The sequence below is a fragment of the Varroa destructor genome, unplaced genomic scaffold (genome assembly GCF_002443255.2).
Source record: "Varroa destructor unplaced genomic scaffold, Vdes_3.0 BEIS01000003.1, whole genome shotgun sequence".
NCBI lineage: Eukaryota > Metazoa > Arthropoda > Arachnida > Mesostigmata > Varroidae > Varroa > Varroa destructor.
The window spans coordinates 11281734-11353822 of NW_019211456.1; the positions used below are offsets into that span (position 1 = coordinate 11281734).

The 72089-nt window shown below is 40.7% G+C and overlaps 2 long non-coding RNA genes across 3 annotated transcripts; one reads left to right on the forward strand and one right to left on the reverse strand.

Moving 5' to 3' along the window:
* Positions 1-27206: 27206 nt before the first annotated feature.
* LOC147756518 (uncharacterized) lies at positions 27207-30131 on the reverse strand. Of its 2 annotated transcripts, none has more exons than XR_015324376.1 (3): positions 29236-29456; positions 28311-28847; positions 27207-27992 (listed from the first exon to the last, which is right to left on the reverse strand). It is a non-coding gene; the product is annotated as an uncharacterized LOC147756518 (long non-coding RNA). The 2 variants fall into 2 exon arrangements; XR_015324375.1 differs by lacking the exon at positions 29236-29456 and adding an exon at positions 29999-30131 and having other exon boundaries at positions 27208-27992.
* Positions 30132-30158: 27 nt separating this feature from the next.
* LOC147756519 (uncharacterized) lies at positions 30159-53700 on the forward strand. Its single transcript, XR_015324377.1, has 3 exons — positions 30159-30273; positions 53128-53213; positions 53463-53700. It is a non-coding gene; the product is annotated as an uncharacterized LOC147756519 (long non-coding RNA).
* The last annotated feature ends 18389 nt before the right edge of the window (positions 53701-72089 follow it).

The window sequence follows — 72089 nt, forward strand, 5'->3', positions numbered from 1 at the left end:
GTTGTTTTCCTAGATAACTTGTGCGTATGCGTACGCAGAGTCACCTTGGATTCGTTCTCCTCGACACCGACGCGTCTTTCGTCACGCAGTGGGTGGATTTATTTGACATTGGTTTCCGATGACCGCGCCACATTTCCTGCTTACCCCTTACCTTGTTGCGGTCTTACCTCATATGCTGTACCGATGCTATAGCCGCCGTCGCCATGCCTGTCTCTGCAACTCCCCTGGTTTGCTGGACCTGAGCAGACTCGAGCTTATCTGAGATGCTTTTTCAACACTACTCCTATCTTAAGAGCTGAAGAGGACGTGATCGGGGAGACCTAGCCGTCGTTGAGCTATATCTACTAAATTCATTCCTGCTTGCCTATTCATGCGGGGCTTCTGCATGTGTATGAGTAGGACAACCAGACTGAAGTCATCATGAGACCTCCATTTCACGACAACAGTGGCCATCAAGTGGGGCCACGTCCAGTGGTCAAAGGCAGTCTGTCGATGCGAATGGCTTATCGTAGCCAAATGTAGGGCGCTATAAATAGCAAGAAAAATGCAGTCTGCCACTCTGTTGGCACTTTCAACCTGAATCGTCAAAATACAGATAAACAAACAGACATACAAATGTACACAAAAATCACCTAGTAGTCCATCCTACCGGCCTGGTGATAGAGGGATGTACGTCTTGGAGGCAGGAAGAATGGTATTACTAGGTGCACCCCTATCGGGTCACTACTTCGTACTACCTGTCTATATCTCTGTACGTAGCATATAGTAAGCTGTTTTCCGATGTTCCTCACGTTCATCGTACGGGTTTCATTCGCGATTCAGATAGATGACAAAATCAAATTTATCCGCCCTTCCTAACCGAACCCCATCATGAATTAGAACATGGTCTCTAAGTAAAGTTATCCAAGAGGCCAACAACAGCTGACGGTTGGTGTTCATTTGTTTACATGATAATACCTTTCCGTAATACAAGTGCTTTATTTTGAGCAATTTATCTATATACACAGTCAAAAAAAGTCAGAATGTTTCAAGCGTTTAATTACTTAGATAGTAGAGGTTCTAACTGGGATCGGGCCTGTAGGATAGCATTGTGCTTTATCTAAATGTCGCGAAGTACATCAAAACAGTTCGAATGTAAACCAAATCAAGGAAAAAAATTGCCTTACTGTATCTCTATTCATAACAGTACATGCAGAAGTAATAAATAGGTTTACCAAGATAGATGAATGGATTTAATAGATAGTTCTATCTCAGGTACCCGTTCCTACTTGTGCGTCAAATGGACAAGTTTGGAATTCTTTCATCCATATTATAACAGAAAAAAATCTCCAATGTGGGTTAATACCAGTTGATGTTAGATTTCTGACAATTCGTGCTTCCCTCGCCAAACGAGTGATGAGCGTGAAAATTAATTATTAATTACATATAAGGCCTTATCCCTTACATATAAGACAAGCTGTGGCTAGGAAATCAGTTCCGTGCCCCCTTAACTTAATGTAAGTTAAAAGGTATCCGTCGTGAGGATCTCGTGTTCTCAGGTACGGTACGATTCTTAGTATATGCGTGTCACTTAGTATAATTATTGATTGTATGAGTCAAACCGATGCCCATGTTACACAAAACAATGTTATGGAACAACAGGGTTTCCAGCTTTGTCTGAGGATCGCCAAATTGAACAATTCATTTGAATCGTCGGTATTTATAATCGATCGCTAGTAGCTTCTCTAGAGCTACCTGCCCTATAATTACACCTGTTCGAAGATACAAGACCTTGTTTTTATAGTAGAAAAAACCTTAGGGGTCATAGAAGGTGCGACCAACTAAGTAAACAGCCCAAAAAATCTTAGAACATGAATAAAAAAAAAACTCCACTGAAAGATATATTGAAGGCGTTCAAGTATATTAATTACATCTATATAATTATGACAAAGTTAGTCTTGGTTACATCCGAACAATAAGAAGTGTTTTTAGAACAAAGATATGTTTTTACGGCAATTGGGGGCTAACACATTACGCAGAGACCTAGGTGGTTGCGTGCTACTGTGGGAATTATTAAACTCTGAAGCCCTTATGCTTAAAGCTTGGTTCTAAACCTATCCAAGTATTTCTTTTATTCAGAGCTTGCTGAGAAGGCTGATAGATTTGTGAATCGAGTCCAGTGATCCTTGTGCAGGATTCTCAGTACTGCCGATGGCGGTAACCTGGCGCGAAACCTTACACTGCTTTCCTCTGACGTAGTCAACCGCACAGCAATGTTTCATATACTCTCGCTTCGTTGTGCCTCGAGCACTCTGAATCTACCGTTGTCTATCTCATCTGGCTGATAAGTTGTTCCATCCTTTTTCTCTCTAGTGCCTTCTTTTCAACTAGTATATTTTTGGCCAGCTGCTCTCCTTTATACCATTGTTTAGTCGTCTCGCAAACGTACTAAGCAAACCCGCAGAAACCGCCGCTCATTTCCAACTTGCATTTACTTATCCGGTTTCACACCAGTTCCAGTGCAAGGCAATCCACTAAAATGTGTCTGGCATCATCGTCGGCATCGTTGGTACAGTGCACCGATATCGGCGAAGGTGCCTGGCCTATTTTACGCTGAAACTATTGAAGCTCTCGCGCCCCATTAGGGGCTAACTGATGTGGAATATCCGTTCCTGTTCGGCCGTGTCGATTTAGTCAGTAATTATCGGAATTATGCCTTTGACTGTGGCTTCTGAATTTAAATGGGGTATCATCTCCTTCTATTTCGCTTTTCTTGCCAGGCAGTCATGCTCACATCCCTCGGCTCGTTTAGAATGCGAGAGGAATCTTTATATAGCTCTCGCCGTTTGTGAACTTTGAAGTCCAAAGGTATCATACCTGTTAGGATCACGAGGATAGTTACTTAGTTACAGTCCTGTACGCCTGCGGGATACAAAGTGCCAAAAATACGCCGGGCCTTTCGAGCAACTTCATGTTCCTTGTGGCCGTCGACGCTAATACGAACTAAACTGAAACTCTACAACGATGGCATGTAAAGCCTGCAAAGCAGACAATAAATTTCACTTCGTCGTTTTCGATTTTCTGCTGCGTGCTGTAGACAGCTTATAATCTAATAACAAGGTCTAAATGCAGAAGTTTTCAACTCGTTGTAGCACACTGCAATGCCTGCTAATATATTGTGAAAAAAGAACGATAGCTGAACCCAAATTAATATATTTGAAATAAAATTTATAGGGTCGAGATCTATCGTCCAAGCTAATTACCACTTATTATTTAAGATCTGAAGAACTATTGCATTAGTCTAGATATCGTTATCAAAATGCATCCCACGATAACCAAAAACAAAGTGGCCATGTTTTGCGGGCCTTTTCCATCGCGCGTGGCTGCCGAAAATCATAACAGAGAAATATAAACGTTCCGGTTAGTACCAAGATTCGATGTGTATCAATTTATTTGCGGTCAGAGAAGTTTATCTATCTAAGGTGACTTTCCCCGTTGGACCTACAGCAGAAAGTTATAATGGCTGAGTGTTTATCAAGTCCTAGACCTGATTTGACATAGGCATGACATGCTCGTTCCATGAGAAGGAAGGGAGGCTGCAAAGTCTTGTTCCAGTCGTTTTTCGGCGGCATCCTTTGCGAAACTTCAAACGGACAATTTCGCCCTGTATACTACGAGTATAGCTGGGAAGGATCATGACGTAATGACTAGACAACGGCGCTAAGAAGAGCGGGACGTACATAGCTAAAGGTGAAACAAGATGCTAACACGTGCTAGTCGTGATAATCCCTGCTGCTTTTGCGGTGCAGACTGTTGTGTTGCAGAGATTTTTTCACTACAGCAACGAAACTGAGTCCATCTTAAAGCTCCACATTGAAGCCTGGTATATGAAGGTGGATGCCGCAGGACGAGACCACTTCGTGGCACTAACGTGGCGTATGTGCCTACTATAGGGGCACATTACAATTAACAATGTTAAGTCGGCAAACGAATGTGGCTATTAATTTGTAATTTAAAGTAAAACCGCGCCTATTGTCTAAACTTTAATATGAATGGAAGTGATTATGATCTGCTGCTACCATCAAGAGGATGCATTTATCTCGGCATCTCTGCCGAGATCGTAGCGCCCCTTTAGAAACGGCGTTACGTAGGCTGTAAACACCGCCATCTTGACCAATATACGGCTTCAGTCGAACCATGATCTATTTAGGGAAAGCGGAAAAAATCAGCATTTCTTGTTATTTATGACAGTTGCATTATAAATGAGGATTTTTATTGCATTTTAGTGAATTACTAGTTGTTTTCCGATTCTGAAACACATGCATCTTCGTAGCGAATCGCTATGAACATGTAAATAGATCAAAATTTATTAATTCTAATTAGCTATTAGACGTAATGTGTGTGAATGTATATTGTTCTATTTATGGAGACAAAAGGTGCTCGTCTAAACATCAAAAAAAGGCATATTGAATTTTAATAATGTTACCAGCTTATCTAAAAATCTGATATCTCAAGCGCTACGCTTAAAAATGCACTGCTAGGAGTGTTTTTCGGCCGTTTAGGGAAACATATTTTGTTACCGAACAGTCGTTATTCTGTCAAGTCATGGTACGTTCTATTATATAATGGCAAACGGCCAATCAGCGAACTCTCGAACACGTAAATAGGGACAGATGACAACGACTAGAAGCCAACAAACGCTCGCCCGAGTAGACGCGGTTTTAGTCACTGTTGTCCTCTTACGTTTCCGCTTCGTTTGATATTCGTACAAACATTTACGGAACGTTAAGACACAACGTCGATCCGCTGTTGTGTCTTTTGGTGAGTTCCGTAAAACTCTCAAGACGATACGATGCTATTTCGTGTTTCTAAATATGTTCTTATTGATGCTATCGCTACGGTCACAATCATTAAATCTTCAAGTACGATGCTACGCAGTAAAAAAAAACAAGCATCAATTGGCAAAGCTCATTGAATTGCACATTAATCGATTAAAAAAGGATCTAATTTTTACATCGATTGTTTTTTATCAAAGAGAGAGAGAGAGTGCATAGTTTTCCAACAATGCTTGATTTGAAATTAAATATACAAAGCCACTCTGGGTCTTAACGTATGTAGAACAGATGATTTCGATTTGCCTGCAATACTTTCTTGCTGAACTGTGCCCCGGTATGCGTCACTACATGGAAGTTTGCGAAGCAGAACCACGAATCATCGAACATGTACCATTGCCATTTATATAAGATACGCAGATGGGGTCATAATTTACCGAATGATTCCTTTCTGGCCTTCAAAACGGTGTTCGATTTTTATTAAGCTGTAGTATTATTACATTTATGTGTAGGTAACGGTCATGTCGAAACCAATCGCTAGCGTTCTGTATCCGCTTATTCTTTATTATTACTGCCAATTCCTTTACTGCTGTTGTATCTGTTGTAGACTCGGTTGGAAGGGCTGGAGTCCTTATTCGCCTTTCAATAGAATTGTGATAAGAAAAGCCTAGCAACGCGCAAATCTATGTCTGTTGCATCTTTCTCTCCGCAGGTGCGTATTCGAAAAGCGACATAAACGGTATCAGCTATAGGCTCATTGTGAACTGTATTATTTGGCTGACGCGCAGAGTGCGCATAGACGAACCCCACTTGGGCAGATAGGTCATAACGATCAAAACCTTTATCGGTTGTTGTTTGTTCAAGAATATTCCGTGAACAAGCAGTAGCTCGCTCTGTGCAGACGCACGAGGCGTTTCAGTTGGTCAGTCGATATCAGCAACGACATATGCGATTAGAGTTTGGCGTTTGAGCGTCCTCAGCCGTCAGTCAGAGGTAGTGTGTCGGGTCTATCGATTTAGGCAATATACAATTTTCAGGTTAGATAAGTGTTCAAACAATAGGTACTAAAGTCGTGACATTTTAGGAGTTACAAAGCGTTGTAATGGCCAGACGTACGGCATTCCTAGAAAGTCCTTAAGAGGTTTCTCTCGATTTAGTTCGGTGATGTTTGTTTGTTTGTTCTTATACAACTGCTTAAAAGATAGCACTCAATTAAGAATTGTTGCAAAAAATTCATTTATTTATGTAAAATATCTTGAAAATGTATTTTAATTGCATCACGACAAAAATCGTTGGCCTCCAATAAGGCTTCATTCATCTACTTTTCATCCATAAGATGTGCAGTTAATCAGTTGCTTCAGACTAAATTACCATATAATTAATAATGTCTTTAAAGTAGCCCTTAAGTCCGTTTGCACGATCCTCGTTTTAATCAACCTGTTAATTACAACCATCAGCATCATTGCCCCAACATGTCAGGAAACTCCATATATATATATATATATATATATATAATGCAGCAGTATACATACATATGTCAAGCTTATGTTGACATACGATTTATACAAAATCGCTGGATTCCTTCTCTTGCCTCATTCCGTGGAACTTTTTTACAATTACTTTAATTTAGTAAAAGTTTAATTTTCGTGACTGTTCAGACTCATTGAGATATGAACAGTGAGCACCTGTGTTCTCAGGAGTCGCGTGCATTACGCCCAGTACCCACTTCCTTTATTAGCTCACCGTTTGGTTTGAACGCTCAAAGCAGCTCAAGTTCCCGGCTTGCGGCCTCCGACCCTTCTCAGAGCTCGTTAAGATGTGACAAACGACACCAAAAAACGAACGCTATCGCCGTTACCGCTATTGTCGCTACTGGAAACGGTACTCAGAGTTAGCAAACGGCAGGCCCGCGATTTTCTCCTTGACACTTTGTCCTTCAAGCAGAAAGCAATGTCTGCCGTAATCCGTTCTGTTGATGCCTGGCAAACTGTGTAACAGCTTACTTTACAGAGCAAAGTGCGCTTTTTCTCTGAAGTTAATTACGTTTATAGTGTATCGTATATTGAATGTGACAATTCGACTTGGAAGGCCAAAAAGGACAAACGTACATGGAAGAATTATGAGCGATCCGGATCTAGAAGAGCAGCAGGCTGAAGCGCATATAACTAAATCTCGGAGGCTGCAAAAAAATGCTATCAAAAAAAAAACAAATGTATTCTACACAACCATCGTTTTTGTCTATCTTGTTTGTGTATGGATGTTAGTGAAGGGGTAATAATGATGACTGTTTCGACAACAGCATAATAATAAGTCACAGCCTCGGTGTGTGTGTGTGTGTGTATGTGACTAATGTGTCCTATATCTTGGTCCTTATTAACAAAGAAAATAAACAGACAGGAAAATGAAGAAGAATAGTAAGATCCTTAACATCTCACTTGAGTTATACATAGTGTCGCTTGGGTCTGCTGCTGGTCGAGTCCACACGTTTACTCGTTGCCTACGGCGAGTTAAGCAACACTGTCAGTACGAGTACTTCTCTAGCTTCTCTGCGCCACGAGGCTGCATTTGGCTGTCGCAAGTGCGTATCATTAAACAAGACCGAAGAGGTAAATAGAAAGCAAACGGAAACTTTCGGTAGCGTAACCGGAACGTGGCGTTCCTAACCTGCGATGGCCTAACCATGGACAAAGTGTCGTCTCCGGTACGAGAATTCTCGGCACGTTCTGTGTAGAAAGAATAAAAAGGGATAGCAATCGCACGAGATGAACGTTCCAGGCCTGCGAGGCTGATGCTAGTGGTAGAATAAAACATATAGAATGAAGGATCGTCTTCTCGCTCCCCCCTTTTCCGGAAATGAGAAAATGGCGATAGACACACTTTTTGCGTCTGCGAAAATGCCATCTAAAAAGGCAGAGGAAGGTGGGAAACACAATCGTGGAAACATAGTAAGCCTGCAAGTAAGGGTATTATGGAAACGCGGATCCGATGGTCAAGGACACCTAATAATTCGGTTGAAAGGTAGGGGTAACATCGAAATGAGAAAAAAACATCCTCTGTCTATTATTATACTATTATAGACGGGCTCAAACTCACTGGAAGGACCAAACACCTAAGTTGCGAATCGTTTGTACTGTGGTGAAAGGCTCAATAGGTATTTTTAATCGTAACAAATATCGTAATAACTGCTTTCGTGAAACAGGGTCTAATTTAACCCTTACTACAACTATATACATAGAATCCCTACATATCGCTCTATGCGGGATGTGACAGGACCGATGTTCGTCTGCGTCACAGGAAGCTCCTGATTTTCTATCAGAGTAGCTTAACCTTTGACGTTAATTCAGAACGATGGCAGACTTAACCATATAGCGATTGACAATGCTCGTTATGGTACCATATCAGAGTCGAAGGTAACAGGCTTACTTTCCAAACGGAATTTAATAGATACAATTTACATTGTGTAGCCGTTCCTGTAGTAAGCTTAGTGGAACGTCAGACGTAGGACGCAACCTAAATTTTCTTTCCATTTAAGCTAGGTAACTACATCAGCGTTATTTGTCGCTACGGGATATTTTAAATGCTTTGTACTTAAAACTACCGAATTTTACATTTATTTATTAAAGAGTATGGTGGCCCTAGTCACCAAGTCAATTTGTGGTTAGAGCTTTTTAGAAGGGACTGACGTCACTCGCTAAACTTACTGTCAACAGATATTTAGTACCATAGATATCCCTCTAACTTCAAGACATATATATGAAAAATACATGTTATTCTATCACGACGCCAAAAGCCATATCAGCGTTGGTTGACATATAAGTATAATAAATATATTTGAAAATACGTTTGGTAAGTTATTTATTTAATATATGACTAACCTTGGAAGAAACACATAGTGGAAAATATAATATATACACAAATAATATTTTTTCAGCAAATCATTTTTAAAGTAATAAACAATTGATCGGACTATCAGGAGCAATTTTTATAAAATTGCTCCTCAAAGGTGCGGCTCAAGGATGAGTCTCTTTGCTGCTTGAAGGTTATCTATATATACATACATATATAAACCCTATAATAATAACCTAATATATAAAGTACTAGATTTCGATTGATAACTAGTCTAGTGTGGCTTTTTTTATTAGTGACCTTCGGTCGTATTCAGGCGAGCGTTATATATGTTTGTCGAACTTTCGCTAATTTTTAAATTGTATTTGTTTGCACAAATAACCGGTCCATACGTATGAAGACTATAGAGTTTTTATACTGCCAGATTGTATCACTGCTTTGTTTGCACTGAAGACATTTTTAGAATACATGTCTTTTTCTTTGGGATTATGGGTGTGTTTTACAATCGATTCTAAATAAAAGTATGCCATATGGAGATGTACAATGTATCAAGGAAAAGATGTCCTAGAAACAGCTGACGATGTGTTCCTTAGCTCGTGTTATAAGATACAACCGGCAGTTCATTTTCTTTGTGTGTGTGTGTTTCATTTAAGATTAACTTGATATGTAACTTCCAAGTACTTATAAGTAATAGCCTGTTCCACATACAGACGGTTTGTAAATGGTTATTCCTATTATCATCGTACGGGATCCCAAAATGGCCTCAAATAAATCCTTGTCCCAAGCTTGAGAGATGTGCTCATTTATCATGGCGTTTGACATCTAAATCAATCAGTATATAGTCTTGCCTATTTTGAAGCAAAGATCATTTACATTGAGCTAAGAGGTGATTTTTATTAGTAACAAATTCCATCATAACCTTTTTACCGATAGATTTTTGGGCTCGTGCGTAAACATCATTGTTAGGGGGCGAGCTAAATTTTAAGGCGTTATTTGCTATAAAGCTATACTCTGCATCCACGCCTCTACATTAATAAAATGTATATTAATTAGGCCCAGTCTATACACTATTGATAACTGAGCACATCCAATTTGGTTATTACGTATTATAATTAGAGAAATTATTCTGCTTCTTGGCTCATCATGTAATACCCTAAATTGCTTTTCTGAATCTGTTCCCCTTGTCGTACAAAGCTCCTGTCATATTTTTCAAATATAACGTATATCATAATCTATATACACTATATCTATCTTACAGCTATATATAGCTAGCTAAATTGCACTCGATGGCAAACCATAGGCCATGTTAGGCTATATCGATCTGATAGTATAACGTTCAGGAAAAAGCAGTCTCTAACGATAGCCCGTATCGAGAGATTAAAAATCCGATCTTTTTAGAGCGTTACCTATGAGTTTCATCATGTATACGTTCAAATGGTGTGATTCGCGTAAAAATTGACATAGAACAGTAATTAGCACGGCCATCATATGGATTGTTCGACCATTGTCAATTTGTTAAAAACCCTTTTCAAGCAAATGCGACTTTTAACTCAATTGAATCATTTAGTGGTCATCTTGTTACTGAAAGATTTCTACCTTTTTAATCTGAAGATCAAAGACCTTTCCTATATCCTACTTTTTTACAAATACGGATGTTCTTCCTAGAAAAGGAGTCCAGTACTAAAAAACGTTACAACGCAGAATCTGCTATAGCAGATGATGCAGTGGCCACTGAATCAATTATCTGGTAAAAAAATATACATTTTGAAGCTTATCAGATTTTCATACGTTCGTTAGCAATATTTTGTTCAACTCAGATAAATCAGCTTAGTTCTCAGATAAATGTACATCAAAGATGAGTACATAATGTCTTTTTGTTGTCCATAATTCTATTTGGACTCTAGATAAGCGCCTAAATGATGCAATGGATCTATAAATATGTACAACTTATACTCTGTCATCCACATTATACTACGAAGGATCAGACCTATTAGAAGCTCGCTTTTGTTTTTCTGATACTGCAGCAAATGCTGTACGGGTCGGCCTGAAACACACAAGTTAGGTAATCGCACGGCATAAGAAGCCTGTTGTTGTTTACCGGCCATTAGTTACACACACACACCCTTATTTCTAAGACAGCGGCCCGTTTTTCGACGACCGTTTTTACGTCTTTGCTTTCCAATGGAGCAACAATCGCCGGCAGTAGATGTGGTGGCAAGGAAGTGTTGTTCGTGCAGGTGGGAAAATATCCCACTTACGGCAAATCTTTGCTAGTCGATGCTTTTTGAGCAACATTATATGCAGACGGACATACTGCGATAAAAATACTCGCCGATGTTCTGCCAAACGTTGCCAGGGCTTAAGCTTGTTTCTTGCATGCTCAGCCCACAAATAGATACAATAGATGGCACTGCCAACTAGCGAGCAATACAGAATCGATACAAACTACTGAGAGACCATTGGGTTTTTCGTTATCTAAATATTACGGGATACTCTACACCAAATACTGTGATTCGGTATCTGGTTAAAATTGGTGCAGTCATACGAAACACCATAATGTCATGGGGTGTGAAGTTCTTTTGATTGTTCACAAACTGCGCAACGCTTGCCTGACTCTGCTTTTCTTCTCAAGCTGTCATAGAGAATAATTAGCTGATCTATACCGGTTTATATAGATATATCTAGCCTTTGAACTTGTTTACTATGGTTATGCGGAAATTAGCTAGAAATAGAAACGTGTCAAAGGGAACTTCAAGTATAAAGAACGCGACGGTAGGAAAAAATATTCTCTTGAGGAAAGTCCTATCAAAATATAGCGCACAGACAAAAACAAGGGCTTTTAAGAAAGGCTTTTCTAATGCCATCGACACCCTAAGGTACCAATCAACTATTAACTCTGTCAGTAGAGCAAATGCAATAAGTATCAAGCAAGCTATGACGGTTCATACGTTTCTCTCTTTTTTCCTCGGAAACAGAGCTAAGAAATACTATAGTACGAAGTTCCTATTTATTTCCATTGAATCATTCAGCTGAGGAAACTAGTAAAATCATATTGTTTGATATCGTGGTAAGGAAAGCAATGGTTACAGGATGTTGTTTTTTATTGTATTAGATAGGACAGCTGCGTTTCTAGCACAAATGCGCAAACTTATTAGTGGTAAAAGTTTTCAACTAACTTCACGCAGCGTTAACGAGCTCAATAACGTTAGGCATTATCCATATAGACACAATGCACAACATTGAAAAAGGTAGCGTAAACTATTTACTGTCGTTCAAAATATAGCAGCAGGACTTATATTTATTTATAAAGTATTATGGTTGTGTTTTTTTGTTTGTGCTTTACAGCTGCTTTCTCTAAAAGTTGTGCAATTCTTGAATCCCTTTGCGTATACACTGTCGTTGAAGAAGCGTGCCTATAGCGCCCGACTGCAGCCATGAGGTCCTGAAATAAAATGAGGAATTCCAACTGAAGTAAAACTTAACACTCGTATGACTTCAATAATGAATATATGCACAGTTACGTTTGTTTCGAATGAAATCAATGTTCATACAGCTCTTGAAGTATGCGTAATTGCTTTCTACGAAGCCACGAAAGAACAGTGGTGCCAAGAAATTTCAGCCGTTGAAAAAACAAAAATGTATGGATGCATAAATATGATCATTATTCTATTGTCGACAAAACCCGAATATCCCTAGCACAAGCTGGAAAAATATCACTATATGGCTCGGATGAAAAAAAAAACGAGTGTTTTTGCTTATATATTCTCCTATCGGTCTCCGAAACGGAATGATCAACCTGCGAACTCTCATTCTATACGCAAGGCGAAATTCTGAAGATATAAGACTGACTGTACCCTGCGCCCCCACGTGTGCCTATATCAACTGCGTATGTGGATACGAAAAAATCAAAAGACAATCTGGATGGGCACTCATGTTTCTCTTGTTCAGTGAACCCCTTTGACGCTTCATCATGTTTGACTTTGTTGTTTCGAGCATGCAATCCTCTCTTTAATTTGCATTTTTCTTCGACGGCAGCTTGTCAAGCGAGCTAGTGATCAAAAAATAGCTACAAAGTTAAGCATACGGTTGACAAGTTACAGAAGCCCACGTCCGGTTTTATAGAGCGTGATGATCCAATGGCGGTCCTAGGTCGCTTCCGAGGCGAACTATGTATCTTTTCGGTATGTGTATGCGTGTGCATCTGCTCGTTTTAAGGGCAACGCTCCTACTCCATTTTGCGAACCCGAATTATATTACAACTTGTATTTGGGAGATTTGTTTGTTCCCTCTCGTTCACAGACACTCAATGCTTCATCTTACACTGTGTTACCTTCCCGCTACGTTTTAGTCTCACGTGCCTCATATATGTTAGTGTGTGTCTATACAATATACGTTCATATACACACTGAATATATATCAGGTAGTGCATGAATAAGCTTCTGCTTGTACGATGGTAGGAAGCAGCTAGATTTATCAATAACAGTAACCTGTTTATGGCTAAGCAAGTGGGCACTGGAAGACGCGTCGGATGAGCTGGTCTTTCGCTTGCGGGCCGCTCGCTGGGGTGAATACTTACGCTTATTAAGGTACAAAATAAACTAGCTCTCATGAAGCTTAGTGCCTGTGTAGTAGCAAGCCGACTCGTGTCGGGTCGGCTCTTTTAGCCCATCTTGGCTTCGTTGCTCGATACGTCGTGTCCCGCTTGATGTCATACTGATGTCCTGCTTTTGGAAAGCAGCGGGAGATGGTAGCCGACGGGGATGAAGCCCGAATAAAACCGGCCGGCCGGTTCGCCGTATTGTTAGTGAGCTATGTTTCCTTCTGCTGCTGCGATGGGTGGTGTACAGACGCTTGTCCCTCCGCCATTCTCTTCTTTAGGCACTTTGCTTTTACCGATTTTTGTCCCAGCAACAGAACGCACAAAATAGAGGAAATCGACTGCAGTTTGGAAAAACAACCCGGAATAGATTTGGAGAACGAAGCTTAAGAGAAGGCCTCGTACATCAGACATGCAAAAAAAAGTAACAAAATGTTTAAGTATTGCATGCTTTCATGGGATGTGAACTGACAGAACCCTGGAATGACTCGAGCAGAATTCATTCAGTTAAGGGGTAAGGTCGGTCAATAGCTGGGGCTGAGCTGGACCGAAAATACGCAATACGCGGGACGCGATAGAGCAGGAACAGCGGCAGTAACAATTTGGAATTGCTGTCCAGGAAATGCAGACGAAGCGCAGCGAAACTAATCAAAGTAAAACATTTTCAGAGCATCTCTTGTACCGATCCGTCCAATCTGAGATTGCCGATGTAGCAGCTACTATTACAGCTGCGGCCGCTGGAGGTGCAGTGAAGCCCCCTCCCCTCCCCAAGTAAGAAAAGCGGCAGGCACTAAATAAAGTGTCAAATGAACGTAATTCTCTTTCATTCGCTTTTAGTGCTTCGGTTTCTGTTTTTCCCTGTTTGGGTGCATTCGTTAGACAGTTTTCGTTCCTATGCAATATTCAAGAGAGCTACTTGCTATAACTGTGTCAGGATCAATGTATTTTACTTTTTTTTTTTTAATAGATCACAGACGAATTATTTTTTCTAAATAAAGTATAAAAAAATAAAGTATAAGAAAAAGCCGATAATATTGCGATAGGCGATGGAGAGGCTAACGTAGGTACAAATGGAAGCAAGAAAAGATTATTACTATGCAGTAATGTGCTGCAATTAATTTTTTCAAAAAAAAAAAATATTCAATTTCTTAATACTGATAAACAGGTGATAGTCCAGGAAATGAATTAAAGCACATCGAGTTCGAGATTTTGCCAGGTATTAAGTTCATAATTAACAGTAGGCTTTTCTACTTTTGATGATTTTGAACGAAGTTATAGATCTATAATTATGTACATGCGCCTTTAACACATCGAATAAAGACCGTTTACTGCTGTGCTACGAACTCTCTTCTGCTTTCGGTATAATGTAGCTTTCTGTTCGTCGCTTTCAAAAGCTTGGGATCCAAAAAGAAGTTGGTCGCTTACTTAAGTGACACATTCGTTGGGTACTTTAACCTACTGGCGAGACTAGTAAAACCGCGGTATTATGGCTCATCCATCTTGTAACTAGCTGAGCCACCGTTAAATATATTAACAATTGCTCTAGAGTAATTCTAGTCTCCATTTACGGCAGCTTTATAAACCCTAAAGGTGGCTCTTGGGGGTTGTCAATGGCTATAACTTGGTACCGTCTGTGTGCCGTGAACAAACAATTGTATCCCTTAAGGAAACGCCACTGTTTTTATTGTTAGGTACTTTTCTTAATCTCTTAATGTACTCGAGATAAGATATGAAATCCCGGGTAAGATTCTTCATTCCGTAGTTATTCGACAATTAGTTACATGCAAGGTAAGAACAGCCATGATGCGCTCTTCTACGGATCCATAGCATGGTTTCCCGTATGTGTTAGGCAGCGCCTTCGCATCACTGAAGACACATATCAAGTAACGGAGAAATAACTTTCATCTATTTTTTTGGTACACTGTCGTTTGTCCACACCTTCAGCTTAATAAAATCTCAGCAGCTGAGTGGATAGAGCAACTGTCGCCTTTACTGTATAATATGCACACAAACTGCATGTGGTTTTCTTTCATTAGCAGCTGCTGGAGAGACCATCTCCAACCGTAGCCCCGCTTTTAACGCTACACCCTCTCTCTGTCTTTTCTCAAGTAGTGGCTAAATGAGAGGGCCCATAGCCAGCATTTGATAGGCTATGGGCATAGAGAGGTACGTGAGCGGCGTTTGCTTGGTTTGTCGACAACTCTGAACATCTACCTCCCTGTTGTCTCGTTTGGCCACGACGAGTTCTGCTCTGCCGTGCCTTGCCTAGTCCGTCTGTCTGTATGCCTGGCTGCAAGTAGCAGCGACAACAGCAGTAACAAGTGCAAGAGAAACTCGTAAGGGTCGGAAATGGACCGACCTCAACCCCCGTCATGCTGCTTGCCGCCAGCCTCTCCTGGTGGTGTTCGGGCAGCTGCCAACCAGTTGGCCCAACCAACTACTAATGGAAAGGAATGAGCGAGCGAGCGAATGATGCCAGTGGAGACATTGTGCTGCTAGGCCATGCTAGACAGGCCGGAGCGGCGGAGCATAGAGAAAGCAGCGTTAGTCTGCGCAGGGCACGGAGTCATAAGTAGTAATAGATTGAGCCCTTTCGTCTTTCGCTTTTCCCGATCCCCACAAATCTGCCCGCCAGTTCTTGGCTCGTGGTCTCTTCAGCCTTACAGTGAGTTCTCTTTTCTGACCGAGCCGTTGCAAAAAGAACAGTGACTACTGACCAAGAGCAGCAAATGAACTAACGGGGTCTATCTCACTGTGGCCTGCAGCAGTGACTGAACGAATGCCTCACGCATCAGATGGTGAGTAATCCTCTCTGCAATCACCTGCAAGTTCCTGTGGCTTTCTGACCCTATTTCCAGAGGTACAAGTGGGGAAAGGAGCTGGAAATGGGCAGCTCTGAAGACAGAAGGAGGGAACAAATTTCCCAGCAACGTCTTGCTATCCACCGAAGAAATGTGATTTGATCTGTGGTACACTGTCCTAGTTTAGTCAACACCAATAACGTCTGCATGGCCTGAACAAGTGACAGCTGATTAGTTTAAATCTGGATTTGGTTAGAGGAGTGACAGAAAGGACTAGGTGTTTGTGGTACCCGTTTGTCAACCAACAAGTGTAGCTGACGAAGAGTAGTTACATTGGTAGCCCTGTATCTGCGACTCCTATCTTTACCAGTCGATTTACAGTACAGTGAACCACTGCTAACGACAACTACGAAGTCCACATTGGGAAAATTCGTTATTTTTCTAATCTCGTTTACTTCATTATAGAGCGATGCAATGAGCACTCTCTCGATTTCGTTAATCGACTAAAACGAGTTTTCAAGATGGCCGAGCAGTAACACTGTTGCCTGTCGCTCAGACAGATATAATCTGAATTCGCGGGTAGCAAAAGTTTTATTTGAAGGTGTTCTTCTTATAGTCCAAAATAATTGGGTTTTTTAAGTTGAAAGCAAATATCAAGATGATGCCCTATACAGGCATAGTAAAAAGAAGCAGATGGTTCAACAACTTGTGGATGTTTTCTTCATTTTTCGTGATTATTAAAAAACATCTGCATATGATACCTGCCCTCCTTTTAACTAAAACTCCGCTCACTCAAAGGCTATCGAAAAGTTTCGTAAATCGCATGGGCGAGTCTGACTGATGAAACCGCCAAATTCAAACTTGGTTCAAGAAGCTATCGCTTCAAAAGGTATGACCTCGCATCTATTAATCTCCTAGGGCCTCAATGCAGTTCAACTGTACCCCCTAAAATACAGCGCCTTCTCACCTCCTAAATAGACTTTCTACCTTCAACCCATATGACAAATGCTGCTTACGATCAACAATAAGATTATCTAGCGATTTATAGATAACGCTCGTTGTCAATTGGTCTGCTGAATTTGCCCCTCCACAATTCGTCAGCCAGGTTTACTATTTCATATTGCAATTATATCATCTGGACGGGTAAAGGCTTCGACAATATCGAGACGAACATTGAGGCCTGCTCTCCTTCAGTGCCTGCTGAAGTGCAATCTCATTAGTTGACTCTGTTCGGGGCAGTTCCTTCACATTCAATTTGATTTTAATTACATTGGCGAATTCTTGTCAGGCCAAGATTGCCCTCATAGTGCTTGATACCCTTCACTGATAGTGATCATGCCACCTTGCTAGCAAAGGCACCATTGCGCTTGATCAGCTCAGCAATATTCGCTACGTGTGCAAATGAAACATTTTTTTTTGTTTCCAGACACGCAAACTCAAATTATGTCTCTCTGCGTAATCGGCCACTTGCAAAATCGGAACTAGAAGCGAGTCACAGCGAGAGGAAGAACGAGATCAGGCGGCAGGATCTCAAAGTGAGTAGATAGAAGATCAAAGTTAATCAAGCACTCGGATACAAATACCACCGACAACGCCCACTATGACCAGACTATGGGGTTTTGCTAGATGATATTATTTTAACGAGTTGGTGCACAATCTGGCTTCTACCATAGAAACAATTCTTTTAGCAAGAATTTAGCTGCTGTCTTTCCTTCAAGTAGGAAAAATCATGTTTCATAAGGTGAGCCTCGATGTGATCGACTGCGATAATTTCTCTGGACTAGCAAGAGCTTCCTGAATTGTAATGCAACATAGTTTTTGAATACGTGCAACAGGCTGCTACGTATCTATGTGTACTATAACAGGATACCGCGGTTTTGTGTGGACAAAAAGAAAGTAATCTAACGTAGTTTTAAACGTTTTTCTCTATATAGCTTATTAAGTTTGTGGCAGACATTTTACCGGATACGTCGAACACTTTTCTAAGTGATGGCGTTTAACTGCGGAGAGGACATCTTTCGTTTCCCTCAAAATGAATTAGAGACTCCTTCGGCTCTTCTGGGGATGGGGCTGTGATTAATTGGCCCGTCTTCACTTGGCTACGATGTTGGTCAGAGCCAAAGTTGGGCAAACCATACGAGATGATGTTGGTATTGCTAGTCTCACAAACACCCATCCATTAATATGTCCATTATATGGGAGAGATTTTTTTAATCGTTATTTAATTTTGAACAAACGAGTCAGTGCACATAAAAATCGACATCGAAACGATACGCTGTGTTCGATTGTATCCGTCTATATTCCTGGTTCAATACGTCCATCACGAATACATCAATAAGTAGCATAGAAGAAATGCTGCCGACTGTCAAAGATTTTTATGATTATTAGTCAATTAGGAAAAAAACTTCGGCGATTTTTAGCTTTTGCTACAACTTGCCCGTTGGGCTATATTTGCTACACTTTGTATTTTGCCTAAATTCGTTTTTAGCAGTTGTTTATTTGATGAAATTGCGTAAGTGACAAGCAGCATGTTCGACCCAGCCCTGTCCATCATTATTCCCATCAACTATAGCTGATGAAAAAAAAATGCATAAGGAACAGCATTTAACGGCATTTGGCAAAATCGACTATGGTCTCTATCTTAATTTTAAACTAGGTTACGAATGGCCGCAAAAAGCGACTGGCGATGAAGCGCAGGCTTCCTTGCGTAGAACTTCGGTCGGTCCAGTCATCTGAAGAGCTCTATGCACAGATGTAAGTTGGTCGCACTCGGTCATCGTTTGCGATGAAGGTAGTGAAGTGTATTATGCTTCAGTTTAGTGAATATGTCGTAATTAACTACTTTACCATATACATATCGGTACATAAAAGAGTCATTTCTACATGAGAGCTGTATAAAAAGGGGATCTTGCACAATAATTTTCTGGGCAAGGAAAGGATAATAAATCTCAGGGGATTTCAACTTGAATAGACCACTTCTTAGATTTGATAGGATATAAAGGGGGTGCTATACAATAATTTTCGGAAACACAGTGCATCTATGAATTCCGATTGAAATTCATAAATGCACTGTGTTTATAAATGCAGAAATTGAACGAAATAAGGCTTTGGAGAAGCAAAGGCTTGAACTTTTAAAATGTATCCAGGTAGAATTGGTTTACTTAAACGATAAATATTAGCGCATTGCACCTTCATGTCACCCGGGTGTGTAGAGTACGTCTCTCTGCTGAGACATCTGCCAGGCTTACGGGATTGATTTACATGTCCCTATTCCACTTATTTGTTGTATGAAACCTAACTAAAAGAAAGTAACATATACAATTAAATGTATTGTGGTAAATTAACTTCAATCGAAAGGCTAAAAAAAAATTAATCAAAAGGTGATCAAGTAATTTATTTCGAGGTGATGCGCACGTCTGTTCGCTGTTACATAGCTAGCACGACGCGAAAGTGCGCACAGACGGACAAGAGAACGAGACATTATAAACAGGCGACGTAACCGATCCTGACCAATTGAACCGGCATAATTTAGAATGTGACGTTTCATCACGTCTAGAGAAACGCTTACGTATTACTGCTACGGTTACTTACCAGCCAAAAATAGTAGCGCAATATCCGCCATTATCTTTTCCGTCTGTATTACTAAATGACGAATGGAATATATAGGAATGATCCACGTGCCCATTTCGTCTGCCTGTGTAACTGTATAACCAACAATCTAACTAGACGACCCTTCTGTCACTTCTTCAGCCGTTATAAAACTGCTATTTTTGACCGTATGGCCAATAAGAAAGAAAAGGCACTACATCGGGGCCGGCGACAAAGGATTTGGCTGAGTGATGGGGTGAAAAGGGAGGGGGGTGAACACTTTCTAACCATACAGGGACAGTGGTGTAGCGATACCAAGAAGCGGAAGCCGAAAACTCCGGATACGTACGAACAGGTACTGGGAGCAGGCCCAATGGGTGGCAAAAGATAACTCCGGATGGGCAACATTAGAATAAAAGCAATGAAACAAGATTCAGAACACGTCTCGGCGACACTGGAACGAATGCTATATGTCGTCCGCGTGTCACAGAGTAGGCATTGGTAGGATTGCGTAAGGCTTAATGCATGCGTACGTACCGGCGCTTGCCTCAGTGACTAACCATATCCGTCTTGTTTCACCCCAGCGGGCAACACGAAGCGCGGACGATTGCAAGTATAACGCTACTGGAAAGTCGTGACGACGAGAAAAATCGGAAGCTAAAAAGCGACATTTGATGGCTTCTTTGCTGTGATACACGCGCATTGGGAGTTACTTACAATGAATGCTACTGTTATAACTCTCCGTATCCACTTCGTCGACGCGAACCCATATAGTTTGCACACGATGAATTTTTCGCAGAACCCAAGCGGCACACTGATACTCAATGATACACACAGAGGTGACTTTCCTGGGTGTCATGTCAACGGGAAGGTAGTATTTACAGTCTAGTAGTAAGATTTTTATATAATCCTTCAATGACGGTTCTCCGGAACGATCAACGCAAAAACTGTTTTAAGTAGCTTTTATGAAGAATACATTAGGTTTACTCTTAAATTAGTCGTTTGAATACAGAGTAAGCCAGACTTTGCGATCCAACAGAAACGGTCAATAAAATCAAACCTACTTTTCTAGTTTCCAGAGTTGGAAACTAGCAGACATGACGTCCTCGTATATGCAGAAAACTGATTATAAGTTAACAGATCTGTCGTCTGCAATTCGTAGTTATCGACCGGCCAACACTTAAGATGAACTCGTTGCAATATAGCTGCAATCGTACACACTGGAGTATTTTCACCGTACGTTTCCACCATTTTACATTTAAACAACGTTCCTATTAGTCACCTAGACAAGGCTCACTCTGTTCTATAACGTTGAATGAGCATCGTTTTGGGGGGGGCGGGGGGGTGCTCCTACAAAGCATTGAAGTATGTTCGCAAGTTAGTTTTCCTCGTTTTATAACGAACCAGCGACGGTGTCGTTATATTCGTTATAAAAAGGTATCATGTGTAACTATCAAGATGTTTTACGACTTGGTGGCTGAAAAAGTGCTATTCTCCTCTAAACCTTACCTTCCTTCTGTAGCCTAATTTAACCGATTGGTTCGATGATGGTGGCCTTTTTTTAGAAGGACATTACCGTGAAATTTGTTCTATACGTGAAGCAAGAATCAGCTTTCCAATTTACTAACAAAGATCAACGACAAATGATTTGAATTTAAATACAAGAGATCGTTTTTTTTTCAACTCCTCTCCGAGTGGCTTAGAACAGATTCCCAGAAAACTGACTAAATTTTACAATTGATTTCAAGTCAATTGCTATTGGCTTTAATTTATCCTTCTTGACCTTCACTTGACTTCACCATAAACCGATACTCGTTATGACACAGCTTTGCTAACAAATGATGTGAATATTGATTTTCTCAACCATTGTTACATCAGTACGACATGAAGAAACAAGCATCGTGGCGAACAAATCCAATTTTAAAATTGAATCCTATATTTCATGGCGCTAGCGTTTGATGGCGTGTTTTGATGGTAGTGATTTGGCAATAAACATCTTCAATGTGTATTCGTTCTATTGCAAATCGTTGCTTGACTATTCTTACCAGGCACATCATGATCTCTTTACTGTTATCCGTATGCAATATTTTTATTGTTGAACTAAGCCACGGAACGGCTTGGTAAGATATTTACTCGGCCTAATGCCAGAATGAAGCATCACTGGGCAACGCGTGAATATTTACTCATTGGAACAATTCGACCAGGGGGCGAATACACAAGACCATCATCATCATTCAACGCGGGTGGTGTTTGATAATTTTACCGACCACCAGCGGATGATTTCAAATTGCCACCACCTAAAACGTCCATGTAACAAATTGGGGATTGGCAATTTTAATTTACTCGTACCTGAAAAGGGACAAGTTTACCTGATCATGAATCGCCTATCTTGATTTCCACTGAATTTATTTTTGTGATAATGCTTTCCTCCTCGGTCTCCTTTTACACGACAGTTTTTCTTAACAAGCCCAGATGAATCGCATTCCTTCCAAATATCTCCTGTTACCTCCACTGCCTCCCTTACCTCATATCGGTTGGGCGGCATCTGCAGATAATTATCTTGGTTTATAAATCCCTGCTTATTTCTGTTATTGCCTGCGACCGTGCGCTCATGTGGGCGCTGGCCATAGTTGCACAATAATACAAGTTCACGCACTACAAAACGATGTCTTACATGACTAAATCCCCATGTTTCCTCTCATTTCCTCCATTATCCATTTCATACTACCCACGATATCTCTCAACTCCATGAACTACTCTTTCCCTTCTTGACTACCCACCTAGGGCCTTTACTTCATAAATCTTCACGGTTTGGTCAGTTGGTTCACGTTCCCGTACATCACTCAAGGCCACCAAAACCAGCTACCGAATTTCCCATAATCTGGAGGTTTCTTCCAGGTAATGAAGCTTATTCAAGATCTCTACTATTACCTATTCCCGTTTCTCCTTTGCCCCTTTATTACAGTTGCCTTCACTTTAAACAGTGAAGCCAATTTTAATTTGCCCGTCATACACTGCCTTAATAATGTTATTGCTACTATTATCATTACTTTTGTTACCATCAGTTTTTCATTCTATTTCTCTCGTTAAGCCCCGGCAACAACTTTCTACTACTTTTAAAGCCAGTTTGTATCAAATATTTTAGGTAAGAATACAATAGGTTAACCTACTTGTTATACCAACGCCGCGCACTGAATATTTTTTTCATTGACTTTTTAGTTAGTTCTTGACACGAATGCTTTGTAGATTCATGGCTGGGATTAACCAGACCCTTGTCCAGTAGCCAAAATCGTCCTTCGTGCATCTTCTATGGGCTGACACAGCATCTTGATACGACGCTCAAGCATCATATAAAGCTTCAGCAAGTTTACTATTCGTCAGACTATATAATGAAAAAGAAAAAAAAAACGAAGTAGCTCCCCATACGTCATATCCGCTACACTTCGCGAAGTTCTCAATTAATTTCTCCTCGATTTGAACAAATTTAGCCCCCCGAATCTAGCTATCTAGCTATCCGCTACTAACAGCCAACTTACCGTAAGGATGTTGGTGCGAAAGATAGCAAAAGATAGCATATTTTTCCTTTCATTCGCTCGGTTTTTCACTCATGAAGAAGAAACCAGTGAAATCCCCCCGCCCTACGCTTCTACCGTATGAACAGAGTATGGCTTGGCTAATAGCTGTCATTTTTCAAAAAGTGTACCATCCGCAGATGAGTATGGGATACAGCAATGAAAGCTAAATGACGAAAATTTTTTTTCGTTGGTACCCTTCTTCCCAAGCGTTTTCGTTTAGCTGCTAGGAATGGCTGCCTAACTTGCCCTTCTGTGTGTTGGGTCGTTTTACTGTTACCACCCGTTTATAGGCAGGCGCCTGCCGTTCTACCAAATGAAAGATTTCGAAAAGACATTTTTGTACGCAGCCTCACCCCCGTACCACGGCGATGCAGCGCCTATATAACCGACGAATTCTCGGCCACGCTTGACGGGACGTGAGCACTGAAAGGAACTTCTCCGAACTTACAATTGTTTGACGCTAACGGGGTAGTAGCAGCGACGACGGCAGAGCTAGCACAAGGAAAAAATGATAAAAATAGACCCGGTGCGAAACGATTATCTGTTCAATTGTAGCGATTCTCATTGTCAGAAATCCGGGGGCGGAAGTTCTGTGGGCGGCCACACGCAAAATTGAGTTCTTGTAAATCTAACATCATGTAGAATTTCGCAAAATGAGCTTGAAATTGTGTCAAATTTGCGTAGTCAGATACATATTCCTAAGATGGCCTAACAGAACTTGAATAGCGATCAAACCTCGCCCTTAGAAGCTATGTCCCGGTCTTGATCGGTACGGGTAGGCCATAATAAATGCTAAATCTTTGTTTGGCGAACAGTACGTTGCCATAACGGTCGAGATAATAAGAACACAGCCAGAGGCAGCGATAGCAGTTGTCTCTTATAGAACAACGTCACAAGCGATTAGAAGGGCTGTTAGAGAACTACTAGTTAACTAACAAAGCAATATTTCATATAGATAACATTCGAAGCAATTGACACTCAACATTTATTAATGCATCTGTATATATCATTGATCAATGGTTCAAAATAGAAGAAAACGCATGAATCCATGGTACTCTGCTTTACTCGTGACTGTCCGACATACGCGCCATAGCCGCCTCTCAGGCAAAAAGGGACTAAAACCTTATTCCTGACACAAGTTGTTGAAGAATTGCTTACTGGACATGATGGATACAGTGCAGAGTCAGCGAAAGCTAAGTCTATTAAGAGAGGACAATGTGCAGGCTTCTGGAAAATCTACTGTTATACATAAAAAGCAACCAAAGCCAGCAACTAAAGGTAACACGACATTGCTATAAGGCATAAACGTGAGTAATTATACCTGGAGTGTGAGGCTAACATGTCAGGTCCCCTCGTCGATCCTGCTAGATAAGAAATCAGACCTAAATGCAGAGGAAGAGGAACACTATAGCAATGTAGACTGTAGCTGTTGAAGGTATTGCAGCAGCCCTTACCAACACGCACTATCATTGTGTATCTGGTCGACACAGGTCCGAGAAGACTGTGCTGCGATTCATAATCGTCAGCTGATCCATTTAACTTACTCATCGTTACTCAATCATTGCTGATTGTACATATCTATTTTATGTTTTATACTCATTACATACCGAACAATCTTTGTGTTTCTTTATAAATATTTCCATCGCGTATTTGGAAAGCGGGAAAGCCTTGCTTTACTGCGGGATTCAGCCTTTCGAATGCAGCTGACGATTTCTTATGGCATTACTAATAGTCAACTTAGCAAAGAAAGTTATTGCATGCCAGTTCCGGGCGAGTCTATTTAACAGCTTTTCAAAGAGCTTTAATCATTTTTGTCTTCAATAAGTTTCACATAACACCCAATTAAATTACGGACGTCCCATATTAGTGTGTCACAAGTTATACGTTTACGCCCCCTGTCAATACTTTGTGTGCAATGCGACAGCCACCATAATTCAAAGTATCGAAATCGAGCGCCACTCACTCGTTTTACGCATTGAGACTGTGAATCGATCGAGCAGTCGAACATGGGCATAGAACTAGAGATACTTTAGCTAGCTGTTGGCCTGCAGCTGCAATAATATTCTAGCGACTCCGAACGTTTTTCCTACAAGGAACAAACTGCGGCGAAAAGAAGGATAAGAAGAAAGCGATGGGGAGTTTCGGTGGCGCTTTATAACGTAGGCCCGTACATGAGTTTCTATATATAGGAGGGAAGCCTAAGAAATCGAAGTTCTATGAAGCGGAGATTTTTTTCAAAGCTAGGCTTTAAAGCAGCCAAAAGAGAACAGTCCGACCTAATGGCTGTTGTCTAGAGGAGAATGTCATTCTATTTCTGTGGGACCTAGTTTTTCTTACTTCTGTTTAGATACGACTTGTTTCCACGACAGGACCTGAGCAATCTTCGTTGCTCCGATAGTCCAAAGCCGGATCAACAGCTTTTTGCCATGAAGCAGATTTGATTAACGACACTGATCCACGGCACCAGATATCGGACAGATGCAGCTTTGAAAACTCAGCGGCATAGGTCAACTGGTCTAATATTCATACAAGGTATGGTACATATTATAGAGAAGTCGGGGAAAGAATATATTGGGTCGAGGAAAATAATAGCGAGTACAATGTAGACACACAGTATCATGCTTGAATAAAGCTGACAACGTCTTGTCTATAAAACTATATCAATTCAATTTCGACAGGTCTTAAAGCCGTTCCGTTATTATGTATGTTGCATCGTATCAAGGCAAACCAACGGAATTTTACTTTCAAGAGCCATGGGAAAAGCGGCTATTCAACTGCAGTTGTGAAGCAGGTTTAAAATAGGACGAAGTCAGTCGCTAAGCCTGAGCCCACGTTGAAGTCGAATCAATCAACCTTAATAGCGCGATTGGTGTACCCGATCTCAGCACACAGTTATACGTAAGTAAGCAAATAAATTATGACTTTGATAGTTAGAGGTACCTGGAATCAAAACTTAAAGGAAATCTTTAACCAGACTATAGAGCTTATAAAATAAAGCATTTTTTTTGCATTTGATATTTAAACGTTGAGATTTATGACAAAGCTACTTAGCAGATATCGCTATGGGGAAACGTACTTAATGAAATTTCTAAAACTTTTTTTTATGTCCAAAGACCTACGATCAAGATTCGCATGAAAGCAAGACCTTTTTTCATATTTGGTTTTTGTTCAAGGCGTCGATGGGGGTGACGAGATGCTAAAACAAGTTTTTAGTTATGGACGGTAATAACCAAACGTATACTTGACCAAATCAAGCGCCTTAGCAGAATTCAAAAAACATTTTTATGTATATTTGTTTATTATAATCCAAGGTACCTGCTAACCGTCGCACATCCCTGCTATACGTGATTGTCGCGATTGTCCGAACGTACTCGTTTCCTCCGTAAGGATAAAAACATCTCATACACAAAATCGTTTCGCTTTTTAACATTTTTATTAGTGATAATTATGATACTTTCTGCTTTATTGACTGGAAATACAAGTCATACTCGAGATCTGCTGTTCTGAATAACGGCAGTAATTTCGAGCAATTGGCATAACATTAATTGATGATCTAACAAAAAAGTTGGTTGCTTCTCAAATTCAGTCAAGCTACTAGATTACGTTGATTATTATATATTAATTATATATTATATTTTGTTATATATGCCCAAATAAAATTTAAGCTTGTTTTAGAATATCGCTGGTTTGAATAATACCAGACAGAGTCCTATTTTCACGTTCAGGCCTTCGATCATACTCCTAGGTCTTCAGTCGTAAATGGTTAGGTTAGGTAAGTCAACTCTGAACCCAACCAACGATGAACCAAAAATGCATCTAGGTTTGACATACTATTGTTGCTAATTATGCTGAATGAACAAATCTGGAATAGATATTAACGAGGGCATATACCTCTTGGCTTTTTCAAGTGAGGCAGTATTCCTTACACACGATACCTGCCAAGTAGCTTTCATATGAAATTCAATTTTAAGCGGAAAGTTCTTTCGTTTTAAGTTTTATTACACCTTTAAGGATTGATCTCAAGTTTTGAAACGTTCTGTATATTTCTAACTTTGATACTCATACATAATAAGTTTCCTTGGCATCTGGCCCTATACATATTTGTTTGATGACGCTGCAATGGGCATCACATATAAAACACCAAAAATAGAGAAACTCTGCTTAATGTTCAAATGCTTTTAGGGTTTTAGGCCTCAGAGCTCAATGATGCGTTTGCAAAGCATATTTTGTAGATATTGAAATGCTTCGTATACCGCTGTTTTTTTTTTTATATATATTCATAGATACGTATAGTATAGTTTAGCACTGTACATTTTGAACGTCGCGGTAGAAAGGCGACAAAGGAAGATAACATGACCATAAACACATCCAAAATGGAGGCACGTCCAAGATTCAGATAACGCGGCCAGACACGCAAGATCAGGACACATCTTAGCATCATGCGCAAGTGGTCCTCTTGTTAATAGTGACGTTATTATATTTACTATAACAGAAAAGTGTGTTTGTTCAATATCTGAATTACTACCGAATCGCCTTAAAGTTCTGTTTGAGACTTATAGCAAATAGACCGAGAAGTGTATTCAATTTCCCATATATAACATATAATTATTATTGGTATTTTTATTATTACTAATTTTAGGTTAACATGTTATAGAACGATTCCTTAATGGCTGCTTTAGGTAACATGTCTCACGACTATTTATCCCTCAGCTTTCCAGAAGTGTTGATTTCGCCTAATCTTGCCCAAAAAGGGTCGTTGGAAAAATTCTCAGGGCTGAAAATTCGAAATGGCACAGTCAAGAATAACGTTGAATAGGCTTTTTCCAAACGTACACTATTCGTAATACATTCTTGATGGAAACCGAGTTAAAAAATAAAAAGTAAAAAAATAATAATAACAAAAAAAAATCAATTTTTGCCAAAAAAAATAAAGTAAAAAAAAGTTAAAGTTTTTCGTAAAAGTCCAGATACTATTTTCGGCGTGCACTTCGATTGATAACTGTTTAAGATTTGCTAACGGGTAAATGAGAAATACTATTTAATCTATTTTATGAATCGTACGTATGAACAGTTCATAACTTTGATGACTTACCTACAGCGTTATGCCTGCGCGCACTCGTAGCTATACGGCAAAGTTCGTAAGAATTAGGTTTACAATGACATAGATCGTCGTTATATAGCGACCCGCCGCATCCAGAAGGCACGATTTCTGGCTCTCGTTTTGAGGAGTCTGCTTAATAACAAGAAAAGACTATCGGGTCTGATGCGTTTATCTCCGAGCTAGGTACGCCAGGTGTCTGGCTGCGTATCAATTTATCTGCTTATTCAACTGGTAAGCGGCTGGTCTAATCGGGGGCATCGAGTGCGGAGTAACTGGCAGTATCGTTTGCTCGCCAACGTGCATCTTCGTATATATCGGTGAGTTCGCTAGCTTTGCTTAGAAACTGGACGCGAGTATGGCTGGGCTGGGTGGCCTTGTCGACTTTCAAGCCCAACTGTGAAAACTAGATTTGCCCGTTGGCCGCAGCAAACAGCAGAGAACTGTGAAGTCTGAGACTGGCGGCTGCGAAAACTATCTTAATGAAGACTTCAATGAATCGAAACAAACTTACAGCAGCGCAACGTAAATCTAGGTCAACAAAAATGACAACAAGCATAACAACTTGTGTAATTGATCAAAGGCAGGAAAGAACATAAAGAAAAGAGAACTAACATAAATGACGGATTTACAAATGTTATGATACATGTGTTATTAAGCCGATGCAAAACTAAACCAGGCAGTTTGTTTACCGAGCAGTATATAAATTAAGTGTGGGATGAGATTGAGGAAGTAGCGTAGCCCTTAAAACCGAACATATATATCTATAGTAGACCCAGTTATTTCGACTCCACAAGAGTTTCAATGCCAGACACAAATGTGTATTATTTTTATGTAGACTGCATGTGCTAGTGCAGACACTACCCTCTCAGTCAGTTATTGAATCTTGTCATCTTTTAAAAACAAATAAAGTGATAACCATTGAGCGAAACGACCGTAGAGCGAAGATCGAGGATGCGCACACTGTCTTCTCAAGTGCGCCTTTCGATTGGTAAATTGTTAGCATACGATAACGAAAGATCACCGAACAAAAAAGGTATATAAGGTTGCCCTCCGTACAGACCGTCAAAGTAGCCTTTCTCGCAATACAAACTAGCAGGGAGCTACTTAAACAGCTTCAGAACCAAAAGGCTTACGATACGTGTTATGGTTAAGCTACGGCTAGCTATAGACACGCACAATCAAGATAGGTGCGTTGTGGGATTTGTTTTGCAAGCCGGTGTTGATTTCGAAGTTATTCGCAGACCTCATTACATTTGTAATACACTGTCGTTTTATGTCAATAGCAATGTTACTCATCTGACAGATATCGAGTACTCGTGCATTTATATGGTAGCATAAAAATTCACAAAACTCGTATCTCTCTCTCTCTGTTCAGACAACGATCAGGCCTTAGAACGACTTTCGGTTACAGTCATCCGTTTTCAATTTAACAACCCAGGAATTTAACTAGAATATGGTTATAGAATAGGTTAACTTTACGACAATTTCCTGCATCTCAACACACAAGTGCATTGACGTGTACAGGTTCAGCAGTGATGGCGTTGAGTCGTAAAGCGTTGTGTTGTATTATCTGCAACAATGTCTTCTTAAAAGTCTGAGTTCACGGGTTTGTTTGGCCCGAAACTACTTCCCGGAGCGAACGGATTGAGCTATTTTCTTTGAAAATCGCTCGAAAATACCTTTTTGGGAAAAGCTGTGCGGAAGAAGACGAACTATTTTTTCTTTCTATAGAACAAACTTAGTTTCTGCTTTATAAAGCGTGTCGAATTGATTTCTCATAAAGCGACCGTTTGCACATTTTGACGTCTGAAAGTAATGCCCCATCACTGTTTACAAATACGGCACTGGCTATGGGTGTTGTCCGCGGTGACCTATCATCAAATGTGTGCAAGTACGTGTAACAGTTGTGTTGCATCGGCAAACGTGCTCAGCGTGCGTTACACGATAACAATATGTATGTATGGCATTGAGGAAGGAACTATTAGGGAATAGCTGGCTGTTATTAGACGTTATAAGCTGAGTAGCCTTTTGCCTCTGTACGGGTAATCGAGTGTGTGATTAATGCTAAAACAATTACGAAACTAAGCCCCGGATAGCGCTCTAGTTGCGCTTAAATGCGAAAATACGATCATGTTGCAATTTCACATAGAAACGTAAGAATTGCAATTATTCAGATATATAATACATTAATTCTCACTTACATTATTGTCTAGCGAAGCGGCATAAACGTGTTTCACTCCAAACGACTTTTACCACGAGACTGATTGAAGTAGTTTGCAGCTGACCTTACCGTGCCGTTATATATTTACATACATATGTACGAGGATGGCTCGCAATCAAATTACTCAATGAGGTATTTCTGAGGTTGAAGAGGTGGTTGGATTGAAAAACGCAAAGGGAAGCGTTGATAAAGAATGTCGATAAAGAGCGAACAGTCAATATCGTCTGGAGGCGATCCGGATGGCTCTATGGCTATCCTCGTATGATAATAGACGACAGTGGACAGTGGGATAATTCAATTAAAACTTGAGGACAGATTAATTTTTATAGATATGTTTTTCCAACGAAATTGTCTGCGTTAATATATTTCTTACGTACAATGGTCCTCTTCCGGCACAAAACCAATATAAACACAATTTGTCGCCGAATGATCAACGAGTTTACATGAGAGACCCTAAACGGTGTTAGCTGTCTATCAATTCACATTGTACATACACGTATGTGGATCCGCTCAACTTTAGAGCTCTTCAGAGGCGCCCGGTGATGGCACTTTATCGAGCATCCGAGGGTTTGATGAAGCTGCTTTTGCAATCGCTCAAGCAGAAACTCTGCGTTAGGACACGGCAGTAATTAGCAGCTGCTGGTGCTGGATTTGCTGATTCTGTTGATCTTATTATTCATTCAAGAAATGTATCATACCATCCTTCATTAACTTAACACCGATTACTCCATAGAGATCGATTGGTATTAGATATCTCGATCGGTTTGCGATCATTTATATACAATCGGTCCTACTCCTTTTTGTGAGGTGTCATAATATCGATAAGCTGCTTGAAAAACTACCGCTGTTATATAAGGAGTGAATCTCTCTAGTACGATTACACTGACGACTGGACCTTGACAATTCATGGAATATTGACGCACAATATGACGTTTTAGCAGAAAGTCGTTGAGCGGACATTGTCATCCGTCGATAATTAAGACTTGGAGCAACAAAATGACCCAAGTCATATCTTATGCAATGCAAACATTCTGCTGGGACGGGAGTTCGCTATACATCTGCTATATTTTCCCAGACTTCGGCTAATAATCCCATTTGAAATACGTAATGTGGCCATTTGACATCCGATGGGTGTTTGTGAACTGCAGGGCATGCCATTAGGCCATTCGGCCGGAAATATTTGCGCATGAGCCTTGAGTCCTATGAGTCATTATAGTTTATATCGTACACTGCTGTCTTCGATATTCAGACCTCTAATATCCACTGAAAACTCAGTTTTGTCGAAAGGCATTGTATCAAATATGTCCAATAAATATCTGTCTAGTAAAATATTCTCTTTACTACACACGGGTTGCTACGGCGTTTAGCTTTCCCAGCCAAGGATTATTTGGTCTTAGCAGTTATCTATGTTTGAGAGGGCGATTAGTTTTGCCCCGTGTGCGAAAGCAAGTCTGTGGTCATACCGGAGTAGACTTAGTCAGTCTTCGGTGATGGTTTTTTCTACGGTAGCATTCTTTCAGCAAGTACTTGACAGTCGTAAAAAGTAGGTAGACGAGTAACTTATTTATCAAAACTTAATCGGTAGACAGAATGGCAAGACTGTCTGGGCAATATTGATTGGAAATATTTTTGAAATGTTTACTACTCCTTATCGGTAACACGCTCACAATCAGATGTACCTAAAATGAGATTGACCTCACGCAGCCATTTTTGCTTTTGCGTCGAAGAAGCACTAGACTTCTACCTATACTTTAAACAAAAAAGAATCAACCTTACAGGTTGATCCGATTCAGAGAGGCATATGATGACGAACCTATTTAGCTGCAGGAGGTATAGGCAGGCACGGACAAGGTTCGCGCTATGCTTGTCACGTACCTACTCGAAGACGAATCAATAAATTTGCCGGGTGCATACATTTTTCGGTTTGCAATCAGCCTCAACACCACTGTTGTATCGAGGGGTGATCGTTTCGCTAATTTACGGCACCCCCTAACAGCTAAACGATACGTTCGCATTGCTGTAGAAGTCTGTCCTGGACAATGAACATCTTATTATCTGTGTGCGTACAATAAAAATAAACGAGAATGTTGTGTGACATGTTGAACAGGCTGAGAGCTCTTAGACTTGATTGAATGATATTATTTTAGATGATCTGATTGTCTTCTTTTTCTCTGAACAAGACGATAGTGAGGAAGCTGCCATCACTGCAAAGATGTCAGTGGGGGGCGTGAGGGCGGATGCACTGGCTGAGAACACTGTATTCAGCAATCAGAACAGCTCAAATAAGATGCACTATATATGGCACCACGGGCTGCGAGCTTGAACGAAAAAGCTTTTTGGTAATCGAAGGTTGTCTTTGAAGCCGCATACGCGTGGATACTAGTGTTTGAAGTGAGCACGTCGGCCAGCCGAACGAGATATTGATAATGGAGTATTAGAACGGTCATATGAAGATATTATTATATAAATATACCTACTATAGTATTGTTTGATGTAGCTGGATAACCAGCCTATCCGACTGACTGGTTCATTGTAAAAGCTAACAAGAACTGCTAGTGATAAGGATAACAGGACAAATAATTTTCGTCCGTTCAGATTCAAGGCTAACTGAAGTTAACTAGATACTATGCAGGACAACGGTAGCATTCAGAGTCCGCTTAAGATAGGGTGATCAGGACTAGAGTAATCCGTACTTTAGCTTTGGTTGTGTTCAAGTTCGCATCCTTTTTATCGTATAAGGCCGCAGGAAGCGCAATTATTTCCTGTATTCTTGCCACGCCGTTCTGAGTTGAAGAGCATTTGATTAGATATTTACATGTATAAGACGTATGTATATTCATTGGAGTAACCGATAAACTCTGATTTTTGTTAAATATTTAGTAAATAATCCGTCGGGAATATACGTATATTCAAACGAATATTTCCACGGAGCAACGGTTCACAATGCCAGCACATCTTTGCTAAACTTCAAAAAAAAAATCCATCGACATTTATTTAGACTAATTACATCAACGAACTTCAACAGGCACACAATTTTCATGGTTTTAACACGTATTAGATACGATTAAACGGAAAATCGAGCATGGTAGCATTTTTCTTCGCTACGATAGTTGTAAATTCGCTTTTGTTGGGCTGAGCTGCAGTACAAATTTTTCAGAATGACTTGTCTTCGAAATACCCTGCAGCGTTTATTTTTTAGCTCCTCGTGTTCATTTCGATCTGCACTCTAATAGGTGTCAACGTAATGACCCCCTTTCGTCGCAGTCATCGTGGATCCCTTTTCAACGTCTGCATATGACTCGAGCTGAACAAGACATTGTAGGTTACAACATATCTTCTTCTTCGTTCGGCCCCACCTGTGCTCTGCTTGTTTGGCCTTTTACAACATTTAATTTACATGTCGCCTCGAGAAAAATTTCCTCTACGATCGTTCCTTTCGTTAGTCGTACTACCTCCTACATGCCCTCGTAACGTAGCTGACGCTGTTGTTCTAAAGGGTGCATTTTGTAGCAGCCGTTACAGAGACGAGAATCGAGCATCTCTCTAACGTCAGCCTGCCCTATTTTCCGCTCGCAACTCATTGCAGTGGCTGGTAGTTGTCGTGGGGAACACCTTGATCACCAGGCCCCTTTAAACACAGCCTGCTCTGTTAACAGATTTCTATTGCCTTTGGCTTCATCCCATACCTAATACAGCATACTTAAGTACTAGGATCGAGGTGTTGACAATGCCTGTCGTGAAGGGTTCCTGCACAGGCGAGTATTTGCTATCAGCGTCCCATGTCGTTGTTGTAAGTAGATGCCGCTTTCGTCGTAGAGCTTATCTTATTGCTTGTTTACTTCCTTAGATTGTCCTGTCAACAATCCCTAGCCACTTTCGATACTTGCCTTTCGACAGTAATGCTGTAGTGGTTCAGATGTGACTCTTCGCTCACTAAAAACTGAGCCGGTATTCATTCACATCTATATAGTGTCTCTAGTTCTCTGGTTATTTTTCGGTAGGTCAATCTATCCACTGCTATGGTAATCAGTTCTGCCCTGGGGGCCATTATTAGCCCGATCTGTGTTCATTCTGTCAAAGAATCTAATATAGCTCGGGCTTTTTTTTATTTTCAACAAAGTTTTCATTTAATTGTCAGAAAATTCGAAAGCGATAAGACATCTTGATACTTTCATGGTCCACCTCGCCATGTATCTTTGGTGTCTCCCGCACATTTTTTTTGGTAGATTTTGACATGGTTGTCAGTGCGTTTCCATATGTTGGGTTGAGCACGAAACGGCCTTCTTCTAGCCGTCTAGATGTTTCAAACCAGTTACACACCGACAAAAACTAAACATCTAGTTGCCTGAATCATGCAGCCGACTTTCCGGCCCATATTCTTCTCTCTTTTGCATATTTTCTCGTTTGCTTGAATCTTCCTGCAGAAATATGAGGCCCTTTCCGGATTTGACCTCATTGTGAGAATATCTACTTTCAGAACTGTTAGTAGTACTTCGTATGTTATGGATACGGCAACCTTAAATAAGATGTATAGCAGATCTAATACTCGAGTCATTATAAAGTAAAAAATTAGAAAAATCCCACATTGAGCGAATACGCTTAGCCATCGCACAAAGTAATCTCCCGCCTTCAATTTTATGTTGGCTGTTCCTCTTCCACTTCATTTTAAACTGCTTTGTTTCACTATCAATTTTCAACATAAATATAACCTAGTACGCTCACATATGATAATCATATGGAATTCACATATGGGCAGTAAAAGCAGGCATCGTGCTTCAAGCTAGTTTGAATAACAACGATCACCTTCGCAACTTATTAACTTGTCGCAAGATTTTAGCGATGTACGAATTTGAGAACTAAATATATATTTTCAGAACCCAGCATCTTGGCCCTGCGATGAGTATAAGGGATCATGTGGTAAGTGAGGACTTCACTCCGATCGCGTAACTACTCTGCACGTTTAATGTGGAGTGGTTGGCACTGAAGCATGACTCGACTACAGAGACGGTGGGAGAACAGCTTCGCTGCTCTTCAATTAGGGCTTTCGTCGTTAGGCTTTGCTTTTTTTATTTTTCGTTACTTTGTTCAAATCATGTCCTCTTTCCTCGTTTCTAAACGAACACTCGTTTGGTCTGACCTCCGCTACGCTGCTGCAATGTCTCTATGTAAACAATACTTCTCAATTCCTGTGTTGCACTTCTGAAGTCAGAAAGCTTTCGATAATAGCATCTCATACGATCGTTACAAAAGCCAGCGCCGAGCCAAGAGACTCATTTACAATAGGATCTATCATACGTATGGTATTGTTCAATGTTTTTGAAGCATTAAAGCTTTGAAGGGTCCAGTATTTAGAGAAGCACGAAAATTCTAAGCAGAAAAGCGAAGGGGATGGACTAGACTACTTGGCAAAGGCACAAATCACATGCTCTTTCCCATACAAATGGACGAAGTGTCCGCTTGCTTTTCTGTTAACCTCCCATGCGCTGCTAGGGGAAAAATTCATACGTACCTTTCAAAGACGTGATGAGGTTTCTAAGTCACTGGCTTCGTCTATTGATAGACAAGTTAGACTCGGTACATATTTGTCGTTGTTAAAATCAATAAAAATCCTATTTGTAAGTAACGTTTAGAAAAAAAAAAACAGGCAAACAGCTAAACATAAGAATGAAAGTCACAAGTGTGTCTATTATTTTTTCGCGTAGGATTTACGGCAGCTCTGTCGCATACATTTGTCTCATAGTAGACCTCAGCTCTACTAACTGGTTCATAGCTTTCTCCAGGCGCGTTGTAAGCCACTGTAAACTATATTAATGCGAAGCTGTTGCCACTTTGATTCTAGGCTGTTTTGGCCTATACCATAATTTTCATTCACAATTACTTCAATTGTCCTTACTTTAGCCCTAGGTTACAATGAGGTAGCATAACGTGCTAACGGGTTTCTGGAAATCGTTACCTATTTTACCAAGTTTGAAAAACTCTATTAATAGTAGCATGTTTTTCGCTTAACCACTTCTTTGATGCGCTGTATAATTGCGAGAAAGCAATAACTTAAGTGCTACTTTATATAGGGGCAGAGCATCTCCTGTTTACTTGTAGGAGAATGTATGCTTGCCCTCTGGAGCCAGTTACCGTTGCTTATGATCAATTACACTTTGTATTAATAGACATATACTTTAAACAGATACATTGTATGAATTCGATTTTGCATTTTTTTCTTATTGCCGCATATGCGCGAATTCTCGTTGTAGCAATTTCAGGTTGATCCCATACAACGATAATGCACACTAGTAAAACTGGGCTATTGACGTCTGCTACAGGTATTTTGGCTGCACTCTTCAAATGTTTACAGTGATCGATAAGAGTTCTAGATTATTTGAGGCCTGCTTTCGATATCGTGCAATATCACCGCTTTGGCTTGAATAGCCTTATCGTGCGGAATACAACGTTCCGATGGTCGTGTCCATTGTCCATCTCGTGTGGCAGTCTCTTGTCACTTCAGTGACATGTATATTCTACCGATTCATTTCAAGTGTCCTATCACAGCGACTTAACAGGTACCTTTCTCGTTCTACCATATGCGGTCATTGAGTGTGTCAAACGAACAGGATCTACTATCATATCTAAATCATAATGTCCTCATAGAATAATGACTGTCCACGAATCAAGTAGCCTCGCGTCAGAAACCTGTAGGTATTATACCGTGACAGGTTGAATTGTTTTTTTTTTTTGTTCTTTTTTAACCTAAAAGGCTCGCGAAAAGCTTTATTAATTGATTAGAACAATTATGCAGTAGGAAACTAGATGGCACAATTTAAGTGTCTCACATTTGTTCAGTAACGGAAACGAATATCAACTCTTTCCATCCGTGATTCACCTTTACCGCAGCTTCCCAAATATATCCATTCACCCTTTCCAGAGAAGATCATTCAACAGATATATAACGCCCTTAACGAGATATGCTATAACTCGAAGGCCTTTCAGCGCTCCTAAGCGTTACGTGTTTTACCGTAGATGGCGAAATCTAAGTTCTCATCTAAGTAGTAGTGTGATCTTAGGCGTAGTCTAAGTTCGAACACGGGCATAAACACGCTTGTTTCGTGCTGGGAACCGGCCGCATGTCCGATGCAATGCCTAACGGACATAAAACTCAAAACATTGAGAAATATTGTAGTCTAGGATAGCACAGTTTGTATATTATTGCTTGGATTGCAGTAGTTTTTGCAGGAAACACCACTATTTTTCTGGCACAAGAGTGCTCAACGTCAAGCTGAATCGGGTTCCATTTAATAAAGAAACAGACCATTTATAACTTTCGTAACTTAATTATCTATTGTGTTAAGGAATAAATAGTAGGAGGTAATAGGAATAAATTAAGGGGAATTCCTGTGTGCAGCCACGACACAAAAAGCTAGTTAAAAGAAAAAGATTATAATGACATATATATATATATATCTATACTGTGGATGGCTGAAAGCTGCGTTGCTGAAATTGCTAGTTGGCATCAGAGTATTAAGTTCATTAGAATAATGTTCACATCAAGCATTTGAAGGACAAAAATATATGCAGACTAAATCCACCAATGAGAGCTAACGGCCCGTCTCCCTAAGACCAATCAATGCTAGTCCTTGAAAAGCAACTTTTGTCGAAATTCAAACATTGTAGCTTAAGGTTATCATGCATGAGTCGGTTTTGCAGGAAGCTGAATGCGCATGCCTTTTTCCATACTGTAAGGGAGCGATCAGCGCGAGGGCTTACAGGACAACACATGAAGCATTCTCCCAACCAGCGTTACCAAAACCGAGATTTAAAAGCCTTGGAAAAGATGGTATTGTAGAAGCCACTCTATGCAATGGTCGGCGGGCTTTGACGAGCGCGTCGCCTTTCTCTTACATCCCTACGCTAGAAGGGTGCATAAAAAACTGAGGGGACACCAAGCCCGCTCCACTGCGCCTCGAACACATAAGTACTGACTCTGCAATCGCTTTGAGAAAGTTAAGTTCAACTGACTTTCTATCGGTCAAATTGCAAACGAGGCCCGTTCTACCTGGTAATTGCACTACTCTACATTTGGCCAAATCCCTGCATGAGAACATACGTCGTGTAGACAAACATAGAAAAAATATCACGCGAACGAAAAACGCTTGCCAAACGGAACCATAGCTTTGTTTGAAACAATTTCCAGTGAACAACATTCAAGAACAATCGAACTCTACCACTGGAATTAATTCAACGTACAACAACATACAGATCCGCTAAATTTTCGCGGAGTTCGTTTGCAACAAATACCTGTCTTATATATATCTACTGTCAAGGATTTAAGGATTTCACCTCCATAGAAGAGACTACATCACAATGCTAAGAGCATCGAAAGTTATTGCTACTATTTCAATCAATTAGTGAGACAAATTTTCACCTCGTAACCGCATGATCAAACGAATAGTACAGTTTTCTGGAACCAGAGGACATCAACGCTCCAACGGAGACGTAACTTAAAAAAGTAACTTCGACGACTTCGGGATAACAATTATGTTTACCGAGGAAACGTATCTTGCCTCATATTTTCCGCATTCGTATCTCGATTCGATGCCTCAAGCCCCTGCAAATAAACAGTGCACGTGTCTTCTCATTATGGCTACTAATATATTTATCTCAATTAAAAAAAAAATAATTCAGATGTGAGACATGTGCTTAATTGCGTAACAGGAAATACACAAAATATATGGTATTTTATTCAAACTAATTCGTGCTTCCAGGGTCGCTCCCACCCTAAGTTGTTGATTGCCGCAAAAAACGTACTTACTCTGTTTGGTTATTACCGCGTTTATTTTTCTATCTGTTTGAATTTTCGTTCGATTGACTGTAACATGCCACCTAGTGACGGGCAAAAGGGTCATGAGAATTCTGCACATATTTATTCTATAGCACGCAAACGGGAAACGGTGAGCGGACACAACAGTGATAACGCCAGTTACGCTGCTGGTTACGGCTATCGCGCGCCTGGACGGATCCAGTAGTACAATCTATTGCATTATTCCGTCCTTTATCCGTCCTACCTGTGAAGCCAACAGGGGCAACTCATCTTGGCATCAATATAGCTCAAACGGTAGAGTGAAAGAGCTGGATCAGCGACAGGCACCGCATTTGTACGAAAACTTTTTTCTGTTTCAAAACTCAAGTCCGATGCGTCCGTAAGCCTCCGTCGCCTGAAGCCTGCCCGTGAGTGCATGGCCCTTCTATTTACTACTAAGAAGGTGTGCGTAAAGATGAATTTAATTTTCTGTTCGCCTTCGGAAAAATTTTGAAAAGACTAAGTAAGCAACTACGTAAAACTGGAGAAGCTTAAATAACAGTTGTTGCCTGTCTTTCATTATTTTATAATTCTTCACTTTTATTCATCTTGTATTTATATATATCATAGAACAAAAAGTTTCGTGCCCACACGAAATAGATGTTGCGTTGTAACAAGGCAAAGCGATTAAGAGGATCAAATTTGTTTAAAATAGGTTAACTGTATGAAGTCCTGAAAGATACAATCCTTGTCCCACCTTGACAAAATGTACTAAATTGACTGTTATTTTTATAGATACAGATATTTTTCGATGACTTAATGATGATTTTTCGATGATCATTTTTTTCGAGATGTACGCTAATAACATTCATATAGTAATGTACGTTGGGACCAGAAGGATTTACGTTTTACGTAAGCCAGTAGAAATCTGGAAAGCAACCTTATGAAGGCATCTTATCGTTGTTTGATCAAACATTCAGCCACGCACCCGAGATGTATAAATGACGAAAAGGCCACTTACGTTCGTTTCCAATTTACTATCAGCGGTCTAACTTACAACCATCATTTCACGAAGGCTAAAATGCCGTGTGAAGCTAATTTTATGTAGTAATTTTTATGTTCTGGCGAGCAGCATTAATAAGGCACCATCGATGACGAAAATCAATGACCCGCAAATATCAGCTGTAATTATGAGAATGCGTGACTAGAGAGAAAGAAGTATCGGTGTATATTAAGATTAAAGACGCAATACATTAATAAGCTGTGGGGTGTTGTGAAATACACTTATAAGCCCCTTTTGCCCGCATCAATAGATGAAGAGGAAGCCGTCATTAACGGATGTGTTTTCACCGACTGATTCGTATGTCATGATCTTTTTTTAACGCTCCTTATCCCAGGTGCTCCTTCCCAGATTCTCCATTTAACTACAGATACTTTCGATGTTTTGAACATAATTATCAGTTACCAATGCCTGGAAGAGCGAAGCTTTAAATTCGGCTTTGCCTCCGCTTAGTTACTATGCCAGTACTTCGAATTTGATCTATAAGCATTACAGCCTTTTTCGTTGTTTCAGGCGGTACCAGCATTGCTCGGTCATTTTTTTGCCCCCATAGCCGTTGTTCTCCCGCTCAACTAGCTGCACTTTTTCCATGTACAGCAATTTCTCGACGACCATTTTCCGTTCGCAGTGTGCTTTGATCGCATTCATGCTTTCATTGGGATGAATACATCCATTCGTGATGAATTTTGCCCGCTGAGACAAGTTCTCATAGGAGAGAAGAAGCCATGCAAGACACATAGAAGAGGGAGTTCCAGATTTAGATCTCGCAAACAATGTCTGCTGAACTGCCCCCGGTCTGTCCTGCATGCAGTCAATGGAGAACTGGCGGTCTGTTTGGATTTCCCTTTGACAGAGTCGTCGGTCTAAGGTTTTCCGCTCTCAGATAGAAGACGGAAAAAGAATTACAAAGGAGTTTTTAATTAAATTTTGTACGTTTACTTATTCTTTATTAGTTAATCTTTATACACCCTAGTGTATGCACGTAGTGAACCAGGAACTGGAGCAATGAAATTAACGAGAAAGGGGTGTAGAACGACCCCTAAATGGAAGTATCTTCATCGAATAACAGAGTGACACGATGCTACGTGAGAGAAAGCGAGCAAATATTGAGGTTAGATTTCGATCGCAATGAATCGAATAGAGTAAGGCCATGGCGACCAGCTGTATCCTTACTTGATAGCCGGGCAACGCTGTGTTACTTCTACTAATGACAGTTCGTGTGCTTATTAAAGAGTTGCTAGATCTGAGATTACTCTACAGAGTATAAAATCAACAGTAACCATGCGTCTCTGGGCATGTTTTTTGTTAGAAAGAGGCACCCCCTTATTAACTATAAAACTAGCGCTGTAAAATGAAAAAAGCCCTAAAAACTGCAACGGAATAACATTGCGGACGGGGGGACGTGGGCGATAACATAAATTTCAATGAGAATTATGCATTATAGAAATTTGAAAATGTGTCAATCGGAAAATATACGCCGATTCAGAATACTACTTCAGGCCGTGTTTGTGAAACAAAACCCCCAAACGCTGTACATTGAATGTTTGACTTCAATCTATAGCTAAATTGGTCAAGTAGAAACGGATCGCTAGCAAGAATTGAGATTTCAAGCGTGCTGTCAATGTTCAGTATATTTAAAAACAACGCGCGTTGCAGGTCTGTGCGCCAAGTAGGGAAGTACGTCTTTGGTACATTTAAAGCTACACGAGCTCTTGAATGCTACGTTGTAGTAGTTTTGTAGAACTACGGAAATTGAGCTTAAGCGAATCTACTTTTAATCAAAATAGAGCACGTGTGGTCCACTTGGCCAACCTTTTTTTGCTGTTGGAAGACAGGTAGGCGTAGGCTTCTTCGGTGAAAAGGTGAGTCCTGGCTAATTTGTCTCTCGCGAGCTACGTTCATGGATCTCGATGTGGTACGATTGCAGAAATGATCGGCCCCTTGAATCTTGGGTTTCGATAAGATGAAATTAGCGAGGCCATCTGGTATTTTCATAATACGGATTCAGTCGCTCTACTCTATCTAAGCTAAAGTAAAAGTTAGCGGAAAGAAATACACAATAGCGGTTACATAGGTGCGAAAACATCATTCGTCAACTTCGTTCGTATTTGCTTTTACTAACTTGATCGTTAAATTATGGGTGCATTCAAACGTGTAAAGGAACTATAATTTAATTTAAGTGCTGTTATTTTATTTCAAGTAATCCAAGTTCTGGTTCAAATTTTAGTTATCTATTGCATGCTGTGTTCTTAATTACAATAACGTTATCATCAGTCATTTGTTTTGTTTGCTTCTCTGCGTAATTTCTCGGTATTGTCGTAGCAACATCAGTGCTAAGCGTCGCTTTCTGGCTCGTTTGTTTTTGCCTATTTGTCTTCCTCTCCATTCGACGGTATTCTTTTTACTGATATCGGGGCATTTCTTATTACAGACATCCCCGTTCCCTCGTCGGTGATTCGAATCCTTGGGAAAATTGAGCACCCAAAAAGAACATAAGCAGCGAACGATAGCATCAGCCTCGACAGCAGAGGGCGCATAAGGACAGAGCAAAAAGAACCAAAGATCGAGAAAGCATTTGAAGTTTCGATCCAACGACTCTTATTTTAACGGCAGCGACGAGAACGACATAAGATCGGCTCTCTGTGGTTACCGAGCCTTACACATAGAGTAGGAAAGACGACAGGACCGCGCAGTAGAAGAAAAGTGCATAGCTTTTTGTAAGTCCTGCCTTCTTTCTTCTCTCTCCCTATTTGCCCCTCCCCTTGCTCTGTCTTTGTCCCTGCTCGCCTGCTCTTTTGCGGTGCAATGGCTGCCGTCGTCAACACTACGGCCATCACACCAGTATCATCATTGCTACTACTACAAGTACTACAACGATGACTACTGGCGTTAGTTTTCATGCAAAACCGCGTCGATAGCGCATCCAGTCCTTAAGGTCTTGTCTGATCTAGTTTGCAACGTTGGACCGTCGGCTCGCGTCTACAAAGTCCCGAGCAGGGGATGTTTAGTTAGGGAGGCTGGCGGTGGTTCAAAAACAATGGCATTAGAGGAAGCGATAGAGTAGGAAGACGAAGAAAGAGGATGTACGCGGAAGACCGGCCCGTTGACTTCCCTAAACATCGTGGTAAAAGCGACTATAGCGTGGGGGTGACTGGGCTGAGTCGCGCCGGGCGAGATGGTAACGGTCACGAGGAGGTCTTTTCCTTTTCAAGCGATAACAACAACCCCCATTATCCCATAATGACGGTAGCGGTACGAGTGCGGAGTTAAAGCCACAACGGATGATTGTCTCTGCGTTGGTTGTGACTTCGGCTGCTACAACCAACGATAATGCCTCCGTCGTTTCGTTAAGATGCATTGGGCAAATAGGGCAAAGTAGGAGGAGAACAGGACAGGATGAACCCAGTAAAAGTGGCCCCCTTTAAAGAGAACGGGAATAGAGTAAACGCACGCAAGAGGGGGACTTCAGGATGCCGAAAGATAGTCACAGAGAAAGCGAAGCAGAATGGGCGGATGCGAACAACACTTGGCCATTGTTGAGCTCTCTCAAAAAATCTCCCACTTAAAAGAAGGACGAAACGGAACGCAGGAATGGCGTGGTAGTGGGCGGAAACACGGCAACACTGAAACTAAATGAGGCAATACGCTGGGCTGTATGAAACGCACGAACGACGCAAGGGTGAACCAATTACTGTTTTAGGGATAGCGATTTGGGAAGGATATAAAGTACATACACATACACACACACACACATTAATCAAAAGCCACACCAAACCAGCGTATAATTTACTGTCTGCTGTCACTAATCTGCTTTTTCAAGGCGAATGAGAAAGCTGGCTGATGAAGAGGAGAAACATAAGCAGAAAAAAAAACACGTAAAGCGGCAAAAAATTGATAACGCGTCGTGACGGCTTGAATTAGTCTAGGCTCTATTTCTCACAGTGTTATTCATTGCCCGATAACAATTAGGCTTGGGAGGGGATCTGGAGAATCGATACAAATGAAATGTTATAGGACTTCACTTTAGCTATTGTGATCTGCTGAAGCCTATAATTTTACAGTTATATATATATCGTTTTTGACTTTTCGATGGTATTTATCTTAAGACATCTCTGTGTATTTATTGTGCGCAAACAAAAATACAAAAACTAAGGTAACACTTTTCTAAACTAATTATGAAAATAAGCGATCACAATACCCACAGCGGATGGCCTAGCATGTATATACGTATTCTTTTATGACGACAGAACATGAACTTCCTCAAGTCTTTGAAGTGTTAAGTATCTCAGAGAAGGATCGCTTTTGGTTAGGATACATAGCGTCCTGCCTCTGCAACTATTGCCGAAGTGACGTGAATCCTTTCGCGATGTTTTGTAGAAATGCTGTTATTTTTTCTGGTTTGATGCTTTTAATACATCATTAACATTATTTCTGGTGATATCTGTAGACACTGTGAGTTACTAATTATAAGTGCTAACCTAGACTCGTACAAGACTCGTATCATTTAAGTCCTGAGTTTACGTATTCCAATGTTGGCCATTCCGACTAAGTGTTTTCACTAATAGTACAGTTCTTTGCACTTGTAAATATTGACTTCTGGGTTTTCAATTCATCGTGCAAATGTGCTGAATTAGCCATTTTAAAGCTGTTTCAACTATTTCACTTCCCTTTCGCTCACTCAAGTCGTGGTCTATTGGGGGCATCATTGCCGAACGAAACCCAGGACCGTCAAGCCGATGCTGCTAGTGATGCTGGTGGGGGATAAGTGGCAGTGGTGGTTATAAGAGAAACCCAGAGGGTGCAACTCCGGAACCCTATACCGAATGAGATCGTCACGATCGACTACGGAATCAATCGGATTACTTTTCTCTCGCTCTCTCTACTTTTCTCTATTTCTCTCGCAGTGAGGGGGAAGTTGGGTTCTGCTTTTCGTTTTTTTTTTTGGAGTGCCCTTTCGGGGGGCGCATTTTCGCTCTGCTCCTTTTCTGTTCGTTGGTTCGTCGTTGTCTTACGTCCGTGGTTGTGGTTCACCGCTTTAACAAGAACCCCGCGTTCTATCGTTTATTGTGAAGGGAAGAAATCAGGTTCGGTCGAACGTTTCGATGCCCTTGCGGTAGTGCCAGCTTTAGCGTCAGCCCTAGCTCACTTGCCGGGTTCACCATCGAATTAAGGCGCGATTTACGATCTCGTTAATGAACAGAGCAAAAGCGGTAGAAACGGCAGCAGAGCAGGGAAAGTGCAAGGAAGTGTATGTGGAGCGCGTGGCGGGTTGGGGTGTGGGTTAAATCGAACGAGTACCAACTAGAAAAAGAATGTCAGGACCAAGGAAGTCGTGTAAGCGTTTTCGCCGTCTCAGTTCTTGCGAGTTGTCATGAGAATGGTTCGGGATGACGGACGAATGATATCGAGCGGAACGGTGGCAGCCGACTTCATTCTGGGTCGGTTGCTCCAAGGGAGATGAGTACTGGCAGAATCCTCTAAAGAGGGAGAAAAAACGAAGAGTAGAGGAAAATAGGGAAAAGAATAAGCGCTAAGACTAAACCAGAGAGAAAGGGAGAGAGAGAGAGAGAGAGAGATAGGGGGGAGGGAGAGATACTATAAAAGCAGGAATAATAAGGCTAAAAAACATGCTGAAGTAATAGCAATCTGCTACATAAGTGTCGAGCCTGCTACAATCATAGCTAAACAAGGGCGTCCGAGGAGACTGTGGTCGCCATTCTAGAGATTCTGTAGATGGAAGCACGCCAGAAAAAAACAGAGCGCTAACACGCAACGTTTAGAGACCAGGTTGTCCCACCTTATCACCACAGTGGCAAAGAGCACGCTTGAGGTAAAAAAAAACGAAGCTGAAGGATAAACCGAAACACAGAAGATTAATGCTATGATAGCATGTTGTTTACACTGTTATGACCTTGTCGGTCGTCGAATTTTCTTAGATAGCGGGCTCTGCTGTCAGGTGTTTATTGTCTCTGTTTATTGTCTGCAGTGTATCTCTATGTGAGATAATATGAACAAAAATAGCTTAGAACAAAAAACAACAAACTACTAATGTTTATCAATCGAGCAATATTACCGTGTGGTCATCGCGATAGCCAATAACACTTTCCTTTGCTAAACATAGTGAGATATGATGGAACGTTTAGCTTTATCGATTACTTGAATTGATACTCAATGAATTTTTTTATTTGAATTAATAGAAAAATATTTTATTTATATAGTATTTAGTTATATAGCACATTCAGTAATATATTGCTTTTTTTTTTTTAATTATAGATAATATATGTATGGTTTTAATACGTATTTCTTACAAATAACTGTTTAGTCAGCGGCACATATTGCTTTGACAAGAGTTCCTTAGATCTGATAATATAAAAAATTCCTACTCGAAGCGATTATATTGCAGTGAGTACAACTCGCATTGTTTTTCGCTCGTGGCAGTTACGATTCAGAGCCAATTTGCCATCTCATACCCGTTATCAAAGGAATCTCACTGGAGATATCTGCAAAAAATTTTCCTGTCCTATCTGTGATTATAGGTGTTTACGTCCATCTGATACGCTCTGTCAGCACTAAAAAGATGAGGCTGGAACTATTTTACGTTAAAGTTTTGCTTAAATAACGCTTGTATTCATTTAGCGTTTTATTTGCGAGTTATACGTACCAGGACCTCCAATATTGCCGGCATCAGATGAATATATGACGCTATGTATCAGAGCGGCGAATAGTTAACAAAAGTTGATACGTTTACTAGGTTGAAATATATATATATATATATAAGTAAGTAAATGCTTATAGGAAAAGGTTACAAGCTCAGATGAAGAACTAAATTAGTGGAAAAATTTTTTACCATACGAACAACGTTTCAGGCATGTAAAAACCTGCATGTCTTCCAAGCCTGTATACTGAATGTGTTTTCTTCTTTTTAAATCTATGTGAACGTCTTTGTTTATTTAGTATTTTTAAGAGATAATTTGTATCGAGCCCAAGGAATAGTAGCATAGCGGAGTTTGTTTCAGACCTTTCCGATCACAATTGCTCTGGGGAAAAAACCGCGTGTATTGTGGTAGCCTGTTTCACGTCCTGTCACTAAGGCAACGTCTCATTTCGGATGTAGTCGGTAAGGGCCATTAAGGTATGGCCATGGATCCATCAGGCTGTTGCAGCAGATAGAATAAACGTTCAGCAGACCGAAAAATTGGCAAATCCTGCCAGTAAAAGGTGTTGAATTATTAAACTAGCTTAGTAATTTTAGCAATGTACAATATTTGCAGTAATTGTAGATACGATATTTTGCAGCTTCCCTTTGTCCCGCCTCTCCTCATAGTAACTCGTAACAAGTTTGTGTTTCTTTCTGCTGATTTGCAAACTGTCATCCCATACTTTCTTTGAAACCTTCGTAAAAATCGTTAAATTTGGTGCTAATCAAGAGGTGTTCATATCTTATATGAGCCGTTATCTGCAAAATTGTAATCCCAGCTTTGAACAGTGTCTACTAGCAATTCCTTGTCACATCTAAAAAAAAAATCCACAGCTAAATATGCGTATGTCACGCGTTCGTTGATCTATGAAAATTGATCTTTTTAAAGTAAACTTCCAGTTGCTATTGACTATATAAACGGCTTCGTTCATTTTTCCGCTTGACTTCCGCGAACTTTTGAAGCCAATAATACGATAATAAAGTATAGCCTTAAGTATACACAGCCCGTTCGAACATTATTTCAATTTTATTATATTTCCTTGAAACTAACCAGATATGTGGCTGAACCCTATATATATGAATATATGGTCTTTACTCAGAGAGTTCTTGAAACAACAAAAGCCAGAATATCGCCGTTTTTTTAACCCTATCTAGAATTCAACCTAAAGGTTATTTCACATTTTTGCTTGATGGATCGTCATCCATCTAAAGCCATTTAAAGAGCACGCAATCCCTCTCGCTCTGCGGAGAACGCCAAACACAAAAAGTTCGCAGTCGATCGCTTGAACGTTACTTTTCTAAATAGAGCTATTATTTATATCTAGTAAGGGATCTCATGTAAAATCTATACCTCATGATAAATATGCAAGGGATAGAAGGACATGCTGTCCTGTTTCGACTACCTACAGCATGATCATTTTATCGTAAATCCAACTATACTCTAAGTCCGTCGGTATGAACACGAGTTTGTAGTTGATTAGGTTTTTTTAACCCTGGCCGCATTCGGTTTTGCTTCATTACTGTTCCACCATAGAATCGCTTCTATTCTATGTAGATAAATAGTCTTCATTTAACTAGCTAGGCCTCTTTCCTAATGTGCGTAATACAATGAAAGAAAGACCCCTTTTAGCTAATGTCACATGTAACGTGCCTTCAGTTTACGTCATAGAAAATAGGAAATTCTTGTGCGGTTCTTATGAAAAGCGGAGACGATTTAGAAGTTTATTTTATAAAAGTTTCCCATAACTGGCTGGCTTGCCCCTAATCGCAATAACAGCACCATTTTTCGATCGTTTTGGTTATATTTTTTTGCGCAGTTATGTGTCTAAATTTGTCCAGCTAGCGTGCTTCAAAGCAGCTTCACTATATAATCCCTGTTCTTACAGTAGTAGATACAGCAGCTTGTAGAACGACTATGGCATGTATCTCCAGTACATTCAAAGCATGCGACGGAGCAGCATAAGATGCGTGGCCGTGATTCAACAAGACAACCCGTAAGCAGAATACAAGGGTATGATTGGAAGTACGAACTATAGTAATGAGGAATGAGCGAAAGTGGAGTAAACAGCGTAAATTGTAAGCATAGTTAAACCTTTTTCAGATCACCGTTGCTGTAAATATGAGTCTGGAGGGCCAATCCGAGTTACCTGTATGTTATTTTTAGCTATATAGAGTATATGATAGATATAAACCAAGTTTGAGAGCTAGATTAAAAAGAAAGTCTTGCACAAAATATTTTTGTATGCTTCATTATATAATTACAGCATTGAGTTTATTGGAAGCTAATGTTGGCTACTTTGGCCGGTAGGAAGTTACGTATTTTGCCTTTGTGCTACATAACTGCTTTTTAAGTTAGGCCACGCTAGACCATAGTTTGTGTTGGTAAATTTGAATATCTTTTCATAATCAAAGGGCGCGTGAGTAAGCATTGGTGGCAAAGTACCATTTTTTTATCTATTTTGGCAAGGAAACATGGAGGCATCATGAATGCATCCAACTAAGATGCTTTCCCAAGTTATTTACTGGATGCTATCGATTTTTAACGCTTACATTTGCTTTCAAGTGCCACTGGCAAGCTTTGCCCTTCCGATACCTGATAACCAAATGGGCAGGTTTTTGAAAATCTGTTTAACGTGAGTTTCTTAGATATTGAATCCTAAATTCTTACGAAACATGTACAGACAGTCATTTTTTCAAGTATCTCTATATACCCGCATATGTCTAATATCTACCTATATTTTTTTAAGGACACGAAGGAGGCAATCATTTGAACCCCCTTTGACAACGAAATTTTCAACGCAACAATCGAGAAATAAGATGTCTGAAGCGTTAATGTTAACGCACTGTAGGATGAAATATATTAAGTTGAATCTTTCGCTCAATTTGACGTTTACCACGCAACTTATTTATGAGAATTTGATTTCTGCGCCAAAATTCTGAGACTAATTATTTAGAACGAAGTTGCTAGAGGTACACTTACCACGACGAAGCTCTATTTAATGAATGTATTAAAGTATTTATAATACTTATACGTGTATTCCAAAAAATAATCTATTGTTTGAACAGCATAAAAATAAAACAGCTACTGCTGTTTCTTAACGGCGAGAAGGCAGAATTATCTTTAGTACTTTCTGCTAAATGCCCCTCTACAAGTACGTACAACTTATGGGTATCCTAACACAAACCCAATGTGTACCGACGAAAGCTACCAGTATCTATAAAACATGTCTTCCATTCTGAATCTAAGAAATCTCAAAGCATAAATAACATAACGGAAGCACATCAGAAGTTTTTAAGGTCTAATGACTTTTTTTTAGCTGCCACCTATATAATGTACATAAGTTCAGGTAACTTCGGTTTGCTAATAAAATTATAAGTGTGTACCGCTTAAGCTTGCTTCATTTGAAGTGGACGACGTATTTTAGACAGGCAACTGTCGCTTTGTATTATGGATTATTTCTGCGGGCGCTTGGTTGTTCGTTCCGCAGAGCGGGATGGGGGCTTCTCTCTAGCTACGTATCCTGATAACAGGAACAGCAGCCAAGAACGCCGGTAGCAAAATGGGCAGGGTGAAAAAAGCTTGAGCGTATTAACCAGTACGGGAGCTGTGATACGGGAACTTCACTTTGGCGCGAAATCAGTAATTTCCGCTCGTATTCCATCTGGCAACTGAACCCAGCGTTTGCGCAAAAAGTGGAAGTTTTTGGCAACAGTATCCGTAGCACACGTAGAAGAATGAAGCGATACTAAAGCTTACTTTTTTTTTGCGAAATTTACTCTTCTCTTGAGTGAGCTTTACGGGCTAGCAAAGGAAGACGCCATCTAATACAAGTAAAATATCCGTTGTAAGTGGTATAGAGTATCGCTAACGAGATTGCTCATCAGAGTTATACGATTGCACCATTGGGGAGTTTGGTCAATTCAAGAAAGCCTGAAGAAGCGCAGCAGCCAACAATCAGCACGTATCGTACGTCTAACTATGTTAGGCCACAAGATAACCTTATAAGTAAAATGGCGTGTGGACTCTTTGTAATAGTCCAACGATGATACTACTACCCTAGTAACTAACAGTTCATGGCATTATTTTATCTATTTTGCTAATTCTATAGAAATTCCGTACTATCCCTTAGAAGAGCGCCTTTTATGGCAATAGCACACAGAAGTAAGTATAATATTATCTATGTAGCGTATGCTCGAAAATTGCGAAAAGCTGTACAACTCGTTTAGCTTATCTCGAAAGGACATCACGCACGTAGACGTCTTCTGTGAAGAAGATGTACATTTTTTTGTACACCTCAACCTGCACGTGCTTCTTGTATGAAATTCTAAATAAAAGATTATGCTGTTTTTCAGTAGTCTGTGCTGGATCAGATTCGTTCTATGCCACATTCCGATTCTTAGGTTGCCCCACTTCCCTAATTGGATGTTTGTGAGCACGACCATTAAATGAAACAATCATCTAATTCTTCTCGGAAAATTCTAAATTCCAAAAAGTGGGGCAATACCTATTTGATTGTTAAATAAGTAAGTCTTGCCGAAAAATTGACATTCTATTGGGTCTTGCGATTCGGTCCTTTCTTCTGTCTTTTAAGTTAATTAGTTCACACTTAACCATTTCGATTACGTCAGTGTAGTTGTTGTTCTTACAAGAAATTCTAAGCTCCTCTTGACTCATTTCAAACAATTTCATAGCCTGGCTATAGGCAATTCACTCTAAAATAATCTTTAAATCCTGTTAATGTGTAAAATGTAGTTGATGCATATATATATGTCTTCTGGGCTACATTTCGAGTCGTTTATGGGTTGGCCTAGAGCTGAACTATCTGGTAGCCAATGGTGATAATGAGAAGTGTGCTTACTCATGCCTGTTCGTTGTGATTAAGCTCATCTGAGCGACTCGTATCAAGCACTATTGTACTCGGTAAGCGACAGTAACGAATGCGAAAGCCATTGCCAGGCCCTTTACCATAGGAATTGCGTAGTCCTTGACACGTGCGACTCCGTTGTACGGGGTATGAGGGTTCCTCCAATTAACGATCTTCAGATTTACACTGTAGCAAATGTAAGCGGGTCTAATTTGTAACATCTTGTCAAAAACGCCAAACAGATAGCCGTAGTAATTGATCAATCTCATTTAAGCTACTGTAACAAAACGAACCTATTAAGGCTAAGGTGTTAAACTGAAGTAATCTCTACGGTTACGATTCTATACGAGATATTTAAATAGGTTCGTTCACTGTAACCTTTCATAGTCATACAGTGAGCGCCAGGATTTAGCGAAGTTACGAAGGTCCCACCCTCATGTTAAAAGAAAGACTATAAAAGTAATCCTAGTCATTAGCGGCTAAAGGTCCTCCTGAACGTTGCACCCATTCGCAGTTCACCGCTTACCTGAACCCTCCAAATTATTGCAAAAAAACAGTACGGTTTAATTGGCCCGGAGAATAGAAACGATCAACTTTTGCGACGCTTAACTTCAATGGAGGACATAGAAGTTTTGATGTATTCCTCTATCCAGTTAAAGCGTGAGTTGGGGTGATGGCTTAGTTCCGCTAGACAATTTAAATGCGGATCGCATCAACGGGTACGGAAGTGATTACAGTCGTGCGTGGGAGACTGTATTTAATATTAACTGGCGTTCTTTTTATGTTTATATTTATATGGTCTAATCCGGCATCGGGTGGAGCGTATTTGTCAAAGTGTATTAAATACATCCACCCCACGCGGTGTTTACTCTTAGCATCTGTTAAAGATGTTGGTTGGCAAAGCATTTTTATTGCTATTCTAAAGCTAAACTCGATTGATGCATTGACTAGATATTAATCTTTGCGAGCCCACAATAGAATTCCCATCGATTTATTATATGTTGTTCTACTGAGGTCGATCCCCACCTATGGAACGGTAGCGTAAAATAAAACTTTCGCTCTAACTGAAAGTCTGAAAAACGACCCATAGGATCTACATAGACCTATTCTGTGCAGGGCACGGAATGATGGCCTTACAACAACGGTTCATATGTAAAGCAGTATATTTTACTTTTAGGTGTTTGTGGGTCGAGATAAAGGATCTTCCGGATCAATCTTTGCCCACTTCAGAGCCATCATCAAGTACTATCAGTGTGTCAACAAGTAGGTGTCAGCGTTCACTAATTGTCACCAAATTTGTTTTCAGATTTCGTTTCTAATAAACATAAGAAAAGGTATATATTTACTCGTGCTAGTCATTTTGGCGACAGAACGATGTTATTATAAAGTATAATTACATAACAAAGTAGACCTTTTAGATATATGTCTTTTAGTTTCATCAAATTGACGCGCCACGTATATGTTTTTAAGTTTGAAAAACTCTTCCCTTTTTTTACTTTATTTCATTTTTAGGCTCAGCTTTAAACACCTGACGAAGATCGAAACGTGTTTCACACATTTTTATTATGCCCTATTGTTGCAGTACTCGAATAAGTGCCAGCAATGGTCTTCAGGGAAATCATTTCTGGCTATAGATGGTTAGCTACTGCGTCTGCCAGGCGAAGGCGCCCGTTTAATTTTGTACTACTGGAAAAATAAAGTTCGCGTCTATGATCTGTTGAAAAACGTCATAGCAACGCCGTTCAGATCTATATGGGTGAGATAGTGTGACATTTCTTTGTCTTGCTCTACGTTTTAATTGCCATCTTAAAACGAGTGCGGTGTCTACACACATCTGTGTACTTGGGTAACATCAAAACAGAGGCCTGAGGGCGGGCAATTCGACTTGAATCAACGATGACATCGTTCACCGTGCCCAATACATGCATAATGATTTATATGAATCGCTACATAAGCAAGCCTTCTCGAGCGGTATTTTCGTACTTGATAAACGAGATATATGCTGGCAACAGAGGCTAAAGTTTAACTGATCGACTTATCTCCTTCTCGATAATTTTTTTTCGTTCTTCTTCTTACTCTTAGTCTTGGGCTCATCAGCAAAACGCACTACTTCTTCCTTAGGCTTACCGTCACTCCTCTGTAGCAGTTGTTCAACAATCCTTGAAACGGTTTTCTGTCTTGGCGCCCTTCCCAGATCTCCGTTCGTCCTTCCATCTCTCGGCTTCAGGAAAATTTCCCCTTTTTTTTTTATCTGAGACACTTCCCGCCTTCGACAGATTACCGGACTCACCCATCGTGCGTCTGGTCGACTAGAGATACCGACGATGCTCTGACTGGACGCCAACATCATCTTTGTGGACGTCGCCATCTTCAGAATCCAGTATACTAAGAGGCTAGTGACGCTGGTGACCCTCGCCGTAGTGTGTTTACCCTAATGTTTCGTGTCGCCGCCTAACACGGCCACTCCTCTCAGGGAGGGTATGTGCATGTATCTGAATTTCCTCGTGTCATGTTGTTCTTGTTCGTTGGCTCGGTACTCAGCCACTACTCCCTCGCCTAGGCTGCTTTGTGCCTTAAAGGATGCTGCCACACCGTACTCGTTGAGGCATTGGCAGAGGTGGTGGAGGCCACTTCCTGTCCATCTTCTTCTCTCTAAATGACCCCCCTGTTCCAGCACCGAACCCCGAAGCCGCTCTTACGTTGCGTTATCTATCCATGCTACGCCGGCCACCAGGCTAGGGCACTCGGGGTAGCCAGCGGTACCGATTGCCAGCACCGTTTCATCTTCTACCATTCCGTCTTCTAAAAATAAACGCTATCCCCTATTTCTCTCTCTTCCTCTAGCGCACTTGAAACAGAGAGACACGCTTCTTCGCCCCACGGCTTTTTTTGTTCTTTGACATCGCTCGTTTAGCATATTTTTAGAAATGAGTGTATGATCTCATCGAAACAGACAAAGTGCCAAAAGTGCGCGAAACCAATCGCGCTAGCTTCATAAAAGCTCCCTACGTGGTAAATGGAGGACGGTAGTCGAACGTCGTGTCGTCGAGCCGTGTTTGTACCACCTCCCGCTCGAATGCTTGCATTGGGCACAGTTAGGTATCTTCGAAGCCAGTAACGAGAAGATAACAATGAGTGGGAAAAAGATCATCGTTGCCTCATAGATCTGAATGCAGCAGAACGAAGAACGTCTACAAGGAACCTTAAGGCAAGGCAGCTTATAAGTACTATAGGAGAAGGGCTGCACATTCCGTTTGAAGCCACACTGTTTAGACAAATATGTCGGCTAGTAAATGGACCACAACAGACATCGTAGACGATATGGATTGCCTTGATGTTATAGTATTACACACCAGTGCAATCGATCGTGTTCAATTAAAAGACTTCGTTTAAGTATAATAGTAAAACGTACGTTCGTCGACTTATACAACCTGACGCAATTGTACGCGAGCAGTGTTAGATAATTAAAAGACGTACGAGCCACGTTTTGCTTCAGTTTAGAGAGATGATTTCAACTCAGCTCACTCGTTACACACATCTATATAGCTATCTATAATTCTAAAAGTGTGACTGAAATGGGTGCGCTCGTATTTTCTAGCTTAGCAATAAGTAAATAGAGCGAGCGTCTTTAAACAAATGACTGAAACTCAATATTGAACGAACTTCATCATGTAAATTGCACTCAGCTGCTCTGTAAATAATAATCAGAAGGAAATATATAAATGCCACCCTGTGTTTTAGATGGTCAGCTACTGTCCTTAATTAATGCCCTGAGTAGTCGAACTTTGATTATCTATAGAAGGTAAGTCAAATTTCTTAGTTTTGATGACCAAGAACGCACGCACGCACGCACGCACGCTTGGCTAAATACACGTCACGTTAGATGAAATTTGCTGAGAACAAAGATAACATTAGTTTATGTCCACTCTGCAAAGGCTCGCTATCGGACGCTATAGGTTAATACACCAATAGCAGTGACTCTGTAATCGCTTCTCCGCGCCAGTTGCTTTCCGTACGATTTTTTCTACGAACTGTCTTTTTCGTCATCGGAATGAATGAGCTTGCGCAGGTTACACACGGCCTAGCAATGGAAGGCGCTATGGAGACGTCCCACATCGGCTCAGAAAGAGCAGTGACAGACTACCAAGAAGCGCAAATACTTCCGCCAATGTGCGTGCCTGCATACGTTATGTCATTTTTATGACGTTTCTATCGTTAAGACCAGTGTCCTGCATTCACGCCCTCACAATAGTTGTGCCATCTCTAATTGTGGTCGTGTGTGATGCCTTTATAGACCGGTCGAAAGCCTCCGTGCAGCAGTGAATGTGTTTGATAGATCGACTAGATAAGAAAAGCCCTAGGATTTCAAGAGCTTCACCCAATATATTTATCGAGAAGCGTCTAAACTTGCTTCCGTACTGTGTTTGTTTTTTTAGTTGCGCTGAAACACTATTTATTACACAATGGGATACTAGAAGGGAAAATGGGTAAAAAAAAAATGCTTATATACGTGCACGTGTATATTACGCAATACTTCCCTGCTTAATAGCGCGATAATCTTCAGCGCGTAGTGGACGAGCAATAAACATTACGAATTGTCCTATTCGCATGTTGCGATTGCACAGTATTTTTTTTTTGCACAAGTGAACAGTGGAAAAATCATTTGGGGTTAACTGGAGATCGATTTGGCCCATTGACCCAATCGTTAATGAGCCACCTGTTTCTGGCATCTTTCAAAGTTTCCATGTGGGTAAAACGTTAAGTCTTACGATCGGATACAGCCGATTAAAGGAAAATGTAAAATGTTTATCAAAATATGTCGCCATTACAGCTGTCCTCTGCATGCTCAGTAATTAAAAAGGAAAACAAGGAAATAAAATACAGGCTAAAAAATCATGATCATCAACACGATGTTGTATGTGGCGTTGTATATGTTTTATAAGGCAATTAAGCGTACTATGTAGCACCACGAAAGATAAGACGAAGAACAGGAGAAGTTTTTAGGCATCACCGACACCGCCCATATTAATTCCGCAGATGAGGTCAGAGGTGAAGTTCGGACGGATAGTTTTCGTGCTTAGCCATACAACGAGGGTTTGGATAAAAACCAGATCAGTTACGAACACGTTAGCACAGCACATACTGAGACGAACGACGTGGGAACATGGCAAATATATAGAGATGAGATCCGACGATGGAAGCTAGCCACAGGAAAAGGAAACGCTTATACAAGGAGTGGACAGAGGATATGCTAAAAGGTCGTTAACATTCAAGCCTAGCGCCGATAGGTAACAAAAGGCCACGTACAACCTATGTACAACGTACATAGAAGAACCCACAGGAACGTTTCCCGTCGTTCTCAGCAGTCGAACGCCCCAGCCACGAGCCTTAAGTTTGAAGATCGTTTTTTTTTTTGTATTGTTTAGCTTTGTTTATATATGTTCGGTATGACCGGATTCTTTGGTCTCTTTAAGTAGGCCAATAAGCTCAATAATTTTTAACAGTAGACCCACTCGGGGGTATATAGCCCATCGCCAACTTTATTAAGAGCCAAGCAAACGTGTAACTTGTGACCTACCTAGGTGTTAGATATTCATCCGAAACGATGATCTTTATGAATTTTGCGTGAAGATACGATGTGAAAAAAACTTAATTTATCCGAGAATGGATAAGGTAAGACACCGAGTTTTAATGTAGGCTAGAATAACTCAAAACATGGATTGCTTGTGTAGTAAGATACTTCAGATATGTGCAAATTATTCTTTTACGCTCTCTTTCCTATCTGATTCTAAACACATCCGAATGGTTAAAAAATAAAGTAGAGGTCTCCTTTAATTAAAAAAACAAAGAAACGGAATGCAATTAAATTGATTTTGTTGATTATTTCAAAGGTCATACAACAGAAGGTGATTCGGCACTTACTAAAAGGCTTCATCGTTGCGGAGCTTAAGCTAACTAAACACAGTGCACAAAGACATGAGAAAAAAGCTTTCTCGTAGCCTTGGAAAAATACGTTCTGCGACAAAAGTATCCATCTTTGTCTATTAACAGTCGGGAGCAGTACCGGATGCAGGACTCAAAACATTTAGCTTTTGTCTTCGTCGTTGTATACTTTTCAATTTATTTGTATCGTCTGAAAGGAAAGAGCGTTGCCTCCTGGCACTTCAGATTCACAACGAGAAAGTAACCAATCAACTGATCGCATAAAGCGACTTCGACACGCGGAAGCGTAGTGACTAGTCGGCAACTGAAATTCGATGAAAGATTTTTTGCTAGCTAGTACTCCCCAGGTTTCATTTACATCTGCAAAATACACATTTGAAAGGAAAACTCAATGTGTCCATTGTGCGAGGATGTGATCAATAGTACGATTTTTAAATCTTCTGACAGATAGTCAGGGAGTCATTCATATACAGTTGTGGGACTACGATGATCGCTGTGGAGAATCCAGATATGATCAGTTCCTGCGTACTCATTCAAGAGGGTTAGAAAGCTCTGGCGAGGGGGGCGTGGGTGGGGGTATTGTTCTATTCACTTCAGTAGTACTCTCAATTCCTTGCTGAAGTCGAGAACGAAACGAATACTATGGTAACGTCTCAATATGGCCCTCTTATTTCGTTCTTTTCTGGTTATTGTATTTACAACTTGCCCGATATTTTGCTTTCGACGCCTAACGACACGGTTGCAAATTTCAGGCAGTCTCTGCATTGCACCATGACACCAATGAATATAAGCGCACGTTGCCCTGGCCAGTTGCCCCAGCTCTCTCTGATTTAATCTTGCCTTTACACGTCGCCTTCGGCATTCTATGATTGCTTTTTCAATCTTATCGGTGTTTATTTAGTATGCTCTTTCGTTGCTTTCTCATACGCCGCCAGACCAGTGAGGACAAGGCGCACAAGATGTCAGTACCAACTATATGAAATCGACCAATAAATAACTCATTGACTTAGTCTTTGCCAAAACCTATATGACCACTAAACATAGCTAGAGTCACCTAATAAGGTTGCGTCCAATCTCCTGCGTCGACATATCCTAAAGGCTTCATCTGTTCACCTACTTCACTGCACTATGTGGAAGAGTATTGCAATTCATCATATACGCTTAGTTCATTTTGCACACCTGCGAAAACCTAAACGCTGCAACAGCAGCCAATAGGTGTTAATTGTCAAACATTTCTAACAGTTAGATATAGTAAACATTTACAAGAACTTTAAATGACACTTTTTGTGGCACTAGAAGCAATAACGTACGAGCAAAAAGCATGCACGAATCGTCCTAATGCGAACTATCATATAAGCATGCCCCGAGCACACAGGATAACCCAAATTGCAAATCAAGAACCGTTTTGTCTACTATCGCGAAACACTTCAGGATAGCGCAAATAGCCTGTCAGCATAAAGAGGATCAACATGTACGGTCGCTTCCTCTATACAAGACTTGAAAACACATACAGATCACTGACAGTTTCTGAAGATTCTGTTTCTAGGGTGGAAATTGTTAAAAAATGCATATGCCCATACACGACAAACCGAACCTTTTTGGTGACCGAACGTTTTGTTAGGGTTTCGCTAGTGGGATTTAGGATGGGACGTACATGACGTTTCGGAAATGTACGATATGGAATGACTTTTATTCCACACTACCTAGTTCCTTCATTTATCATTCGTTGATTTACGCTTATAAACAAATATTGGTACTACTAAGCACCGATTTAACTAGATTAGGATTCAGGAGATATTTCTTCCATAAATCTCCTATGCGATATTCATAGACAGTTGTAGAATGCCTCATTTTTTCGTAATAGCATGTTACGTTTCGAAGTTCTTTTCCGTAAAGGGCACCACTGGTTGGCACAACTGACACACATATAATAAATTGCTCGACTAAGTGTCTGTAAATGTCTGTTGACTATCTAACAATCCAATCAATGTTTCCTCCTTTCCTTAGGTTTGTCGGTGTTTCTTACCGGCGTTCAGAAGTTACGTGAATCGTCCGCGTTGTCGCACCAAACAAGCAGTGTGACATGTCGGTGAATCTGAGTCCCCCTATCGCTGCATAGACAGTATGCTGTCGTTCGATTTCCTGTGTTCCGCATTCATCTCAACGTTCTCTTTGGTTTCTTCTTTGCTCTGATTTTCCATTCCACCCGTAGCAGCGCAGTCGTTTTTGCCCGGCCGCGTTGAGGCGTGTCGTGGAGACATGTACGTTCCACCTGCTCCCTTACAAGATGGCCTTGGTTAGTGCATTTTGTGGCCTGTGGCAAAGACATCTTGTCGAAGCGAATTGCCCGCTACGCTCCATACCATTAACGCGTGTCGCAACCCACAACAATCGACCTGACCAGAACGTCTAGCCCGACGTCTAAGCGCTATTTACGCAACGTTGAACGAAGAATAATGACCGCAGACGAGTCATTTTTAAATGTGGCTGGCCGTGGCAAGCGAATAAGCTTCACGGTGGACGCGATGCTTGCTAACTGCACAAATTTTCAGTATAATAGGTTTGGATGCGAAGGAGGGGCGAACGAGGCGACATAAAAGCCCGGAGAGAGGATTCAACCTAAATAATCCACAAGATACTGCTACAGCTGGTCAATGATAATCTCGCCTGAAAATGTTGTATTGCTACTTTTTAACCCTTGTTAGCCCTCAAAAAGGTCTTTTAACATACGGAGTAAATAAAATTGTAATAATTTCAAGTACTTTAACTTGTTTGATATCAAAAAATTTGTATAGAAAGAAAACGTCTGCTTGTCTGCTATCTATGCCATATCAATGGCCAAATTCTAAAGCTGAAGATCACACATGTTGCCTCCCAACCCAAATACTATCCGAACGGAATTAAGAAGAAATCAAAAGAAGAGAAGTAATCCGTGAAGTTCGGCTAAAATCTGACATTCTGACACGCTGGAAGCAAGGTGATGGTCCTTCTTCATTGAAAAACAGATACCCTATGCAGTTCAAACTTAGCCGGACATAGACCTAATCTGAATTTTCGATATAGCGCTGCATAGCAACTTTGTGTCATAACTCTGGCAAGAAACTGTTCGAGTGTACTCATGTATCGTCTGCTTTTCTAATAGGCAAAGCAACTAGCTTAGAAAAAAGGTTTTGCATTAAAGCTACATTAGGAGTTGGGAATAGGCAGACCAACAAATGATTTTTCACACAACTTTGCAGAAGTGATACTTCCTCTAATGAAGGCCTGAGTGAATAAGGCGCCAGTCAAACTAGGAAGGGCAAGACGGAACAAAATCTAACAACTTTTTTTTATCGCCGTCACCAAACAATGCCTATTCTATTAATAACTACACACTGTAATTTAACGTACCCTACATCTTTCCATAGCTAACACAGTAATGGGGCAAATCAGTGGGGCGGCGGCCAAAGCCAGGAGCAAAAGTAGCAGCATTAATAGGGATGTTACGTCGAAATCAGCATTGACTAGAACTCACACCATCAAGGCTATCAGTACATAAGTTCGTAACGCGAAAAATAGATATGATTATTACTATCATTATTATTATTGGACACTGGTTACGGGCAACCTGCTCTATGTAGGCCAAGCGCAATCATGAAATATCAGCCTAGCATAGAAATGACTTCGTTGGTTTGATGCTAGGTGTATGTTGAATTTCCTTGTAAATTTTATGCACCTATATGCGTAGCTGGAATGAATCGCGGGCACGATTTATGCACCGACCTTTAGGTTTATTCCTTTTATCATCAGGTGCGACGCCCCATTTAACATCCGCATCCAAGGAGGTTCGAAATGTAGGGGATGCCCCACATATTTGCAATCTTCTCATTGACATCTTGGTAGTTTATCAGCACGTAGACTATTAGGTAAGCTTCGGTCCTACCCAAGGTTGAGGTGGTGCATAGGTTAGCCCTTTTCAACTACTATCGACCCTTAGACTAACAAACCAGTTTCATCTCTATGACCATACTAATTATTCATTTACTGAGCAGTAAGTGAAAAATATGGTGGTAGAAACTCTCACTTTGTCTCTGTGCGAAAAATGTAACAGTTGCTTAGTTTTTTTTGGGGGGGGGGAGGGGGTGGGGTTAAAGGTTAATACATTCGCGGGCCATATTTTACTGGTGAGATATTCGTCTGGCATTATGAGATTTTTATCTAGTAAGGCGTAGACCTCGTTTCATCTTTTCATCGTTTCAATCTTTGTTTCTGCGGGCAAATCCAAGCCTGCAGAAACAAGATGTCATTTCAGCGGCCTCGTCCTAGTCTATATTCCTGTTAAATTCACCAAGACAAAATGACTCTGTCTAGAATTAAAAGCATAGATACGCTTATAACTACTAAATCAATGTAATGCTTATCGCGGCTGACTGGTAGACATGCTGCGGCTGTCTATAGCCGTCAACCAATAGGTTCGGAACTACATACAGAATGGCAAATATTTTATATGTTTTTACCTGCACACGACTACACAGATAAAGTTTTATAAGCATTTACCCCATTAGGTAGATGATCGAGTTCCATCAGAGATGAATGATTCTTCTACACTTAGAAAAGGTTGTTAGTACCAAATACCACAAATAATTAAAGCAATTAGATAGATATATCGAACTCCTGAAGGGCTTCATAGATGTGTGGCGCTATCACACGCTGATGAACGACAATGCGCAACTTCATCGCAGCATTGACCAAGTAATAACCTGAACTTTTCTATTATCCAGATTTTATTTGGCGTAATTTCGATTGCCCTGTGGCAGGCGATCGACGGTTTGGCGTGTGAGGGCAATACATCTAGTAAATGGCTAGATATCGCTGTTCTACATCATATAACTTAAAAGTTAACTCGCTAAATAGTTCCGGAAAACCGAACAGCTAATTTCGCTAGGCATAGCTTAAAGCTTAAAATACATCAACGTTTAACTTGAAAGTGAACTAACTGACCAATTTTCTAGTGCGTGCATACGTTACGGAGCAGGTTTCAATCGATGTTTCCAGCAAAAAAGTTACGTCGAAGGACCCACGAATTATCCTTCCTTATAGCAGTTTCTGACATTTAGCTATAACAATTCGATGCAATGTGAGAACTATTTGCTATTGATGATGTCTTAGGACCGATCGATGAGATCATACATAGCTAGAGACGCTTTGGTCGGGTCAGTATTTCTCTTCGAAACCGTCGCTTACACTCGAGTAGCTCAACATCTGTAAAAGAAACTGTGTATAATTTAAAAAGGTCGACGAAATATGTTATCTATGATAACCTATAGGCTCATCTATAGTACAAACTATGATATGTGATATTGTTTCCCATTTCATTTTGCTTATCTCTCTAACTTGGCTCGTAGCTATTCAAGGAAAGATGACTTGAAGTTTGGTTTGCTATATACGTTGGTAAACCATTACCATCTACTTTCTCAAAGAAAGAAGCCATCTCTATCAGTTGGACAGGTGATCTAGGGTACGGTACCGCAGCTTGTGATAAATGTTTTCGTCGTAAAGTATTCTACCTCCGCGTTATGGCCTGGTCATGCACAGGACATCACGACGTTCAAGAGAGATATTTACAGTCGTCAACTGCTGACCACGCTTGAAAAACTATTTATATAATAATAATAGCTCCCCATCGTCTTGTTCATATCAAAGCTGGCCGGCCGTGTCTGCTTTTAAAGAACATAAGAGAAGTCTTTCCGGTTGTAAGGGCGGAATACAAATCAACTGACCATGTTTACCAGGGTAACTAAATCTAGCTGACATGTATCGGAAACACCCAAAAGTCTTTTATCGTGTCGATATCCTCTTTTCAATCACATTTATTCCCACTACATAAGTTGTATAATCGTTTCCACTTGTTCTCGAGGCCAACTTAACCGTTGCAGTACCATCCCATCGTAGTTTTAAAAAGTTGTGACGTTTCGCTTTAAAGTTTTTACTATAGGCCGCTTTGAAATGAGTTCATGTTCGCTTATTTCAGTTGGTCCTTCAGTATCCTCATTATATATCAAAATAACTCGCTTGCGTGGCTATGACGCGGCAATTAGATGAATTTAGGCTCATTCGTTGCTTGGCTTCCGATGGTAAATACACCCAGAACCTTTTATGATGTTTCATTTGGTATGAAATGCACTAGAGCTTTTTTAGGCAAGCCCGCCGAATGCCAAGAATTCGAAATGGTATTGGGCTCTTCCTTGGGCAACTGCCAATATATTTTAAGCAGAAAGGGAAATACCCTAGTGAAGGTCTCCGTGGGTTGTTTGGGGCGCAGACTGGGCTGCTCTGGTCTGACGATCTAACGATCTTCACGTCATTGGCGTCTATGCCTCTACGCTCTACCACCCTTGGTAAATGCTCATTACAACTATGTCAGTTATGATGCTAGACCTTAGCATTAACACACATGAGGGATGCCACAATCCACGAAAATAAGTAGAACGAGCTAACGCTACTAGTCTATGGGCCTAGAAATAGAACTGGTTATGAAAGCTGAGCCGACTACTCTAACACAGGACCGTGTTCTTGAAAATAAAGAGAACGAATACAAATAATGATAACATAGAAGGGGGCCGTCTGTTGCTGGCGTATGGTATTATAGTTTGGAGCACAATGTTTCGCAGCCACTTGAGACATAAGACGACCGCACTGCGCGTGTATATTCAAATGCTCTTCTACCGGGTGAAGCTAGTAAGAGATGCTGTAACTGTTGTCCACTCCGCAGCACTTCATCTCGTTTCAGCGTTCGTTTCTATTGCCGCCAATAACATACAAAAACCAATGTTCCGATAACAAATAAGATTCTTACCTTGTTTAGTTACCTTACCTTGTAGTTAGGCGTGTCACCGGAAGCGCCCATTACGGCACAACTGAGGAGGTATGAGCGAGCTTCAGAATCCGACGATGTGTCCGCTTTCCGCTGTGTGTAAATGGCGCTATGGAAATGAGATTTCTCAAAAACTATTCGACAACAGCAATTTGGTAATCGTTGATAAAACTGTGAAAAAAAATTTACTAGCAACAACGGCGAGTTTCCCTTAGCAAATTAAAATTAGCAGCGAAAACTGAAGTGATCAGACCCAGAGTACCTATTCTTTATAAATGAGAAGGGGCAACAACGCAAGTGCAAGATTGTTTTTGTGTAGCTTCGTTATGAATATGCATTCTACTACCTAAAGGAGAAAAAGCGAAAAGACATCGGTGTTTTAAGCTAACCATAGGTAAAAGAAAGAAAGAAGGCATACGATTATCAATACTTATTTTGCAATAGTAACTCGTTAACGTCGTACGCAAGCGTTTCTGTTTAAATAATATAACCTATCCTAACTACTAAAGGTGCCGCCTATTGTTTTGAATTATCACACAGCAAAATTCACAATCAAATGGTAGCAGTAAAAGGGGCGAAAACCTCCCGCCTGTAATGAGTCCTGCTTAGACGTTCTGTCCACGTGTTTGATAAGCTGGCGCTTTACCTCCGCTTTACCGATAAGATTAAAATTAGCCGAGTACACTTTCAATCTGTTTGCTTTGGCTAGGCTCACATTTACGTACCAGTTTTTAATACTGTATAACTTTTCTTCAAATTTTAGTAGCACCAGTACCTGTTCAATGGGCAATGCTAAAGAAACGTGTGAAAATAGGGCCCTACCACAAAGGAAAGCCCATAAGCTGGCACTGAGTCAAGAAAAATGATTTGCTTAGACCGTAAATTTAACAGTGCATGCATACACACCCCCATCACCAAAGCATATATTTAACATGCGTATTTAGCAGCACGTGAGGTTGGTTAGAACGGATAATCTGTGAAAACTCGTTCACCCATTCAGAGTACCACTTGCAGAAGACTTCTAGCTCATCATAGCTAAGATCCGTTGCACAACGGGCCACAGCTCACAATCTTTCAGTCAGTTTTCCGGCAAGTAAATCGGTAGGTAATGGAAGGAGGCAGAAACTACCCCCGAAGGTCGCTCGTCTATTCCTTCACCAGCTGATAGATTGTTTGCAGATGTGCAAATGTAGAAATGCTTCCCGGCCGTTCACATTTCGGCTAATATGTTATTTGCGCCATAGTAGACGAAAGGTAAAAGACAACTGCATGGGGAGAGTTAACGGACTAACACCCGTACGTGCGTGATTCGCCTTGTGTATATAACATGCCTAACGCTGCCTATAGGCGTATAAACATATAGCTAAAACAACATAGGCATGATTTAAGGTTTTCCAGGTATACAGTGTTTGTGCAGCAGATACTTAGGTATGTCCTCTGTTGTGTGTTGGTAACATATTACTCCAATACGTTTTCACTATTTGAGTAAAAACACCGAGTGCGCTGTCAAATTTCGGTTGTTTTTCTATCATCGAAAATGTTTAACGTGTTGCACGTTTTTCAATGTATGAAGGCGTAGTCCGTATGATACGATTGAGAGGATATTTTATACTGTGTAAAAAATTCTCTCTATTGATTGTAGGGAAGTAAATGTTTGAAGTTCAGAATGCGGAAATCTTTATGGTGTCAAACTTGCCTTAATAACACGCCGATGCCTTCTACCTGGCTATTGTAAGAAATCGCACACATGAATAATTAAAAAAAAACCTACATATTTCATAACGGATTTCTATTCCTGTAGCTTTTTAGTTTTCTGTGCTCTTTGTTTTTTCAATTTACCTTTCTTTTTAAATCTGTAGATCGTTGCCCAGCTTAACGTGCGCTTGCTTCTGCAGATACTGTGTTCCGTTTTAACACACTTGCATTGCTGACGGCTTCGGCTTTCGCCAGCCAGTAGATTGGGGTGGGATCGCTGCACATTCCAGAGACCCCACAGCCTGCCCATTTCTTCTCCCGCTCGAAGCCATCGATGTAGTCTAAAGCAAAGCAGCAGCGGCGGCGGCTCTTACCGGCACTGCATCGCACAGACCGCGTTTCGAATTGGGGCTCAACGATAACAGCCCTCACCCAGCACCTCAGTAATCCACCAATGGACGTTAAAGTGAAGTACCATCGGAAGAGAAACGACTGGTCGCGAGCCACATGCATAGCGTAGGCGTACGTGGTCGTGAGATTTCAACCACTAGTATCGGGGCCAGGCGTCGTCAGCCTCAAGCAGGCCTCCCCTTCTGTGCAGACAAGGAAGATCCCCACTGTTGCGCAGACGCTGCGAAAATTGTTGTATGGGTTATAGATTTTGTGCTAGCACGATAATGGGCATTTTGTTTCACCTGCAAGAACGGCTACACATGCGGTGGCGGTGGTGAAAGTAACCCGGACGTTATACATGGCACCACAATATATTGTACGATGCAAACGTACGTAACCGTTGTATTGAAATGTCAATAGCAAGCGCTGTGAGGATAATTGCACGGATGTTGATGTTGGTATAGTTCAGGTTTGCATGTGGATAGGAATAATACGGCTGCTACTGGACATTTCCCGCTGAGATTACAGTTTATTTGGTTCCAAAGCGAGAAAGTGCGCAAGCTGCAACAAACGGTTTGTGTTCGCGCGCCAACCCTAAAAACTAGAAGAAAAAGAGTTTTTAGCTGAACTGTTTAATATTTAGATGCATGAATAGTTAAGTGGCGTGTTATGATGGGAAGTTCGCTACCAGAAACCGTGGAAGAGCATATGTGGAGCGGCACCCGGTGCGTTCATACGGCTTGGTCAGCTGTGTAGCACTCGCAGACACACGTAGTTTTAGCTGCAGTTCGCAACGTTTCCTAACCTCAAGTAACAACACTATATAATAACTTTACTTGAATAATTACACGTAGTTATTACTCTGGACGTAAGTCATCATTCGCAAGTGACTAAATTATACTAGATTCAAAAAGGCAGCAACGATTTTATCTACGTACCGTTTGCGACACTCTGAGCTATATACTGAATGTGGATTTCCGATTACGATACTGTCCTAACTACTCATAGCTATAGTTCTAAGCAGAGAACAAATTCGAGCCATGTTATTTCTCTTCTACGATTACTCGTCTAGATAGAAGGGCCATTTTGTCCGATTATGTCATTGTTGTGAACTCTGAAAAGGTTGACTCTCTTTCTTTCTGGAAATTATATAGGTCCATGTAGCTTTCAGTGAGTATGTCTTTGTGTCCTTGTCTACTCTGTAGTTCATTGAAGCTTTGATCCTGCGGGCGTAACCATTTACAAGCAGCTCCTTTTTAGAAAAAAATCAGAATGTCGCCTGAATGATGTAGTCGTACGGCGTTTTATTGTTGGAACCCCAACGGTCATAATACGTTACATGTCCTGCATAAATCACTTTCGCTTCAAGTGGACAATGCCCCACGTTAGCTAACGTTATCCGTTGCTGTTGCTGTCGGTAGCGATGGTGGCGCTTGACACGGACATCGAGTGTTCTATTCTGCAGGACAACAAAATTGTTTGCGCCCACTTCAGCGACGGACCCAGTCCTATTCTATTCCGCATCCTATCCCTGCCGTTGCGTCTCGTTAGAGAGGGGGGGGGGGGCGCGAAATCCTTCGTGAGTGTCTTTCACTTCTGTTTTTAGCCGATCTAATGCATTTCTGTTTCGCTGGTGTTGCATAATGGACGACGCCAAGAGAGCAAACACTGTTACAAAATGTACGGTTATGATAATTAAGCGAGTCTGTATACTTCACTTCAGTGCTTCTGCTATCTTTGTTCCCTGAGTGGCAAAAAAGTCAAGGGAACAGAAAGAATTAATTAATATTGCTGCTCTTGCTGAGGGGCGGAACAATGCAAGGTAAAAACTTCTACCTTATCTCGTTGCATATCGGTTCACTCTAATAGGGTTTACATGTTTACCTGTATAATCTACCATGTTTAAAATAACTAGACAAAGCTGGCTGGTTTAAGCGCTATCATAAACTTACATTTACAATGCTTGCGTAAACTGATATAATTGACCGGTCTACCAGATATGTAATGACGCACTTTTCACTCGCTTTGCCGTTGCCTATGTAGAGTAGAAGAATCGTATAAACCCGCTGAGGATTGCGTTTGCATTGTGTACGACCACCTTGTTATCTGCGTCATACTTTTCGCTGCTCACAAACTACTGAGTAAAAGTGGCGGTAGCATGGTGTATAAATCGATAATAAATAAAACAATAAAATCATTGGTAAGTCTCAAATAAGCCCATAAACCCGATGTGGACTATTCGAACCATCTTACGATATTAGCTTTGGTTAAAATCCTTATGCCATCATATGGGTGGCATAAGGCAGCACATAAAGTTTACTACGCCTAGTTATAAAGTACATAAATGTACAATTCGTGTTTGGAATGTTATCTCAAAGGAAGTTAATCAATGGGTCTGATTGAATAAAAAACGACCGTTTCATATCGAAGAAAGCGCGCGACAACCCTTACCTATTGCTTAGATAAGCGCTTTGTTTTATTTTTACCCTCCGTTTCCTTTGCTCTTTTTTTATCTTCATTTTATAATTGTATCTATAAACTTTTGTACGATTTTAAATGCCCCAAATAATCCTATACCTGTAATCCTATTTATTGTCACAATCAGGCTGTCACAAAATCTGAATAGCTCATAACTGTAAACTAGTTACAGCAGCCCAAAATGCCAACCTTTATTACAAACTCTTAGTAGGTTGAAAACATAGATCATTCAAGATACTGCTATTTCACATTAACTAACTAGCTGAACGCCGTGTTTTTCTTCTGAGATGCCGCATATGTTTTCGCTGATCTCGCAGGCTAACTACACCTGATTGGTAGGTGCACATTTATTTTGGGGCAGCACTGCGGGCCTGTATGGTACGTCAAGGGCCATTTAGGCAACTCGAGATAGAGCTGATGAGTCTCAGCGTGACCTCTGCTCATTTGCGACGAGTTGGTACCTGCTGATCATTCTGGTAACTAGGCGAGGAAAATCCCCAATGCACGTTTCTTTTCCGTCGACCATCTTTAACTAGCGCAAGTTTTTCTCGCCCATTGAAAAGTACAATGAATGTATCTGATTTAAACGTATCAATAAAACGATGTCAGGATTCATTTTGTGCGAAGCTCATCATAAAACCTTAAGCGAGACCGCGATGATTTCAAGTCTTGGGCCTCACAAAATTTCAGACTTCTACAAATCTATAAAAAATCTATTCAAATGTGTTTTATTCGGCGGTCTGATCTTAGCAATGGCTTCGATAGGGTTTAGAAAGCCTCAAGACGTTCAAAATATAGAGCAGTGTTTCAATGTTTATCAGTAAGTAATCCAAGCTTTGGGCAAATGGAAGTCACATTACATTGACAGCTTCAAAACCGAAGTCATTGTCGTTCGCGAATATTGATTGTTTATATGCATAAAGCGGACACTTTTAGTTCCCTAGTAAGTAAGTGGATTAGTAATGAGCTCTCCCTCAACAGTCTGTATCCTGTATTTTAACTTGCATATTCCTACGGCCGCAACGTTCATTGAAGCAGGCTTGCAAGTAAAAAAAACATTTACTTTTGCTGTGGGGCCTATTTGTATCAGCATGAGCATCGGTTTATTTGCTCGATTCGCATATGATAGCTATTTATATACCACAAACTGTAGTTACAATGTCAGTAAGCTCTATTCGGAGAGACACGTACGAATGAGAAATATACAGAGAAAGAATAAACCGTTTACAAGAAATCTGTTCCGACAAAGACGAGCAAAGTATCGACAAGCGGAATTGTGTTTCCATTTTAAGTAATATATATATATATATATATATATATATATATATATATATATATATATATATATACACCGATCTTTAGACATACGATAGCCAAATAGTCAAATTGAATGTTTTCAAACTTCCGCCGTCAAATAGAAACGAAAGGAGGGTTGAAGACTTTACGATTTCTGACTCCCAGCAGAGATTCTCAACAATTTTTCACTCTGTTAAGATGAGGACAGTGGCGGGTCGACGCCGACTGAATACCCTGCTGGGCCTTGTTAGCATTCTTTGACTGCCTTTAATATAGACCGTTAGCTCGTTTCCTCTGTAGCAGTCGCAGGCAATGCGTCACTCTTCATTGTTGGTAAGGGTGTGAAAGGACCCAGGAGAGCCTAGAACCTTAGGATCCTGACTGCCGTCTAGTTAGACGAGTCACACGAAGGTCAGAGGAATCGTTTTTAATCATCTAACGGACAATCCGGCACGGCTGTGCTGTACATTGCGAAGTGCTTACCGGTTCAGTTCTTACGGTATGCGATGAAAGACCTAAATTACTCGACAACCTTGGGCCTAACCTTGTAAGGAACATCCGACAACGTAGCCCTAACATGAAAAGACTTACGACATATGTACGTGCCAAGAATTCAGTTATTTGTAGAGATGAAAAGTCAAAGAGAAGAGGCAGATGAGGAGTTTGACTTCTCATCCATTTTGGTCATTGTTACCGTTAGCAAACGACGGGCGACGCGCGCAATCACATTGGACGCAACGAGGCTAGTAGTTGATCGACAGTGGTACGAGCAGAATTTCAATTGGCGACAACATGAACATCGTGCCCTCATCAGGATCCATGTCGTCGTCATCATCATCACCGTCGTCGTAATCGTCATCATCATCATCATCAGTCCGTCGATGTCCGCGGCCTCTCACGAGCGGCCGAAAATATGCGTCGCCGTGAACGTCTCAAATAACTGGTGTGTGGATCCTATTGTATGAACCGTAGTATAAAATGCACGCGCGTAGTGAATAAAACAGCCTGCTTGGAACAATTACGCTTGAGCTCTGCTACTGTTATTGACAGGATTTCCTGCCAGATCTTGAGCACACATTGGTGTGCAGAATTACCAGTGATAAGAGTCTCCTTTAATAGATAGAGAGCTGAGCTTCACCGCACCTACACGACTCTTTTTTTTGCATCCTCTGCGATTTTATATGTTTTATTTAGTTCTATTCATATGCGTGGCGCGGGTATGCTTTCAATGAACGCCTTCTTTGATTTGTACAAAGGAAGACCTTATAGTGCTATAAAATAAACTATTGCCTGCCATAGCTAAGTAACTTCCATCGCAAATGCCAACTTCCGATCTCTGCTAACGCAAACCTGAAGCAGCAGAACAATGGAAAAAAATCATAACGTAAGTAAGAAAGGAACAATGTTATTTGAAGTTATCTTCTATTGTGCTCAACATACACGCTTTATAGCTAAATAGACTCATTATTCTGCGTTCTGCC